Source organism: Oncorhynchus keta, chromosome 26 (genome assembly GCF_023373465.1).
Source record: "Oncorhynchus keta strain PuntledgeMale-10-30-2019 chromosome 26, Oket_V2, whole genome shotgun sequence".
NCBI classification, from domain to species: domain Eukaryota; kingdom Metazoa; phylum Chordata; class Actinopteri; order Salmoniformes; family Salmonidae; genus Oncorhynchus; species Oncorhynchus keta.
Window position 1 is genome coordinate 20,080,279 of NC_068446.1, and position 63,424 is coordinate 20,143,702.

The 63,424-nt window shown below is 42.9% G+C and overlaps 3 protein-coding genes and 1 pseudogene across 3 annotated transcripts in view; 2 read left to right on the forward strand and 2 right to left on the reverse strand.

The window, feature by feature from the left end:
* The window catches only part of LOC118359063 (proteasome subunit beta type-5-like), a 10,834-nt gene extending 7,531 nt beyond the window's left edge, over positions 1 to 3,303 (forward strand). The window contains exon 3 of the mRNA XM_035737270.2: positions 2,753 to 3,303. Coding sequence (XP_035593163.1) covers positions 2,753 to 3,042 — 290 coding nt within the window. The 3' untranslated portion in view covers positions 3,043 to 3,303. The remainder of the gene's footprint in view (positions 1 to 2,752) is intronic.
* A 5,638-nt stretch (positions 3,304 to 8,941) lies between these two features.
* Positions 8,942 to 38,613, forward strand: LOC118359064 (cadherin-24-like). Its single transcript, XM_035737271.2, has 14 exons — positions 8,942 to 9,496; positions 17,063 to 17,897; positions 25,573 to 25,867; positions 25,990 to 26,109; positions 26,615 to 26,782; positions 28,336 to 28,517; positions 29,254 to 29,510; positions 29,606 to 29,742; positions 29,922 to 30,043; positions 34,425 to 34,542; positions 34,801 to 35,109; positions 35,913 to 36,105; positions 36,210 to 36,660; positions 36,765 to 38,613. Exons 2-14 carry the CDS (start codon positions 17,280 to 17,282, stop codon positions 37,641 to 37,643), a joined length of 3,849 nt encoding a protein of 1,282 aa, XP_035593164.1. The 5' UTR covers positions 8,942 to 9,496; positions 17,063 to 17,279; the 3' UTR covers positions 37,644 to 38,613.
* Positions 38,614 to 39,513: 900 nt separating this feature from the next.
* Positions 39,514 to 49,841, reverse strand: LOC118358656 (magnesium-dependent phosphatase 1-like; annotated as a pseudogene).
* On the reverse strand, positions 49,574 to 53,171 carry LOC118358719 (collectrin-like). Its single transcript, XM_035736651.2, has 6 exons — positions 52,898 to 53,171; positions 52,180 to 52,238; positions 51,975 to 52,060; positions 51,626 to 51,742; positions 51,001 to 51,195; positions 49,574 to 50,916 (listed from the first exon to the last, which is right to left on the reverse strand). Exons 1-6 carry the CDS (start codon positions 52,968 to 52,970, stop codon positions 50,784 to 50,786), a joined length of 663 nt encoding a protein of 220 aa, XP_035592544.1. The 5' UTR covers positions 52,971 to 53,171; the 3' UTR covers positions 49,574 to 50,783.
* Between the last annotated feature and the right edge of the window lie 10,253 nt (positions 53,172 to 63,424).

Consider the following 63,424-nt stretch of genomic DNA (forward strand, 5'->3'; position numbering starts at 1 on the left):
TAAACAGCACAATACTTGAAGCATTGCGAAGAGCTTGTGCTGTTTGAATGAATGCTTATGAGCCTGCTGCCGCTCAATCAGACTGCTCTATCAAATATCAAATCATAGGCATAATAATAACACAGAAATACAAGCCGTAGGTCATTAATATGGTCAAATCCGGAAACTATCATTTAGAAAACAAAATGTTTGTTCTTTCAGTAAAATACGGAACCGTTCTGTATTTTATCTAACAGATGGCATCCCTAAGTCTAAATGTTGCTGTTACATTGTACAACCTTCAATGTTATGTCATAATTATGTGCAATTCTGGCAAATTAATTACGGCTTTTGTTAGGAATAAATGGACTTCACCCAGTTCGCAACGTGCCAGGCGGCCCAAACTGCTGCATATACAGTGGGGCAAAAAAATCAGCCACCAATTGTGCAAGTTCTCCCACTTAAAAAGATGAGGCCTGTAATTTTCATCATAGGTACATTTCAACTATGACAGACAAAATGAGAAAAAAAAATCCAGGAAATCACATTGTAGGATTTTTAATGAATTTATTTGCAAATTATGGTGGAAAATATGTATTTGGTCAATAACAAAAGTTTATCTCAATACTTTGTTATATACCCTTTGTTGGCAATGACAGAGGTCAAACGTGTTCTGTAAGTCTTCACAAGGTTTTCACACACTGTTACTGGTATTTTGGCCCATTCCTCCATGCAGATCTCCTCTAGAGCAATGATGTTTTGAGGCTGTTGTTGGGCAACACAGACTTTCAACTCCCTCCAAAGATGTTCTATGGGGTTGAGATCTGGAGACTGGCTAGGCCACTCCAAGACCTTGAAATGCTTCTTACGAAGCCACTCCTTCGTTGCCCGGGCGGTGTGTTTGGGATCATTGTCATGCTGAAAGACCCAGCCACGTTTCATCTTCAATGCCCTTGCTGATGGAAGGAGGTTTTCACTCAAAATCTCACGATACATGGCCCCATTCATTCTTTCCTTTACACGGATCAGTCGTCCTGGTCCCTTTGCAGAAAAACAGCCCCAAAGCATGATGTTTCCACCCCCATGCTTCACAGTAGGTATGGTGTTCTTTGGATACAACTCAGCATTCTTTGTCCTCAATTTTTGAGTTGAGTTTTTACCAAGAAGTTATATTTTGGTTTCATCTGACCATATGACATTCTCCCAATCTTCTTCTGGATCATCCAAATGCTCGCTAGCAAACTTCAGACGGGCCTGGACATGTACTGGCTTAAGCAGGGGGACACATCTGGCACTGCAGGATTTGAGTCCCTGGCGGCGTAGTGTGTTACTGATGGTAGGCTTTGTTACTTTGGTCCCAGCTCTCTGCAGGTCACTCACTAGGTCCCCCCGTGTGGTTCTGGGATTTTTACTCATCGTTCTTGTGATCATTTTGATCCCACCAGATCTTGCGTGGAGCCCCAGATCAAGGGAGATTATCAGTGGTCTTGTATGTCTTCCATTTCCTAATAATTGCTCCCACAGTTGATTTCTTCAAACCACGCTGCTTACCTATTGCAGATTCAGTCTTCCCAGCCTGGTGCAGGTCTACAATTTTGTTTCTGGTGTCCTTTGACAGCTCTTTGGTCTTGGCCATAGTGGAGTTTGGAGTGTGACTGTTTGAGGTTGTGGACAGGTGTCTTTTATACTGATAACAAGTTCAAACAGGTGCCATTAATACAGGTAACGAGTGGAGGACAGAGGAGCCTCTTAAAGAAGAAGTTACTGGTCTGTGAGAGCCAGAAATCTTGCTTGTTTGTAGGTGACCAAATACTTATTTTCCACCATAATTTGCAAATAAATTCATTAAAAATCCTACAATGTGATTTTCTGGATTTTTTTTCTCGTTTTTTTCTGTCATAGTTGAAGTGTACCTATGATGAAAATTACAGGCCTCTTTTAAGTGGGAGAACTTGCACAATTGGTGGCTGACTAAATACTTTTTTGCCCCACTGTACCCTGACTGCTTGCACGGAACGCAAGAGAAGTGACAATTTCCCCTAGTTATAAGAAATTCATGTTAGCAGGCAATATTAACGAAATATGCAGGTTTAAAAATGTATACTTGTGTATTGATTTTTTTTTTAAAGGCATTGATGTTTATGGTTAGGTACATTGGTGCAACGATAGTGCTTTTTTCGCAAATGCGCTTGTTAAATCATCACCCGTTTGTCGAAGTAGGCTGTGATTCAATGAGAAATTAACAGGCACTGCATCGATTATATGCAACGCAGAACACGCTAGATAAACTAGTAATATCATCAACCATGTGTAGTTAACTAGTGATTATGTTAAGATTGATTGTTTTTTTTATAAGATAAGTTTAATGCTACGTAGCAACTTACCTTGGCTTCTTGCTGCCTTCGCAAAAACGAATCCCCGAGATGACAAGTTAAAAATCTGTCGTTCTGCCCCTGAACAAGGCAGTTAACCCTCCGTTCCTAGGCCGTCATTGAAAATAAGAATGTGTTCTTAACTGACTTGCCTAGTTAAATAAAGGTGTAAAAAAAAAAAAAAAATCGGCAAATGGGTGTCCAAAAATACAGATTACCGATTGTTATGAAATCGGCCATAATTAATCGGTCGACCTCTAGTACAGACATTATTGTCATGTGTAGGAATACAAACAAAAATATATGGAGGGGTGTGAGGGGCAAAACTTTTTTTTTTCTGTTGCCTGAGGGCACCGATGTAGTAGTAAAGGGTTAACATTTCACCTTCTAACGCCTTCCAGGCCTCTACTACGTGGACTCTGAGGGGAACCGTGTGTGTGGGGACCTGTTTGCTGTGGGCTCTGGCTCCATGTACGCGTATGGCATCGTGGACAGCGGTCTGAAGCAGAAGGACCTGACTGTGGAGGAGGCCTGTGATCTGGGTTGCAGGGCCATCTACCAGGCCACTTACCGCGACGCCTACAGTGGAGGACAGGTCAACCTGTACCACGTACACAGTGATGGCTGGAACAGGGTGTCCCAGTCCGATGTCTTAATGCTGCACCAACAGTACCAGGCAGAGAAGGCATAGGAGGGGTAGGGGTAAAGAAAGATAGCCAGAGGGACCATTCAGTTTTCAAAGTGTTTACACACATCCAAACTTGGCACAGTATCTGGTCTATTGAAAAATGACCTTTTATAGAATATAAGTAGCCTTGCTGTCACTACACGTTCCTTACTGTGCCTGGAATAAAGGGGTGTTCCTTCTGATAAACAGTGGCTTTGCTGACTTAACTCATATTTTTCTTTTGACTGCTCTAAAGTTTTCAATAAATGTTCTCATTCATTCTCATCTTTCTAACGTGTGCTTTTTTTATTGGTAGCAGAGAATTTAACAGACCAGTAATCATTTACAGATCCCATTATTGCCTTGAAGGATTAAGGCAAAGGAGATGCACTACATGACCAAAGGTATGTGGACACCTGCTCGTCGAACATCTCATTCCAATCATGGGCATTAATACGGAGTTGGTTCCCCTTTTGCTGCTATAACAGCCTCCAATCTTCTGGGAAGGCTTTCCACTAAATGCTGGAACATTGCTGCAGGGACTTGGTTCCATTCAGCCACATGCAATAGTGAGGTCGGGCACTGATGTTGGGCGATTAGGCCTGACTCGTAGTCTGTGTCCCAATTCATCCCAAAGGTCTTCGATGGAGTTGAGGTCAGGCCTGTCAAGTTCTTCCACACCGAACATCGACAAACCATTTCTGTATGGAGCTCACTTTATGCACGGGGGCATTGTCATGCTGAAACAGGAATGGGCCTTCCCCAAACTGTTGCCACAAGGTTGGAAGCACATAATTGTTTAGAATGTCATTGTATGCTGTAGCGTTAAGATTTCCCTTCACTGGAACTAAAGAGCCTATCACGAACCATGGAAAACAAGCGCAGACCATTATTCTTCCTCCACCAAAACTTTACAGTTGGCACTATGCATTGGGACAGGTTGCATTCTCCTGGCATCCGCCAAACCTAGTTTAGTCCGTCGGACTGCCAGATGGTGAAGCATCCCAGAGTCGCCTCTTCACTGTTGACGTTGAGACGGGTATTTTGCGGGTACTATTTAATGAAGCTGCCAGTTGAGGAATTGTGAGGCTTCTGTTTCTCAAACTAGACACTAATGTACTTGTCCTCTTGCTCAGTTGTGCAACGGGGCCTCCCACTCTTTCTATTCTGGTTAGAACCAGTTTGCACTGTTCTGTGAAGGGAGTAGTACACAGCATTGTACGAGATCTTAAGTCTTTTGACAATTTCTTGCATGGAATAGCCTTCATTTCTGAGAACAAGAAAAGACTGAGTTTCAGAAGAATTTATTTGTTTCTGAACATTTTGAGCCTGTAATTGAACGCACAAATGCTGATGCTCCAGATACTCAACTAGTCTAAAGAAGGCCAGTTTTATTGCTTCTTTAATTAGAACAACAGTTTTCACCTGTGCTAACATAATTGCAAAAGGGGTTTCTAATGATCAATTAGCTAATCCAAGTTTATCATTTAAAAGGCTAACACAACTTGCCATTGGAACACAGGAGTGATGGTTTCTGATAATGGGCCTCTGTACGCCTATGTAGGTATTCCATAAGAAATCTGCTGTTTCCAGCTACAATAGTAATTTACAACGTTAATGTCTAAGCTGTATTTCTGATCCATTTTATGTTGTTTATTTTATTTATTTTTATTTCACCTTTTATTTATCCAGGTAGGCTAGTTGAGAACAAGTTCTCATTTGCAACTGCGACCTGGACAAGATAAAGCGTAGCAATTCGACACATACAACAACAGAGTTACACATGGAATAAACAAAACGTACAGTCAATAATACAGTAGAACAAAAGAAAAGAAAGTCTATACAGTGAGTGCAAATGAGGTAAGTTAAGGAAATAAATAGGCCATGGTGGCGAAGTAATTACAATATAGCAATTAAATACTGGAATGGTAGATCAGCAGAAGATGAATGTGCAGGTAGAGAGACTGGGGTGCAAAGGAAAATAAATAAATACCAGTATGGGGATGAGGTAGGTAGATAGATGGGCTGTTTACAGATAGGCTAAGTACAGGTGCAGTGATCTGTAAACTGCTCTGACAGCTGGTGCTTAAAGCTAGTGAGGGAGATGTGAGTCTCCAGCTTCAGAGATTTTTGTAATTCGTTCCAGTCATGGGCAGCAGAGAACTGGAAGGAAAGACGACCAAAGGAGGAATTAGCTTTGGGGGTGACCATTGAGGTAGCACGTGCTCCAGCAGGTATGAGTGGGTGCTGCTATGGTGACCAGTGAGCTGAGATAAGGCGGGGCTTTACCTAACAGAGACTTGTAGATAACCTGTAGCCAGTGGGTTTGGCGACGAGTATGAAGCGAGGGCCAACCAACGAGAGCTTACAGGTCGCAATGGTGGGTAGTGTATGGGGCTTTGGTGACAAAACGGATGGCACTGTAATAGACTGCATCCAGTTTGTTGAGTAGAGTGTTGGAAGCTATTTAATAGATGACATCACCGAAGTCTAGGATCGTTAGGATGGTCAGTTTACGAGGGTATGTTTGGCAGCATGAGTGAAGGATGCTTTTTTGCGATATAGGAAGCTGATTCTAGATTTAATTTTGGATTGGAGATGCTTAATGTGAGTCTGGAAGGAGAGTTTACAGTCTAACCAGACACCCAGGTATTTGCAGTTGTCCACGTATTCTAAGTCCGAGCCGTCCAGAGTAGTGATGCTGGACGGGCGAGCAGGTGCGGGCAGCGATCGATTGAAAAGCATGCATTTAGTTTTACTTGCATTTAAGAGCAATTGGAGGCCACGGAAGGAGAGTTGTATGGCATTGAAGCTCGTCTGGAGGTTAGTTAACGCAGTGTCCAAGGAGGTGCAAGAAGTATACAGAATGGTGTCGTCTGCGTAGAGGTGGATCAGAGAATCACCAGCAGCAAGAGCAACATCATTGATGTATACAGAAAAGAGATTCGGCCCAAGAATTGAACCCTGTGGCACACCCATAGAGACTGTCAGAGGTCCAGACAACAGGCCCTCTGATTTGACACACTGAACTCTATCAGATAAGTAGTTGGTAAACCAGGCGAGGCAATCATTTCAGAAACCAAGGCTGTCGAGTCTGCCAATAAGAATGTTGTGATTGACTGAGTCGAAAGCCTTGGCCAGGTCGATGAATACGGCTGCACAGTAATGTCTCTTATTGATGGCGGTTATGATGTCGTTTAGAACCTTGAGCGTGCCTGAGATGCACCCATGACCAGCTCTGAAACCGGATTGCATAGCGGAAAAGGTATGTTGGGATTCGAAATGGTCAGTAATCTGTTTGTTAACTTTGCTTTCGAAGACCTTAGAAAGAAAGGGTAGAATACATATAGGTCTGTAGCAGTTTGGGTCTAGAGTGTCATCCCCTTTGAAGAGGGGGTTGACCGCAGCAGCTTTCCAATCTTTGGGAATCTCAGATGATACGAAAGAGAGGTTGAACAGGCTAGTAATAGGGGTTGCAATAATTTCAGCAGATTATTTTAGAAAGAGAGGGTCCAGATTGTCTAGCCCAGCTGATTTGTAGGGGTCCAGATTTTGCAGCTCTTTCAGAACATCGGCTATCTGGATTTGGGTAAAGGTGAAATGGTGGGGGCTTTGGTGGGTTGCTGTGGCGGGTGCCGGGCAGTTGACAGGGGTAGGGGTAGCCATGTGGAAAACATAGCCAGCCGTAGAGAAATGCTTCTTGAAATTCTCAATCATAGTGGATTTATCGGTGGTGACAATGTTTCCTAGACTCAGAGCAGTGGGCAGCTGGGAAGAGGTGCTCTTCTTCTCCATGGACTTTACAGTGTCCCAGAACTTTTTTGTGTTAGTACTACAGGATGCAAATTTCTGTTTGAAAAAGCTTGCCTTAGCTTTTCTAACTGCCTGTGTATATTTGTTCCTAACTTCCCTGAAATGTGCATATCACGGGGGCTATTCGATGCTAATGCAGAACGCCACAGGATGTTTTTGTGCTGGTCAAGGGCAGACAGGTCTGGCGTGAACCAAGGACTATATCTATTCCTAGTTCTACATTTTTTGAGAGGGGCATGCTTATTTAAGATGGTGAGGAAGGCACTTTTAAAGAATAGCCAGGCATCATCTACTGATGGGATGAGGTCAATGTCGTTCCAGGATACCCCGGCCAGGTCGATTAGAAAGGAAGTGTTTCAGGGAGCGTTTGACAGTGATGAGGGGTGGTCGTTTGGTCGCAGACCCATTACGGATGCAGGCAATGAGGCAGTGATTGCAGAGATCGTGATTGAAAACAGCAGAGGTGTATTTGGAGGGCGAATTAGTTAGAATGACATCTATGAGGGTGCCTGTGTTTACTGATTTGGGGTTGTACCTGGTAGGTTCATTGATAATTTGTGTGAGATTGAGGGCATCAAGCTTAGTTTGTAGGATGGCCGGGGTGTTAAGCATGTCCCAGTTTAGGTCACCTAGCAGCACGAGCTCAGATCAGTTCACATTATAGTATCGAGGGCACAGCTGGGGGCAGAGGGAGGTCTATAGCAAGCGGCAACAGTGAGAGACTTGTTTCTGGAAGGTGAATTTTTAGAAGTAGAAGCTCAAATTGTTTGGGTACAGACTTAGCCTGCAGAGTTCTGTATTACTTTCTATCTTTGCAGTAGATTGCAACACCGCCCCCTTTGTCAGTTCTATCTTGGAGGAAAACGTTATAGTTAGCAAAGGAGATTTCAGGGTTTTTGGTGGTTTTCCTAAGCCAGGATTCAGACATGGCTAAGACATCTGGGTTGGCAGAGTGTGCCAAAGCAGTGAGTGAAACAAACTTGGGGAGTAGGCTTCTAATGTTAACATGCATGAAACCAAGGCTTTTACGTTTACAGAAGTCAACAAATGAGAGCACCTGGGGGGTGGGAGTGGAGCTAGGCACTGCAGGACCTGGATTAACCTCTACATCAACGGAGGAGAAGTAGGATAAGGGTACGGCTAAAGACTATACGAACTGGCCGTCTAGCACGTTCAGAACAGAGTAAAAGGAGCAGGTTTCTGGGCACGATAGCATAGATTCAAGGCATAGTGTACAGACGAAGGTAAGGTAGGATGTGAGTACATTGGAGATAAACCTGGGCATTGAGTAATGAAGAGAGAGATATAGTCTCTAGAGATGTTTAAACCAGGTGATGTCATTGCATATGTAGGAGGTGGAACAACATGGTTGGTTAAGGCATATTGAACAGGGCTAGAGGCTCTACAGTGAAATAAGACAGTAATCACTAACCAGGATGGTAATGGACAAGGCATATTGATATTAGAGAGAGGCATGCGTGGCCAAGTGAACATATGGGTCCAGTGAGTTGGGCTGGCTGGGGACACGGCGATTCAAACAGTTAGAAGGCCGGAGCTAAACAAGCTAGCAGCTAGTAGACCAGGGCAAGCTTACAGTTAGCAGGCCGGGTTAGCAAGCAAGCAGTTAGCATGGGCTAGCAGTTAGTAGACCAGGGCAAGCTAGAAGTTAGCAAGGGCTATCAGCTAGCAGACCGGGTTAGCAAGCAAGCAGTTAGCAGACCGGGCAGGCAAGCTAGCAGTTAGCATGTTATTTTAATGGAGAAAAATGCTTATTTTTTTTAAACAAGGACATTTCTAAGTGATGCCAAACTTTTGAACAGCAGTGTATATTTATTTTAATTCCGTGAAAACAGCCATAGTGCAACTCTCCCTTTTTCAAGGCTGAATTAATGTACCAGGAAAAGTAAGGTTCAGTACACAGACCAGACATAACAATTACAGCCACCAGGGGTTCCATGCACTTGGGAAATTGTGCAGTCTTGCTAAAACAGTTTTCCCCCCTGTGTACACATGTCATGGTTTACTACCACATTAGTATAGGCCTAATATATGTATTCAGTTTTACTCAACTCAGCATATTCTTTTGTCCCTCTTTCAACAGCTATTGAAGAGATAATTGAAGAGTAACTGATGGGGAGAGGACTACTGCTGAGCATTCTTATTTAAGAGTGCAAGGCTGCAAGCTGACAGACTATTTTCCTGGCTCTAAAACTATTTAACTTTCCCATGACAAAAAAAAAGACCACATTGTTTACGTTTGGCTGATGCATGCAACCACTGGACTGCAGTGATAATATATACTGGATCACAGGCGTTAGGATGAGAAAGTACAAGAATAGGATACGCATTCACAGGATGCAAAGCAAACATGCCCACAATTACATTGTGGCATGAAGGCTGAAAAAATAGTAGCCTATAATATCCCCAAAAACGAGAATCAAACTGTCAGCCGCGCGAGAAGGATAGGGGTATGTGAGGATAGAGGGGGAGTGATATGTAATTTACTGGAACAGTCTCACGAGCACCAGAGTGAGAGCGCGCGCTTAAAGGCACCCAGTGAAGAACACCGGCTTCCCCACTTTGGAATCTAGTTGTATTTCATTCTGCGCGTTTACTTAAATCGCTGGCAGACGAAGGAGCTACCCAATTATATCTGTATTAAAAGGTAAGATTGAAATTCGCATGAGAAAAATGCATCGGGACAAAACGTTTTCTTTTTCAATAATGGGATTCAGTTTTATTTGTAGCTTACTTTCACTGTAGCCGATGCATTTTACGGAATAAATGGGGTATCAGTTATTCAATTTATTATAGCTGCTGTTGACAGTCTTATGCATGCGAATAAATGTTTCTTCCAATGTCGATACATGTTCCATGGTGGTGAATCTGACAAAAAGCCAAAATTGTGTGTCAAATACAATGTGCATAAGAATGTTTGTCTTCAGATATCAGCTGTTTTAGCAGCTGTTTTAGCAGACATAATAATGTAGACATAATACAGAGTTATCCAGGAGATCCGTTGGAAGGGACCAAACTGCGGATGTTCTGGTTGACTAAACTAAGCGCGGAGATTTGACATATGGTACCTATGGGTTTCCACAACCACAAATATCGTAAACATTAATGAAAAAAATAAAAAGCTTTTTGGTCCTAATTAAGCTTAGGGTTAGGCATAAGGTTAGCACTGTGGTTAGGTTTAAAACCAGATTTTAAGAAGATAAATTGTGCAAATAGGTGGGCTTTATGACTTTGTTGCTTAGGTAACTAGTAACGACTGTTTTAATGTGATAGTCAGCTTCCCTTCCTACCCAGACAAGTCACAATTACGATGAACAAAAAAATATAAACTGTTGGTCCCATTTATTTATTTTTACCTTTTATTTAACTAGGCAAGTCAGTTAAGAACAAATTCTTATTTTCAATGACGGCCTAGGAACAGTGGGTTAACTGCCTGTTCAGGGGCAGAACGACAGATTTGTACCTTGTCAGCTCGGGATATGAACTTCCAACCTATCGGTTACTAGTCCAACGCTCTAACCACCGCCCCATGTTTCATGAGCTGAAATAAAAGATTCCAGAAATTTAACATACACACAAAAAGCTTATTTCTCCAAGTGTTGTGCACATATTTGTTTACATCCCTGTTCGTGAGCATTTTAGCCGTTGTCAAGATAATCAATCCATCCATCTGACAGGTGTGGCATATCAAGAAGTTTATTAAACAGCATGATCATTACACATGTGCACCTTGTGCTGGAGACAATAAAAGGCCACTCAAATGTGCAGTTCTGTCACACAACACAATGCCACAAGATATCTCAAATTTTGTGCAATTGTCATGATGACTGCAGGAATGTCCACCAGAGCTTTTGCCAGAGAATTAAATGTTTATTTCTCTAACATAAGCCACCTCCAACAGCGTTTTAAAGAATTTGGCAGTACGTCCAACTGGCCTCACAACCGCAGACCACGTATAACCAAGCCAGCCCAGGACCTCCACATCTGGCTTCTTCACCTGCGGGATTGTCTGAGGGGCAGGGTGCTGAGGAGTATTTCTGTCTGTCATGAAGCCCTTTTTATGGGGAAAACTCATTCTGATTGGATGGCCCTGGCTCCCCATTGGGTGGGCCTGGCTCCTAAATGGGTGGGTTTATGCCCTCCCAGCCCCACCGATGGCTGCGCCCCTGCCCAGTCATGTGAAATCCATAGATTAGCGCCTAATTCATTTATTTCAATTGACTGATTTCCTTATATGAACTGTAATTAGGGCTGTGGTGGTCATGACATTTTGTCATGCAAATAACTGCCGATCTCACGGTATTTGACTGTTAATTAACAAACACATTTAGCATCTCCGGCTTCCACGCACAGCCTATGGCGCACCTATGGAGTGTCTACATTATAAAAACGTCTAATAAATACTTTTAATATAGCCTGCACCATCACAATACGTCAATTATTTATTTTAGGCCGGTCTAAAGAAACAATATGATAGGAAGGAAATGTAGCCTATTTCAGAAGAACAGAATAGCATAATCTGAGTTGTCATTATGTTAGGCCTTAATCTGGCAATGCCATATAGCTGTGGGCTATACTAGTTCATTTAGCAGGCAAGAATTGCTTATAATTCCCGTGGCATTATTTTATATTGTTTTACAGTGAGAACAATAAAATGGAACATAGCTGAATAAAATAGAAAGGATAGTTTCCCCAAATGATTTGAAGGAGTGCGCACATGCGGCTATTCTGTGTTGAGTGGTGAACAAAGAAACAGGTCCTCCTATATGCTTCATTTAGATTTATTAATGCAACTTTAGTTGTGATACAAACGTTAGGCTATATGTTTTGATTTTCTAATACATAATAATAATTTGAAGAAAAGTTGCATAAAAGGCACGCGCTCTGCTCTGTTTCTTGCACCGGCTGCACATTCTGGGCATCATTCACAAGTGATAGTATTCTGACTCCAATCAGACTACATACACTAAATAATATATGTGTGAAATTAGTTTGGATTTAGAATGGGCCATTATTATCTGTTGGAACAGGTGCAGGGGGAGGAAAGCATTGTAATCCGTATGCACTTGAATAGCGAGGGCGCTTTTCCCATGGTTCATTTTCATGCCAGCCAGGCAGGCTACTCCGGTTGTAAAGAGAAACAATGTGCTTCATATTAGGAAAGATGAGAAATAAATATAATAGGCCTAGCGTATAGAAATCTGATTGGATCCTCTTTTTAATAGAGGCCATCAAAACTCTGTTTTATAGCATAGCCTGTAGAAATCCTCATCGGCAGACTCGACAGCCTTGGTTTCTCAAATGATTGCCTCGCCTGGTTCACCAACTACTTCTCTGATAGAGTTCAGTGTGTCAAATCGGAGGGCCTGCTGTCCGGACCTCTGGCAGTCTCTATGGGGGTGCCACAGGGTTCAATTCTTGGACCGACTCTCTTCTCTGTATACATCAATGAGGTCGCTCTTGCTGCTGGTGAGTCTCTGATCCACCTCTATGCAAACGACACCATTCTGTATACTTCTGGCCCTTCTTTGGACACTGTGTTAACAACCCTCCAGGCAAGCTTCAATGCCATACAACTCTCCTTCCGTGGCCTCCAATTGCTCTTAAATACAAGTAAAACTAAATGCATGCTCTTCAACCGATCGCTACCTGCACCTACCCGCCTGTCCAACATCACTACTCTGGACGGCTCTGACTTAGAATACGTGGACAACTACAAATACTTAGGTGTCTGGTTAGACTGTAAACTCTCCTTCCAGACCCATATCAAACATCTCCAATCTCTCATGAAGTGTTTGATTTGATTTTTGATTGCATTTGCGTTGATATCATAGTGATTAGAGAGCGCTGAGTACAAGACCATTAGCGACTGTCCGTTAGCAAGTTTGGTAGGCTACTAATAACTACCAGTTACCTACCGCCTAGTTACCGTGACTAAATGGTCACATGAAATTTGACTGTGGTCATGACTGCCAGTGTGGTGGTTATATGGTCACTGTAACAGCCCTAACTGTAACTTCGCAAAATCGTAGAAATTGTTGCATGTTGCGTTTTATATTTTCGCTTAGTATAGATGTCCATCCATGTCTGAGGACATCATCAGATGAAGTGGAAACCGGCCACTAAGGCCAACAGTGCCTTAGTGGCACTTGGAGATGGTGGATGGGCGTAAGCATCTGCCTCTGGTGCAAGATATTTTTCTTATAAGCCTATCCCAAACCTTAACCCTTACCTTAACCATTCAGAGTTAATGCCTAACCTTAAGATTTTGAAGTTAATGGCTAAACCTAACCTTAAGTACTTGGACATTTGAGGTTTGGAACAACTTCGAAATTAAACGTTTGAGAAACATGGATGAATGTCTAATTTTAACATGAGACTGTTTGAGCTTGTTGTCCTTCCTGGACTCGTGCGTTGTGGAGCGCGCGCAAAAAACGCTCACCTGCAGACCGCACTGGTTCCGCACGGATTTGCGCTCACGTAATGAAAATGATGAGCTCGTCTCCGCGTCGCCAGTAGCTCGGAATTGTTAGCGTTGCATTCATTATTATAGTTAGACCAAGTGTGTAAATCACATTAACATGCGTCAGAGGGGTCACAGCTCCAGAATTCTCTAACAAGACAAGGTTGTGCTCCAGGCTGTTCAGTGTAGGCCTATCTACAGTATGCTAATGAACAGCTTTGAAGAGTGTGTGTGTGTGTGTGTGTGGCACAAGAGGAGAGGAAGTAGGGAGAGAAATAACAGACCCTTAGAATAAGACACCATGTACCACATTTGCACGTCAACAACACTTTGACTTTGGACATCAAAAAGGAGAAGAGAAGATCATTATCAGTCATTTCCACTCAACACACACACACACACACACACACACACACACACACACACACACACACACACACACACACACACACACACACACACACACACACACACACACACGGCCAGTATAGATATTCCACAGTCCCCATTCACCAGAGTCTTTGTTGAACTCATTAATTTGTCAAGTGAATGTACAGCTGAGTCATAAACACTAACACATTGTTAGAGCGAGCACACGTCTGCCACAACACAGCACTTTGATTGGGAGGTTGTCATACCACTTAGGCTTTGACTGACTGTCTGAATGTCAGATGTTGACAATAGCAAGATGAGTGATGTGCTGAGTACAGTCACAGTGAGGCCTCATCAGTTTGGTTTGGACAGAATGGGAGGACTGTCTACACACTGAGAGAGAACGAGAGAAGGTGGTAAAGAGAGAGAGGCAGAGCAGTCTTAAAACATTAAGATGAATGGAAGGAAGAAGAGAATGTCAGGGAGACGCACGGGTGGAGCAGAATCTCTTTGCCTGTCTTCGTTGCTTAAGCCAGCCAAGCTCTCCCTTCATCACATACCCCCTCTCTCTTCTCTTCTTCCTCTATCTCCCCCTCGCTCCCTCTCTTTTCCCCTCCCTCCCACTCCTCCCCCTCTCTCTGTATCTCTCTGTATCTCTCTCTCTACCCCCCTCTCCCCCTCTCTCTGTATCTCTCTCTCTACCCCCCCCCCTCTCCTCCCTCTCTCTGTATCTCTCTCTACCCCCCACCTCTCCTCTCTGTATCTCTCTGTATCTCTCTCTGTATCTCCCCCCTCCTCCCTCTCTCTCTATCTCTCTCTCTCCCCCCCCTCCCCCCTCTCTCTTTCTCTCTCTCTCTCCCCCCCCTCCTCCCTCTCTCTGTATCTCTCTCTCTACCCCCCCTCTCCTCCCTCTCTCTGTATCTCTCTCTCTACCCCCCCTCCTCCCTCTCTCTGTATCTCTCTCTATACCCCCCCTCTCCTCCCTCTCTCTGTATCTCTCTCTCTACCCCCTCTCTCTCTCTGTATCTCTCTCTCTACCCCCTCTCCCCCTCTCTGTATCTCTCTCTCTACCCCCTCTCCTCCCCCTCTCTGTATCTCTCTCTCTACCCCCTCTCGTCCCTCTCTCTGTATCTCTCTCTACCCCCTCTCCTCCTCCCTCTCTCTGTATCTCTCTACCCCCCCTCTACTCTCTCTCTATATATGTAAAGGCTTGACATGCACAGTCTATTTTTAATAAAAATGAAACAGCTTTCTTGCAGTGAAGCGAGACACAGAGTGAAGTGAGACTGAAACAGCGATTTGCAATTTAGGCCTGTGTGACACTCATCATCCCCCTCCGAGCCAGCAACAGTCAATTCGCCCTGAGTCTTTCATTGCCTATCTATCTCTATCGCTCTATATCTCTTTCCAGCGATCCCCTCACACACGTTTCTAACTAACACTTACATCTCAAATGCTGAAAAATAATATTAAATGACATGTTTTTTTCTGTAATTGTGGAGCAGTAGACATGAGAGCAATATGAACAACACTAAAGCTAACTGTTTTAAAATGGGCCAGGAAGTACTATTAATGGATTCAAAGATGCAGCAGTATACAGAAGAAAGGGAATGTCTGTAAAAGCTTTAGTGGAGATACAGTATATGGGGATGGTTTAAAGATGAGGGAACAGACACATCGGCTCAGAGAGACTGAGTGCACATCTGGCATTAATATTGATGAAGTGGCATTAATGTGTGCAAAATACAAAAAAAAGAGCATTATTCCTTTTAAACAGTTAATTTTTCTCTTCGGCGAAAGAATTCATGTGGAAGGGAGGGGTAGAACAAAGTCGAATATATAGCTGAAATTAGTTATTTGTTATCAAGCGTTAAGAAACTAGGGCAATTGCTGAATGAGAATGAATGAGGATTCTGTTCCTGTCGTAAACATAAAAACATTTAATAAATTAAACATTCTGATAAATATTACACAGTCATTTTGGGTTAATGGTGTTTTAACTTAGGCCCTCATGTGCATCTAAATGAATGGTTTTGTAATACAATTGCAGATGTTTTAATTACACAGTAAAATGGAGCTCAGATAAGGCTATTCAATATAAACATAGGATTTGGGCATGGCAAGTCAGGGATTGTAGGTTGGCAGCCATTCTGTTCTTACAGACAGAAATAAATATGTACGATTGTATATGAGTGTGTGTTAAATGAGAGAGGGAGGGAGGGAGGGAGAGAGAGAGGGAGAGAGAGAGAGAGAGAGAGAGAGAGAGAGAGAGAGAGAGAGAGAGAGAGAGAGAGAGAGAGAGAGAGAGAGAGAGAGAGAGAGAGAGAGAGAGAGAGAGAGAGAGAGAGAGAGAGAGAGAGAGAGAGAGAGAGAGAGAGAGAGAGAGAGAGAGAGAGAGAGAGAGAGAGAGAGAGAGAGAGAGAGAGAGAGAGAGAGAGAGAGATTCATTAATTACACATTTTCAGTCTTAAGTTGGTGACAGCCTTCATTGCACAAAGCCTGCAAGATCGATGGCCGGAGTCTGACTCTAATACTAACGAAACTCGGATCGTTAAACTTTTGGGAAATGATGACAGAAATTGATTAAAATATGTATGAGTCCAATTAATCTTTGAAGGGGGACTTCTTCCACTACTTGGCATTGAGGCATGAGGAGGCCATCTTTAGGACGACATCAATCATCTGATGGAGTGGCAATTGTGTCTGACACAGTAAAGTAGTGGAGCTGTGCCCCACCCTCTGCCCTTCAGGCCCAAACTCAGCCTCCAGAGACAAATCTCCTTTACATGCATTATAATGAGCTCACAACCTAACACAATAGTCTCATGTGCCCCATTCTGTCAATGAGTATTCAGTGACGCTTCAAACCAAAAGATGTAATGCTTTGTTACTAGTTACGAGAATCTATGAGCCCTTGTGGTCCTTCTGTAGCACAGTTGGTAGAGCATGGCGCTTGTAACGCCAGGGTAGTGGGTTCGATTCCCGGGACCACCCATACGTAGAATGTATGCACACATGACTGTAAGTCGCTTTGGATAAAAGCATCTGCTAAATGGCATATATTATTATATTATTATGTTATAAATAGATAATAGGTATGCTGCAATTTTACAACAGACTAACTCACTAAACACTAAATGATGGACAAATCTCCACATAGACTGTATGCAAAAACACAGTGCAGACAGTACAGACTATTGCGATATATTCCCCACAAAGTGTAGTTGTAAAATGGCAGCCAGTTCTCCTCAGGTCTTGAGGAGTTAATGAGAATAGTGTCAACATCTCTGCATGTCTTCATGCCTCCTGCACCTCGGAGCTGTTTGTTCTCCTTTTAATTAAAACAGCTAAGATTACTCTAATTATCTCTCTACTCAGGTAATCCAGCTCCGGTCTGCTGCGGCCGTGGGAGGGAGTCCTGCATCATGTGTACAGCAGAACGGGAATGAGTTAGTGTGAGAGTGAAAAGTAAACCAGAATAAAGACTGACCCTGCGGATAGCAAAGGAAATCACAATGTGGGGAGAAGACAAACAGAATCCAAGAAGAGGATCAACAAATCTCTGAATAGAGTTGACTAAAACACCACCTCCACTATGACCACCCCAACGGTGCTTCTTCTTGTTTTGGTTTGTATGTGGGAGGAGCAGCGAGGATGTAGTTCACTTACTGTTAGGTTACCGATTACAGCTCAGAACAGCCAGGAAGACCAAATTGAACTGAGGGCTGCAGAAAACTCTCTGGTGAATCATGGTCAGAATGCTGAGGTTCTTATGACAACCCACATCCCACTGACTCCTGGATTAACAGACAAAGAAAAGAATGGCGTGGATGAAATAGTACAGATATCAACTCAAACTCCAGACTTTACCCTTCAAACAACTTTGACTCCTGGAAAGATATGGAATGTAATTACATCCAAGAGTGACCATGTGGATAATGGGGATGTTCACAATCAGTCACTTGAGGCCCAGCATTCCATGGAGGCAGAGGCCAATGGAGACCCCAAGCATCATGTGAAACTCCAGACTGTCTCGCATCCAGAGTTCAGAGTTCTCCCAGAGAGTATCTCTGGGCGGGGCTTAGTCTCTCGGGGGGAGGGGTTAACTCTAACAGGGGTGGGGTCTCGCTCTCGTCGTAAGCGGAGCTGGCAGTGGAACCAGTTCTTTGTCATTGAGGAGTACAGAGGACCAGAGCCAGTGCTCATCGGACGGGTAAGACCTATTCACAACCAATGTCATGATTTCAGTGTTATCAGAAATATCCATAAATGTATATTTGGTCAATTCCTAGAACAACAGCCTGAGGATATAGCACACCAGGGGTTCCCAAACTTTTTCACTCAAGCCCCCCTTCTAGCATTCATGGTGAACATCCGGCACCCCCCACGTCTATTTCTATAGGCACAAGCACTGTTTATGACACACAATGTTCACACCCCTCTTGTTGGCAAAGAGACAATTTTGTAGAATTAAAGCTTATTTCCTACAATTCTACACATTTTGCCATGTCTTAAATTAATGTGTGTGTGTTCATGTGATGTTTGATTGACCCAAACATTACAACATTGGCTAAAAAACCGAGCTAAAAAGCATTAGCTGACACGGGCTAGTTAATCTGGAAATGATCTCTCTAAGACCTGCAATGACTGACATGACGAGGAAAACTGCTGATGCACTACCCAATTCCCAAAATAGCACCTTGTGCATTCTACTACTACAATTTCCAGGAGTAAGTAGGGCGGGGTGGTCCTTCGCACACCCCACAGTTTGGGAACCACTTCAGTACACTACTAGTCAGTTGACATACATTACTTCATTAAGGTTAGCCAATAGGTATGGTAGGTCGCACCACACCAACAACACACCACAGAGCTGACAGGAAGTCAGTGTTCAGCCAGTGTGATGATGCGATGATTGGAGGTTTGAAATCAGAGCACACCTGAACCATCTAGATCTGTGGAAGTTACTTGTAGCACTTCACAGGCAAAGTGTTGGGCTGCTAATGCATCTGTTGGCAGCTTTAGTGTGTGTGTGGATTATATTAGCTGTGACGCTTACAGGGAACTCTGCCAACTCACAGTAGCAGGCAGCGTACTTTATTGTGACACCACAGTTTGGAGCCTCCCCAACCAACACTGTGTTCACATCGTAAATGTTTCATCTTCCTCTCTGCCTGTTATTGATACAGTCAGGGAGGGATGTCAGTGCGGTCGGTGGAGACACTCTTTCTTGTTGTTGTAGTAAGTGCGCAAGTCTGATTCAGGGCTTGAGATGGCAAGGATGTTGCTTGGATGTTATGTCAAACATGTTCCAGCTTGTTAGGGCTATGAGTTTGATAAGATCATACATACATCAATGCCCAGATTCACATACACGTGTAGAGTGTGTGTGCTCTGCCGTTTGAAAGACATTGCTAGAAACGGTGAGCGAGGGGGTAAGATACATCATGGCAATGAATGAGAATTTTACTGGGAGAGAAAATCAGCAAGGTGAAGATGGACTGAAGATCCCTGCCACACTGTAAGAGCAAGGAGAAGAGAACATTGAGATGAACGAGAGTGGGGGAGAGGGACAACGGAGAGATCATTTCAACAAGAAAAAAACACATGTTTTAATGGATTGGTTAAGTTTTAACCCCACAGAGGATTTTTTTTTGCCATGGCGACTGATGCACAGCAGGACTGAGCTAGCAATTAGATTGAGACGAGGAGGGTAGGGGTTGGTGAGAGACTGTGTGGGGGCTAGGAGGGAAGGGTGTTAGGAGAGTAAGATAGGGAAGGAGACTGACAAAGATGTCTCTCGTGGTGATGTATGGGATCCGAATCAAAGCAGATTTAAGGAGGAAGAATATATATCATTTCTTACGTGTGTTTCTTTAATCCCTAACTGCACGCTCAACTACACACATACACACACTGACTCGCTCTCTCTAACACACATATCACAGTTGCACACAGACACACTTGGTTGTATACACCCAGGGTTTATGAATTACAGTTGACATGTATACCAATGTTTTTATGCACCATTTTGGTATTCTTGGCTAGAATAAATGCACAGCTATGTGATTAAAGGCCTAGGGGCCATAATACTTTCTTATGCTTGCTCTCTCCAGGCTTATGTCACATTATAATATTAACAATTTTCCTTGCCCATGGCTTGGCTTGTGCGTAATTCTCAAGTGAAAAATGTAATAACGACAGAGACCACAAAGCTGTTTCCATATGAAAGAACCTACAGTATATATACAGACCTTAATTGATGTGAAAACCTGCAGTAATATTGCTCAGCAAATAGCAAACAACCCATGCTACTTACTATAGTTAAAATAATCAGTTGTGGTTCATTAGACAGAGGTTGTGTTGGTCTAAGATGGAGGGTCTGCAGTGGAGGGGAGGAAAGGATGGGATGTGAGTAAGCCTAGTGGATTATGAGCATGTGCAGAAGTGCATTACGTGTGGTGCAAGATGTGAAGGTTCCTGGTCAGAAAGCCTTCCTTGTGTGATGAAGGCTGAGTAATCTCTTTAGCTTTCTATTTCTGTGTGTCTGGCCTTTTACCCACCAAGCTCCCTGTAATATCCCCCTACTGCTATTCAAAACTGAACAAGCTAGCATTCTTCACTGCAAAGTAAAATGGGCAGACACACAGAGACAGGTAGACAGACAGAAAGAGAGAAACAGATGGCAGATGGACTTGTCAGAGGTGCGTTCTCAGAAAGAGAGACAAATTTCACCCCAATAACTACCGTGGGATATCAAATCAAATTTGATTTATCACATGCGCCGAATACAACAGGTGTAGACCTTGAAAAGCTTACTTACAAGCCCTTAACCAACAATGTAGTTATAAGAAAAATGCCCCACCCCCAAAAAAACGAAGAGATAAAAACAAGAATAATATGCGTCAACAGCAACCTTGCGTTATCATTAACAGCAACCTTGCGTTATCATTAACAGCAACCTTGCGTTATCATCAACAGCAACCTTGCGTTATCATTAACAGCAACCTTGCGTTATCATCAACAGCAACCTTGCGTTATCATCAACAGCAACCTTGCGTTATCATTAACAGCAACCTTGCGTTATCATCAACAGCAACCTTGCGTTATCATCAACAGCAACCTTGCGTTATCATTAACAGCAACCTTGCGTTATCATCAACAGCAACCTTGCGTTATCATCAACAGCAACCTTGCGTTATCATTAACAGCAACCTTGCGTTATCATTAACAGCAACCTTGCGTTATCATTAACAGCAACCTTGCGTTATCATTAACAGCAACCTTGCGTTATCATTAACAGCAAACTTGCGTTATCATTAACAGCAACCTTGCGTTATCATTAACAGCAACCTTGCGTTATCATTAACAGCAGACTTGCGTTATCATCAACAGCAACCTTGCGTTATCATCAACAGCAACCTTGCGTTATCATCAACAGCAACCTTGCGTTATCATCAACAGCAACCTTGCGTTATCATTAACAGCAACCTTGCGTTATCATTAACAGCAACCTTGCGTTATCATTAACAGCAACCTTGCGTTATCATTAACAGCAACCTTGCGTTATCATTAACAGCAGACTTGTGCATTTCCACAGTGAAAACAATGTACTGAGCAAATGTCAAATTGGCTTTTTACCAAAATACCTTATGACAGACCACATATTCACCCTGCACACCCTAATTGACAAACAAACCAAAACAAAGGCAAAGTCTTCTCATGCTTTTTGATTTCAAAAAAGTTTTGACACAAAATGATGGAAAGCGGTTTTGGGGGAAAAACATACGGCATTATAAAATCCATGTACACAAACAATAAGTGTGCGGTTAAAATGATCAAAAAACATTTGAAAATGTATGTCAACTGACTAGTAAAATGTGTTTTACTGAGTTTCTATTTCCCAAATTAACTCGATTAACTCAATCGATTTTACAACAGCCACTAATTAATCAGTTGCCTCTACAGTCTCGTTCTGAACGACGCATAATCCGGGAATCTGCACGGACCCGGGTCTCACCAATGAGTTCCTACCACACCAATTTAGTTGAGTATTTATTTACTAGAAAGCTAAAATGATGATAAAAGATACATACACAAAAACACATTCTAGGCTATTGTTTAGAAATTAGTATAACGGGCCAACACACTATGGCGCGTGTTACCCAAAATGGGGATTTAAAAGAGAGAGAAAATTACAAAAAGTACACAAGAGAAATATACATTTGGGTGAATTTGTCAGCTATGGATATTCTAACCCTAGCCTTGCCCCAAACTGCCGCTCTTATGGGTCAGCATATAATGATGTAATTACGTGGGGAAGGTCTCCGTGGATTCTCCGCGTGGACCATTCAGGCTGCTCAATGACGCACTTCTCCGATGCAACTCTCTGGTCATCCTCACGATGTCAGTGTCCTTTTGGCTTAGGCGTCTGTTCCCTCGCCCTCGCTCTGGAAGGGCTCTTCTGAGGACAGACAGCTCTGTAGCTCAGAGCTCACAGCGTAGGAATTAAACATTGTCGATACCACGATTCGATGGGGAGTGGGGGCTAGGTGGTTCGACTTGAATTCACCCGCTTAGACACAGCTACTCATCTGTAGCTTGGGTAGAAAAAGATTTCTTTGTCTTCAAACTTGTGTTGCATTTTGGGTTTGTTGACTTTTTAGACCTCGACTGCAGCTTGGGTCACTTAGTCTCATCTGTTAATTCTTCACTCACAGGTTTTATAACCTCGGGTCAGACGTGGGCGTAACCGCCTTTAGGGCAATTCTCTGGGCGTACCAAGTTAAGGGCAAGGTCTAGATTTTACTCAAATCCAATTTTAGACAACTAACTTTACATTTCATCTTTACCAAAACATTCTCTTTGATTTGGACATTTTCCACACAACATACAATGTATAAACATCAAACATATACTAGGAAAACTCTTAACGTTACAATGTTTTCGTAATAACATCATCTATTAACCTTTAATAACAAAACAAAAATGACATACATTTTCATATTCCATCTATCGTCATGACCACCATTGTGGCTGAACGGAAACCATTGTTCCAAAGTCCATTTATTGCATGTTCAATGTTCTGAGGTTGGTTCTCCATATTGAGGGGACACAGGAATGTTGTGTGGCCTAAGATTTACCAGGGGCGTGAGGGGTCATAAAACCCCACATCTTCAGGCCCCTAGATCTCTCCTCCTCTGTTGAGGTTGAGATATAATCTGTAGGGTTGTGGTCTCCTGTAACCTGACCTGGTCAGGATAGTCATGACAGTGAGCATAGCCTTGCTATTGAGAAAGGCCGCCATATGCAGACCTGTCTCTCAAGAGAAGACAGGCTATGTGCACACTGCCCACAAAAGTGTAAACTGAGTTGCACTTCCTAACCTCCTGCCAAATGTATGACCATATTAGAGACACATATTTCCCTCAGATTACACAGACCCACAAAGAATTCGAAAACATATCCAAATTTGATGAACTCCAAAATATATTGGGTGAAATACCACAGTGTGCCATCACAGCAGCAAGATTTGTGACCTGTTGTCACAAGAAAAGTGCAACCAGTGAAGAACAAACACCATTGTAAATACAACACATATTAATGTTTATTTATTTTCTATTTTTTACTTTAACAATTTGCATGTCGTTACAACACTGTATATAGACATACAGTGGGGCAAAAAAGTATTTTGTCAGCCACCAATTGTGCAAGTTCTCCCACTTAAAAAGATGAGAGAGGCCTGTAATTTTCATCATAGGTACACTTCAACTATGACAGACAAAATGAGAGAAAAAAATCCAGAAAATCACATTGTAGGATTTTTTATGAATTTATTTGCAAATTATGGTGGAAAATAAGTATTTGGTCACCTACAAACAAGCAAGATTTCTGGCTCTCACAGACCTGTAACTTCTTCTTTAAAAGGCTCCTCTGTCCTCCACTCGTTACCTGTATTAATTGCACCTGTTTGAACTTGTTATCAGTATAAAAGACACCTGCCCACAACCTCAAACAATCACACTCCAAACTCCACTATGGCCAAGACCAAAGAGCAGTCAAAGGACACCAGAAACAAAATTGTAGACCTGCACCAGGCTGGGAAGACTGAATCTGCAATAGGTAAGCAGCTTGGTTTGAAGAAATCAACTGTGGGAGCAATTATTAGGAAATGGAAGACATACAAGACCACTGATAATCACCCTCGATCTGGGGCTCCACGCAAGATCTCACCCTGTGCGGTCAAAATGATCACAAGAACGGTGAGCAAAAATCCCAGAACCACACGGGGGGACCTAGTGAATGACCTGCAGAGAGCTGGGACCAAAGTAACAACGCCTACTATCAGTAACACACTACGCCGCCAGGGACTCAAATTCTGCAGTGCCAGACGTGTCCCCCTGCTTAAGCCAGAACATGTCCAGGCCCGTCTGAAGTTTGCGAGAGAGCATTTAGATGATCCAGAAGAAGATTGGGAGAATGTCATATGGTCAGATGAAACCAAAATATAACTTTTTGGTAAAAACTCAACTCGTTGTGTTTGGAGGACAAAGAATGCTGAGTTGCATCCAAAGAACACCATATCTATTGTGAAGCATGGGGGTGGAAACATTATGCTTTGGGGCTGTTTTTCTGCAAAGGGACCAGGACGACTGATCCGTGTAAAGGAAAGAATGAATGGGGCCATGTATCGTGAGATTTTGAGTGAAAACCTCCTTCCATCAGCAAGGGCATTGAAGATGAAACATGGCTGGGTCTTTCAGCATGACAATGATCCCAAACACACAGCCCGGGCAACGAAGGAGTGGCTTCGTAAGAAGCATATCAAGGTCCTGGTGTGGCCTAGCCAGTCTTAGCCAACCCCATAGAAAATCTTTGGAGGGAGTTGAAAGTCTGTGTTGCCCAGCAACAGCCCCAAAACATTACTGCTCTAGAGGAGATCTGCATTGAGGAATGTGCCAAAATACCAGCAACAGTGTGTGAAAATGTTTGACCTCTACAAAGTATTGAGATAAACTTTTGTTATTGACCAAATACTTATTTTCCACCATAATTTGCAAATAAATTCATTAAAAATCCTACAATGTGATTTTCTGGATTTTTTTTCTCATTTTGTCTGTCATAGTTGAAGTGTACCTATGATGAAAATTACAGGCCTGTCTCATCTTTTTAAGTGGGAGAACTTGCACAATTGGTGGCTGACTAAGTACTTTTTTTGCCCCACTGTAATATGACATTTTGAAATGTTAATTTTTAATTTCACTTTTGTTTTATTTTCTATTGCCACTTGCTTTGGCAATGTAAACACGTTTCCCATGTCAATAATGCCCCTTGAATTGAATTGAGAGAGAGAGGGTGACAGAAAGACAAAGGTAGAGATACATAGACAGGCAAACAGATGGATTCAGAGAGGGAACGAAAACAGACTGATGAACAGAACAGAAGACAGACAGAGCGACATTTGGGGGCCACTGTCCACAGTCATGTGCTCTCACCCCCTAACAATCCCCCGGTGGCCTATTTGGTCCAATGAGTTAATTAGCTGTACGCATCAGTACACATTCTGGCCCCCTCTGTCCCCTTCACACCTGGTGCCATTCAATTCACACTGACTGAACACCACATCTTGGACTTGATTCAACCGCTGATTTCACAAACTATTGTTTAGGTAGATGATCAATTACCGAAATGAGGGATGCATTTTCTGAGTCAGTGGTGGCTTGGACACAATATGTCAAACAACAAAGCATAAGTTCAACTGTAAACCCTCTTTTTAGAGAAAGGATCATAGAGAACTGAAGCCACTCATTGGGCGAGGCTCAATGCAGAATCCATAGATATTTTCTGACTTTATACTTCTCTTCTCTATACACATATATCTCCTGCAGCTGCACACAGATATGGACCGAGGTGATGGGCGCACCAAGTACATCTTAGAAGGAGAGGGGGTGGGGTCTGTGTTTGTCATCGATGGGAACACGGGCAACATCCACGTCACCAAGTCCCTGGACCGAGAAGAGAAGGACCAGTACCGCCTCATCGCCACGGTAACCGACCGCCAGACGGGCCACGCCCTCGAACCCTCGTCCATGTTCATCATCAGAGTGCAGGACATCAATGACAACCCTCCTGTCTTCCAGAACGAGCCATACAGCACCACCGTGCCCGAGATGGCCAATATAGGTATTACATGTGACAGACAGAGCTTCAGTCTTGATCTGTGATTTACATTACAGTCTAGACAAGCTGCCTCAAGGGCTTATTAGTCATTCCTGAAGTCTCACCAATCCATCTCTCTCCAACAGGTACATCCATAATCCAGGTGACAGCCACGGACGCAGACGACCCTACGTATGGTAACAGTGCCAGGCTGGTGTATGCTGTGACCCAGGGCCAGCAGTATTTCTCTGTGGATCCTCAGACAGGTCTGGTGGGCCTGCAATGCAGACTCTTATCAAGCTACATGTTAACCATATGGTAGCCATGCTGATGAACTGACACTACAGTATGCCCCTTTGATTTGTAAAAATATCGCGTGGTGTAACTTCTGTGGTCTGTATGTATTCTGTGTACTCTACTTAAAGCAGGGGTCAGCAACAGGTAGCCTGCGGTCCAAAATGTGTTCTAATAAAATGTAATCATCTCTTAAAGTAAATACAATCTCCTTTTGGGCTTAGTTGTGTTCAATTTGTAGTCTAAAAATATTATAATTATGTTCTGGCTCCCCCGAACATCCGCTCCGACAAAAACAGCCCGGGGTTGATTCTTGTCGCCTACCCCTGACATAAAGGCTTGTGACATGGCTATATGTGACATTAAAGCAGGTGACTCATCCCACTACAGCATTTAGGTCTGCTTGTCCCTTCAGCTGTGATGTAATGTAATGCATCATGTGCTTATGTACTGTCCTCTCATCGTCCTCTCTGCCAGGTGTCCTGCGTACTGCTGTAACTGACATGGACAGGGAGAGTCAGGACACCTATCTGGTCGTCCTTGAGGCCAAAGACATGGGGGGGCACCTGGGGGGGATGTCAGGGACGACCACAGTCACTGTGAGGCTGAGTGATGTCAACGACAACCCCCCTCACTTCAGAAAGAGTGAGAACATTACAGTTATGGTTTTGTTATTGGCCATTGTCATGCTATTGCGGTTATGGCTTTCAACTTCTATAACTCCAGTTGAAACATTCTTAGGACATATTTCTGTATTCTCTCTCTCTCTGTGTGCGTGTTTCTGTGTGTGTCTGTGCGTGATTTTGCGTGTGCGTGTGTGTGATCTTGTGTTTTTGATTTTACATGTGTGCTTGTCTGATTTTGTGTGTGTGTGTGTGTGTGTGTGTGTATGTGTATGATTAGAGTGATGAAATGCCTTGCAATGTGGCACTTGTGATGGTGCACTGATCTCTCGCTGCTACTAACAGCACCTTTAGGATCTTCTCTGCCAGGATTGTCACACAGCAGCGCTGTGCTTATAGTGGATTTTGAAGCCATTTTATGGAGTGTTCCTTGATGTGTGCATATGGCTCGTGTTTCCTCATTGCAAACTAATGATTCAATTCCATGAACGAGCTGCTTATCTCTTCTTCCTCCTCCTCACCGTCATCACCATCTGAGTTGATAACATATTATGAGATTTCTCAACACGAAGCTCTTCCTGGAAAAACAGTGAGAGATCATGAAGTCTTTTCTTATCCAAGCGCTTCTGCATTCTATTCTATTCATATTTTATCTGCCATCCAGTTGTTTCTGCTCCAACAGACAGTAGAATCACTACAGAATGTAACATTCTCAGTCATACAATTACATTCCTCTGTAATATATGTCCTTCTCTCTCACACTCTCCCCTTCCTCTCTTTCTTGACTTCACCCAGCCCGCTCTCTCTCTCTCGCAAGCAATTTCATAATTCCAAATGCACAGTATTTATTAGGCACTATAGCTGTCCTACTGTAGCTCACTGTGGGCATGTTCATGATTCTCTATCTGACACTAATGCAGAGTGAGTCTAAACAAGCGTATTTGTTTCATCTGTGGAGATAGAGACGTGTGTGTTTGAATTCGCAAAGCTTTTGAATGATTAACAAGTGTCCTTTCCATACTGTTTAGAGGGAGACCATGGTAGGAATACTACAGTTAGTCACTTACTGTGTAGAATCAAAGAGAGACAGGCAGACTCATCGCTGAGAGCCAGACTACTGCACGTTGGCTGCCGTTTCCTTGGATACAGGATACTCGCAGAGAAGTTTGGCTTTTTTTCCCCCTTTTTTTTTCTTTGACCTTTATTTAACTAGGCAAGTCAGTTAAGAACCAATTCTTATTTGCAATGGCGGCCTAGGAACAGTGGGTTAACTGCCTGTTCAGGGGCAGAACGACAGATTTGTACCTTGTCAGCTCTGGGATTTGAACTTACAACCTTCCGGTTACTAGTCCAACGCTCTAACCACTAGGCTACCCTGGTTTTCATCATTACTGTAAACATTTTCCCTGAGGACTACTGGAATGACTACTCTCATTTTAGGATCTAAATGGTTTGTCTATGCCCTGTGACTCATCTGTGTGGTCTCTCTCTCTCTCTCTCTCTTTCGCTCTCTCTCGTTCTCTCGCTCGCTCTCTCTCTCTCTCTTGCTCTCTCGTTCTCTCTCCCTCGCTGTAGGTGCCTGGTCGTTCTCTATCTCTGAGCTGGCAGCACCAGGGGTGGAGGTGGGTCGCCTCTCGGCCACAGATGCTGATCTGGGAGAGAACGCCATGCTGGAATATACCATCCTGGACGGAGAGGAGGGGGACACATTTAACATCACCGGAAGAGACCAAGAGGCTGTCATTGTGTTAAACAAGGTGAGCAATAAGTTATATAGCTCTTAATCAGACTCAAGTCAAAAAACATCCACAATGGTATAAAATGAGAGGCTAAACTAAGCATTGCTCCTCCAAGCTACTCTAACCAGGAAGTTAATTCAGTGAAAGACATAGAAAACAGCAGGACAGTGTTGCCTGCAGAGACTTCAGTCAGCAACAATCAGGTCTGATAATAGGATGCTTTGAATAAAGAAATATTTGGTCTGGAAACAGTATTTTAACGTTTTTTTCCTCAGTCATTCTTCCTAGCAGTCATTCTTCCTGATTGCAGGCAATGTCACAAACTTAATTAACTTAAACAAAACATATCTCACCTTGGTTTGCTCGGAAATAGACAAAAAAAGAGATCCAAATACCCTGGAATTTATGCACAGCTATTTGAAAAATGGAAGATTCCATCTAGCAGTTGAATTGGAAATCGCCAACCAGAAAATAGGTTGTGAGCCTGTGTTTTCCTCTGTGTGGTGTCGAGTACATGGGGCATCGCAAGCTCCATTTAACAAAGTGTGTGAGATGAGGGTGAGAGAATGAGATAGAATGTGGGAATGATGAATCAACATGGGAGCAAATGAATTATGGAACAAGGGGAAGGGGCACGATGAAAAGAAGAAGAGAGTGTTCGAGCAAAGGAGAAAGAGAGAATTAGTAGACAAAACTGGTTATAGGGAAGGACATAAGCCAAATCTAATTGGTTGTACTGTATTTCTCTCCTCAGCTGCTCGACTATGAGAGGTGCGGTTCCTACTCGTTCTCAGTGGAGGTTATGAATCCCATAGTGGACGCACGGTTCCTACGGAAGGGTCCCTTTAAGGACCGGGCGAACGTACGGGTCATGGTCCTCAACGCAGACGAGCCCCCACGCTTCTCCCGGTCACGTTACCGTCTAGATGTGCCTGAGAACTGTCCTCCTGTCTGCAGTGTGGGTCGGGTATCTGCTGTGGACCCAGACACGGGACAAAGCTCCAACATCAGGTAGCCTACACTCAGCCAGTCAGTCCGTCCGTCAGTCAGTCAATCTGTCCTTCACTCACTCACATTTTCTCCCCCCACCCCCGTCACTCTCTCAGGTACTCTATTGACCCTCAGTCTGACCCTGAGGCTCTGTTCCGTATAGCATCTGACAGCGGCCTTATCACCACGGTGATGGAGTTGGACCGGGAGCGCGAGCAGTGGCATAATATCACTGTCATCGCCACACAGAGAGGTATGAGGCCCCCCCACCTTCTCCTCTCAGCTTCAGCCGCCCCGAGGAAATACACGCACTCTGGCTTAGTACAGTCATGTTTTCCCCCCATATCACTCATTGTAGCCCTGGGGTGAGAGCTGTGAAAAGCTGTAATGAAGTTGATGTTGAACTCACCAGGCACTCCTTCCCTGTTCCAGACAATCCTAACCTTGTGACCAGAGTTGTGGTTGCCATAGAGACACTGGACCAGAATGATAATGCACCAGAGTTGGACAGGCAGTACACAACGTCTGTGTGTGACTCCAGTACCCCTGGACAGGTCAGTGCTGCTGCTAACACTTACCTACAGTATGTAACTCTGACACTGCACTTTATCAGTCTATCTATCTATAGCCCCGCATGCTGATAACCATAATGCATGTTTTTTACTCCACTCTTTAGAGGACAATTCTCTTTAGAAGTCTTTGAAGATTTCCTATTCCTTTTAATGTCTAACTCTTATTAAATTGGAACTGATCAAATCAAATTTATTTATACAGCTCTTCGAACATCAGCTGATATCTCAAAGTGCTGTACAGAAACCCAGCCTAAAACCCCAAACAGCAAGCAATGCAGGTGTAGAAGCACGGTGGCTAGGAAAATATGTTCTTCAAAAGAGAGATCAGGGTCCAGAGTAACGCCGAAGTCCTTCACAGTTTTATTTGAGACGACTGTACAACCATTAAGATTAATTGTCAGATTCAACAGAAGATCTCTTTGTTTCTTGGGACCTAGAACAAGCATCTCTGTTTTGTCCGAGTTTAATAGTAGAAAGTTTGCAGCCATCCACTTCCTTATGTCTGAAACACATGCTTCTAGCGAGGGCAATTTTGGGGCTTCACCATGTTTCATTGAAATGTACAGCTGTGTGTCATCCGCATAGCAGTGAAAGTTAACATTATGTTTTCGAATCACATCCCCAAGAGGTAAAATATATAGTGAAAACAATAGTGGTCCTAAAACGGAACCTTGAGGAACACCGAAATTTACAGTTGATTTGTCAGAAGACAAACCATTCACAGAGACAAACTGATATCTTGCCGACAGATAAGATCTAAACCATTCCAGAACTTGTCCGTGTAGACCAATTTGGGTTTCCAATCTCTCCAAAAGAATGTGGTGATTGATTGTATCAAAAGCAGCACTAAGGTCTAGGAGCACGAGGACAGATGCAGAGCCTGGGTCCGATGCCATTAAAATGTAATTTACCACCTTCACAAGTGCCGTCTCAGTGCTATGATGGGGTCTAATACCAGACTGAAGCATTTCGTATACATTGTTTCTCTTCAGGAAGGCAGTGAGTTGCTGCGCAACAGCCTTCTCTAAAATTTTTGAGAGGAATGGAAGATTCGATATAGGCCGATAGTTTTTTATATTTTCTGGGTCAAGTTTTGGCTTTTTCAAGTTTAGTTGGAATAGGGTCCATTATGCAGCTTGAAGGTTTAGAGGCCATGATTATTTTCATCATTGTGTCAAGAGATATAGTACTAAAACACTTGAGCGTCTCTCTTGATCCTAGGTCCTGGCAGAGTTGTGCAGGCTCAGGACAACTGAGGTTTGGAGGAATACGCAGATTTAAAGAGGAGTCCGTAATTTGCTTTCTAATAATCATAATCTTTTCCTCAAAGAAGTTCATGAATTTATCACTGCTAAAGTGAAAGTCATCCTCTCTTGGGGAATGCTGCTTTTTAGTTAGCTTTGCGACAGTATCAAAAAGGAATTTCGGATTGTTCTTATTTTCCTCAATTAAGTTAGAAAAATAGGATGATCGATCAGCAGTAAGGGCTCTTCGGTACTGCACGGTACTGTCTTTCCAAGCTAGTCGGAATACTTCCAGTTTGGCGTGGTGCCATTTCCGTTCCAATTTTCTGGAAGCTTGCTTCAGAGCTCGGGTATTTTCTGTGTACCAGGGAGCTAGTTTCTTATGAGAAATGTTTTTAGTTTTTAGGGGTGCAACTGCATCTAGGGTATTACGCAAGGTTAAATTGAGTTCCTCAGTTAGGTGGTTAACTGATTTTTGTCCTCTGGCGTCCTTGGGTAGACAGAGGGAATCTGGAAGGACATCAAGGAATCTTTGTGTTGTCTGTGAATTTATAGCACGACTTTTGATGTTCCTTGGTTGGGGTCTGAGCAGATTATTTGTTGCAATTGCAAACGTAATAAAATGGTGGTCCGGTAGTCCAGGATTATGAGGAAAAACATTAAGATCCACAACATTTATTCCATGGGACAAAACTAGGTCCAGCATATGACTGTGACAGTGAGTGGGTCCAGAGACATGTTGGACATTTACATTTACATTTAAGTCATTTAGCAGACGCTCTTATCCAGAGCGACTTACAAATTGGTGCATTCACCTTATGACATCCAGTGGAACAGCCACTTTACAATAGTGCATCTAAATCTTTTAAGGGGGGATTACTTTATCCTATCCTAGGTATTCCTTAAAGAGGTGGGGTTTCAGGTGTCTCCGGAAGGTGGTGATTGACTCCGCTGTCCTGGCGTCGTGAGGGAGTTTGTTCCACCATTGGGGAGCCAGAGCAGCGAACAGTTTTGACTGAGCTGAGCGGGAACTGTACTTCCTCAGTGGTAGGGAGGCGAGCAGGCCAGAGGTGGATGAACGCAGTGCCCTTGTTTGGGTGTAGGGCCTGATCAGAGCCTGGAGGTACTGAGGTGCCGTTCCCCTCACAGCTCCGTAGGCAAGCACCATGGTCTTGTAGCGGATGCAAGCTTCAACTGGAAGCCAGTGGAGAGAGCGGAGGAGCGGGGTGACGTGAGAGAACTTGGGAAGGTTGAACACCAGACGGGCTGCGGCGTTCTGGATGAGTTGTAGGGGTTTAATGGCACAGGCAGGGAGCCCAGCCAACAGCGAGTTGCAGTAATCCAGACGGGAGATGACAAGTGCCTGGATTAGGACCTGCGCCGCTTCCTGTGTGAGGCAGGGTCGTACTCTGCGGATGTTGTAGAGCATGAACCTACAGGAACGGGCCACCGCCTTGATGTTAGTTGAGAACATCAGGGTGTTGTCCAGGATCACGCCAAGGTTCTTAGCGCTCTGGGAGGAGGAAACAATGGAGTTGTCAACCGTGATGGCGAGATCATGGAACGGGCAGTCCTTCCCCGGGAGGAAGAGCAGCTCCGTCTTGACGAGGTTCAGCTTGAGGTGGTGATCCGTCATCCACACTGATATGTCTGCCAGACATGCAGAGATGCGATTGGCCACCTGGTCATCAGAAGGGGGAAAGGAGAAGATGAATTGTGTGTCGTCTGCATAGCAATGATAGGAGAGACCATGTGAGGTTATGACAGAGCCAAGTGACTTGGTGTATAGCGAGAATAGGAGAGGGCCTAGAACAGAGCCCTGGGGGACACCAGTGGTGAGAGCGCGTGGTGAGGAGACAGATTCTCGCCACGCCACCTGGTAGGAGCGACCTGTCAGGTAGGACGCAATCCAAGCGTGGGCCGCGCCGGAGATGCCCAACTCGAAGAGGGTGGAGAGGAGGATCTGATGGTTCACAGTATCGAAGGCAGCCGATAGGTCTAGAAGGATGAGAGCAGAGGAGAGAGAGTTAGCTTTAGCAGTGCGGAGCGCCTCCGTGATACAGAGAAGAGCAGTCTCAGTTGAATGACTAGTCTTGGACAAAACCCACTGAGTCGATGATGGCTCCGAAAGCCTTTTGGAGTGGGTCTGTGGACTTTTCCATGTGAATATTAAAGTAAACAGTAGCTATAAAAAGTGATTGAGTAGGCTGCATAGATTTCATGACTAGAAGCTCAAAAGACGAAAACTTCATTTTTTTTGGTAAATTGAAATTTGCTATCGTAAATGTTAGCAACACCTCCGCCTTTGCGGGATGCACGGGGGATATGGTCACTAGTGTAGCCAGGAGGTGAGGCCTCATTTAAAACAGTAAATTCATCAGGCTTAAGCCATGTTTCAGTCAGGACAATCACATCAAGATTATGATCAGTGATTAGTTAATTGACTATAATTGCCTTTGAAGTAAGGGATCTAACATTAAGTAGCCCTATTTTGAGATGTGAGGTATCATGATCTCTTTCAGTAATGACAGGAATGGAGGTGGTCTTTATCCTAGTGAGATTGCTAAGGCGAACACCGCCATGTTTAGTTTTGCCCAACCTAGGTCGAGGCACAGACACGGTCTCAATGGTGATAGCTGAGCTGACTACACTGACTGTGCTAGTGGCAGACTCCACTATGCTGGCAGGCTGGCTAACAGCCTGCTGCCTGGCCTGCACCCTATTTCATTATGGAGCTAGAGGAGTTAGAGCCCTGTCTATGTTTGTAGATAAGATGAGAGCACCCCTCCAGCTAGGATGGAGTCCGTCACTCCTCAGCAGGTCAGGCTTGGTCCTGTTTGTGGGTGAGTCCCAGAAAGAGGGCCAATTATCTACAAATTCTATCTTTTGGGAGGGGCAGAAAACAGTTTTCAACCAGCGATTGAGTTGTGAGACTCTGCTGTAGAGCTCATCACTCCCCCTAACTGTCAGATCACTGTGTCCTGTTTCTCTAGCCTGCCATTGGCTGAATTATTTTTCTCTAATGCCATTGGCTGACTTCTTTTTCTCCAATGCCATTGGCTCAGTTCTGTGACTGTGAGGTCCAATAGAAGTCCTCCTCTCTCTGCTCTGTCTCCCAGGTTGTTCAGGTACTGCGGGCGGTGGATAGGGACCAGGGAGGACAGGACGCCATAGTCCACTTCAGCATCCCTCCAGAGTCCAGTTCGGCTCTAAACCTCACCATCAGGGAGATTGGAGGTGCCCTCTAGCAATATTCAACCTCCGTGTCAAACTGTCACCCTCCTCAGCCCTCTGCCTAATGCATGTCAAATCAGAAATTCTGCAACAGGATTCTTTTTTTTGACATGCTTGATGACAGTGTGCCTACATCTCATAGTATAGCCTGTATAGCCTGTCGAACTTCTAATATTAATTGCAACTGGAGAATGGCATTCCTGTACCAGTGACTTGACGACTGGCTTATGTTTCTGGTGTTACTGTCTCATTTAACCCCAGGTGCCACAGCGAGACTGGTGCTCCAGTCGGCCCTGCAGCCCCTCGCTGGCTTCTCCTCCTCCCTCCTCACCCTGTACGTGCCCATCGTGCTGCGGGATGGGGCGTCCGGCCTCACCAACACCGGGACGGTCACCGTGACCGTGTGTCCATGTCTGAGAGGAGGAATGCAGGCCGAGGAGAGGGGCAGGCAGAGGGACAGGGGCTGGGAGAGACGGACAGTATGTCTGCCCCTGCCCTCCGCCTCTCCATCACTCTTCTTCAGTATGGTCACCTTGCTGGCCCTGCTGGCCTGTGTCACCACCCTGCTGGGTAAGACTCTCTGTGTAGTAGGACTACTGTCAAATCAATGTATAGTACATGCCTGTTTGTACTGTTTGCACTATACAATGTTTATATCTGTCATTGAAAGCAAGTATTACAAAGTGAATATATAAAGTGAAAAACTGTCCTTTTCAAAACAGTAAAGACATCAAATGAATATCTGTATACCAATGTACAAATAATTAAATGGATAAAATAAATAAGCATAAATATGTTGTATTTACAATGGTGTTTGTTCTTCACTGGTCATTTCTCGTGGCAACAGGTCACAAATATTGCTGCTGTGATGGCACACTGTAGAATTTCACCCAGTAGATATGGGAGTTTTTCAAAATTGGATATGTTTTCTTCTTTGTGGATCTGTGTGATCTGGGGGAAATATGTCTCTCTAATATGGTCATACATTGGGCAGGAGGTTAGGAAGTGCAGCTCAGTTTCCACCTCATTTTGTGGGCAGTGAGCACATAGCCTGTCTTCTCTTGAGAGCCATGTCTGCCTACGGCGGCCTTTCTCAATAGCAAGGCTATGCTCACTGAGTCTGTACATAGTCAAAGCTTTCCTTAAAAAAAGCTTCCTTTGGGTCAGTCACAGTGGTCAGGTATTCTGCCGCTGTGTACTCTCTGTGTAGGGCCAAATAGCATTCTAGTTTGCTCTGTTTTTTTGTTAATTCTTTCCAATGTGTTAAGTAATTATCTTTTTGTTTTCTCATGATTTGGTTGGGTCTAATTGTGCTCTCTCTCTCTCTCTCTCTCTCTCTCTCTCTCTCCCTCTCTCCCTCCCTGCCTCCCTAGTGGTGTGTACTCTGTCTCTGTCTCTGCGGCATCAGAAGCGAGACTCCCACTCCCCATTTGAGGAGGATGATGTGAGGGAGAACATCATTACCTACGATGACGAAGGAGGAGGGGAGGCAGACACTGCTGCCTTTGACATCACCGCGCTCCAGAGCATGCACAGAGTACAGCGCATGCAGGACAGCAGGAACATGTGAGCTGTGACGTTGGTTTGTGTAGTGTGTGTGAGGGCATGTGTCTGTGTGTGTACTTGCGTGCATGTGTGTTCCTCTGCCTTATGCTCATCTCTTCGCCCAGATGGTACACCCAGCAGAATCAGGCCAGGGCTAGGACGTACAGCTGGAGCCGGACCCCACACTCTGCTTTGGACCCCAGGCATCCAGGCTCAACCCCTGTGTACGGACACCTCTGCTACAGCATCCACACCCTGCCTGTCCTCAGAGACCTTCCCGAGGGGCCCACTCCATTCCAGTCGGGTCTGCAGCTGGCCAAACTGATGGAAACCTATGGGCTTCCTGGCCATCAGATGGGTAACGTTAATAATTCCCTAGTCATCCAGAACCAGGGCACATTTGATCTGCTAGAGCCTGGAACGGTTCATCTCAATCCTGCTGAGCCACGGTTCTCCAGCAGAGAAGAACCAGAGAGCATGATGGCTGACAGCAGACCCACAGAGATAGAGGGAGGCAGGGAGACCAACACTGACAACCAGCAACAGCAGCTGCATCCGGACCAGGGACCAATCAGGGTGAGATATTAACTTTCATATATAATGGGTGTAATAATGTTGTTATTATCTCCCTCAGAAGTATTTATAATTCCTCATGAAATCATTGTGTATTTCCTCCCCAGACACAGCCTGAGTCTGTACTGACAGATGAAGCACTGGTTCTGACCTACTCTGTCCCAAATGGCTCATGTTCCCAGAGTCACAGCAGTAGCATCTCTTCCTCAGAGCAGCAGGAGAACAAGACAGAGTCCTCTCCCTCACAGACCACCACCACCACTGGAGCTTCCAGCTCTGCAGTAGATGACACAGACACAGATTCCTCTACTCTCCCCAGCTCAGAGAAGAATGAAGACACTGTTGGTGTTGGCCAAGTAAATAGCAGTCACACTCACCCTAACACACTGGGGGAGTCAACATACAGCATTGTGGGTTCACTAAACCAGGGCAGTGGAGGGATACCGGTGACCGGGACTACTTTGTATCCAGGCAGTGCAGAATTCCTGAACATGTACGTGCTTGGTAGGAGCCTCTCTGGAGGCATGCTGGGATACGGCAGGGGGTGGGGCTGTGCCCGGGGCCTGGTGTCTAACAGGGCAGGGGCAAAGGGAGGGGCTAACTGTAACCCCTCCCTGCCTTTGAGGATGGAGGACTTCCTGAAGCACCGTTTGGACCAGGTGACTGACCTATCCCAGCCACCCTACGACTCACTGCAAACCTATGAGTTTGAGGGGGGGGACTCCCGGGCCGGGTCACTGAGCTCACTGGAAAGCGAGGGCGAGAGGGAGGAGGAGAGAGGGATGGAAGCGGTAGATGAGTTGGACCAGAAGTTCCATAGGCTAGTGAAGATAATCGAAGAGAGGGAACAAGAAAAGGAGTGTGAGAGAAGTTCAGTGATGGAGGCGACGCGGGCAGAAGATAGAAGCCACAGTTTCGATGTCAACGAGATGAGCAAAACAGAGAGTGTTGATGAAGAGAAAGAGGTCTCAAGGTGGGATTTTTAGAGAACCTGCTAATGAAAGAGACTGAATATGAGTTTGGAGAGGAGAGGAGAGAGAAACACTCCCAACAGATGCAATTTAAAAGCAATACGGGGGTGTTATGCACGACTTCAGAGAGAAAATTGTTCTGTTCTGTTCAATGACTAAACTTCCTGCTTGTTGGCTATGCAGCATAGCTGAGACATGTCGGAGGATCCATCAGCACATCTCATAAACTCACCCTTGTGTTTATTAAACAGTATATCAAAAAATGTCACTTTTAGACTTTCCTTGTAACTGATATGAATAATGCACCTAGGCTTTCTACACTGAAGTTATGAAAAATGCACATTCTGAAATATTGATTCCTAGCCCTGAAAGCTGCATTGTTGGAAAATAGGCCTCATGAAAAATGTAAGGGAATTGTGATATTTAATGTTGATAGTTAATTAGGCGTACTCTCACTCAGAACACTGTTGTTCCCAAAGGCGTCATTTAAACATGGATAACTGAATTGAACTAATTCTAAAAAGCATACCAATTCCACACTTCTACTACACTTGCATACACACCGACACACACTTATAGAGCTAATGTGAATTTATACGGGTGAATCTGTGCACATTACATCCAGTCAAAGGAAAGCTGTTCAGGTGATGATATTATGTCACAATCAGGAGGGAGCTCTTCAGAATTGCATAGACTTTGACACCCAGGCTATGTATTGTCCCAGTAATTATAATCACAGTAATAGGTTCTATGAAACACTATGCAATTTGCACACTGAGTAGACATAGTGCGTCTTTGAAGAAAGAAGCCTTGTAAAAAGTTGAATATGTTTCCTACTATAGCGACATGATTATGTGCACACTGTAAATATCATCCTCTGCAATGTGGTGATTATTGGGTGGAGGATTTCACACAGACCACGAAAGTGTCCCTTTATGAGAAACACTGTCATTATTACATCATTTGTAGTGATTAAATGGTTGGTGTTATAGAAGATGTCTGTTGTGCCACGTTATTTCCCACGTGATGGTGTTCCTAGATAGTTCAGCCATAAACCTGTTCATTGACTGATCTATTACTCATTTCATCTTTGCAATCCATCGAACTGCACAATCTTGCTCTTTCTTTAAACACTGACATGGAATTGGGCAATCGTACTGTTTTACTATACTATTCAGAATTTAACTAGAATGATTCATATGACCACCAGTCAATATTTCCCCCAAAAGATATTGAGATTGAGAACACTGTACGGCTCATTTGTACTACTATTGCAAAAACAAATTGCTTTTAGAATTTTTCGATGAATGTGTGATGACTACATTTAGCAGAGACCTGGGGCCTTGGCCAAACTGCTGTTTGTTCGTCCCACCAGGCTAACCAAGGGAAATTAAATCTTAATCAACCAACTATCTTAATGAGAATTCGATTTGAACCTGAGAAATTTGACAAACAATCTATAGCTCTCTGGGGTGAAAAATGAGGTGTGGAGATTGACCCGGGGCTTACAAGAAGAACAGAGATGGCAACGAGAAAGAGGAATAAAAGAAAACTGTGAATGAAAAGTCTAGGGCCCAATTAGAGAATGGTCCTAACAGTAAATGAAAGAATGGACGAGTTGAGTATTTACATCAATACCAACCTAATGACAAAGAGATGACAAAATATGAGGGAAGTGATTACCATGATTGTACAGTTGTGTTTTATACAGTATAAAACACATATATTGCACGGCGCTGGCCAAACTGATCTGGTTATACACATAACATGTGTAGTAATGTTGAAAACAGTGAAGTGCTGATATGTAGGTTTGTGGCAGTGCAACACTGCCCTCAGAGGTCAAGTCTATGTATTGCATCAATGCATCAACTCTGTCCGCAAGAACTCATTTTGCACCCTGGGAGAACTGCAGAATCTCTTCAACCACTAGTCTCATAGTCACTCTTTTAGGAACCAGAACACACTGCACACCTGAGGGTAAATTAAAGTAAAGTTACTCGTCTTGTTATCTCCTTTGGGAGTGAACGGTTTATGCAACATACTTGTGTGACGACCCTCCCACTCTGTCTGCCAAATTCTTTCTCTTTGTTCTTGTTGGTGGGCGGAGCCGGGAGGGTCGTCAGCGAAATGGGACAGTGTCCCAGGGATAAATACACCCCATACATTGAAGAGACTCTCTTCATGCAGACACACTGTTATTTTTGGTCGTGGCATTTTGAGGCTTCTTTATGTTCATTTGTTTTGGCATCTCTCAACACGCCTCATTATCACCATCTGTGCATGCATCCACTCACACTACTGACTGCACATTCCATTATTACTTGGATATAGTTTACTTTATTTAATGAAAATGTTTGTCTCCCTCTTGTTTGTCTCCCTCTCCCTCTTTGTTTACACACCGGCTTCGAGCCGGTGTGTAAACAAGTGGGGGCTCGTCCGGGATCATAAGGTTGGATGCTAAACATTTTGGCGTTTTGTATTTTGTTGCATTATGGGTTAATGCTAATTGGGTTAATGCTAATTCGGATGCGCTTTGGTTGATATTCACTGCCTAGTCTTATAAGTGTTCGGCATAGTGCCTCCGAGGCGTATCCGTGATTTTGGATGTCCGATGATGTCATCAAACAGGCTTGGAAAGTATGGAAGTAGGTTTACTACTAGTGTCGTTAGGCTAACTGATATGAGCATTTTGTTGGGGAGAAAACGTGAAGTCACTGTTTTGATAAACACTGGAGGTGCTTTGTTTGCATGTCTTGTTACAACTTTCTTTGAGTTGCGCTGTTTGGTAGGTCCAGGGTTGGTTGCCTTTGTTTGTTTGGTAAACTTGCCACTGCGGTGGTTGTATGCTGCGTTGGAGAGAGTAACATTGGTTAGTTTCCAGGCCCCTGCCCAGGCTGGAAGCTCTTGCTCTACTCACTGTTGGGACATCGGTCCGAGAAGGTCAGTTCAATCCCATGTGTACCTCAGTGGGAGATTTTGGTATATATATATATTTGGGATAGTGCTATTTGCGACCCGGAGCTATAGCCTGTCTTTTCCCCTGTTAGGCTTAGCGACATGTTCCACTTTGGAATACGTTGGGCATCGCAAATCCGCACCAAGACTAGGGTTGCGTTATTGTAGGATTTGAAGAAGCTCCTGGTATATCTCATCTCTCTCCTGTGGTGCCCAGTTTGATTGGTGCTTCTCTTGTTGTGGTTTGGTCTGGTGTGCTCAGCAGAGGGGCAGAGCAAAATTATTTTTTGCAGTTACTTGTGACTATGGCGTCTAATGTAGACCAGTTAATTCCATCAGAGGAACTGTTAGAATTATGTACTAAAGAACAGCTGTTGAATATCGCTGAACACTACTAGGTTGAAATTAGTGATATACATCAAAACAATTATGTTAGATTGATATTGAAGGCCAATCTGATGGAGATTGGCATACTCGTATGTATCACTGGGGCAGACTCTGCTGAGGAATCCCCACCTCCCCAGCCATCTCCCCATTTCGTTACATTGGCCGCTCCATCTGTTAGCCTAGTAGTCTTTTTCAGCTGTTACAGCTAGAGCATGATCGTGTTAAGCATGGAAAGGAATTGGAACTTAAACAGGATTTGGAGCATGCTGATTGTGTTAAGCATGAAAAGGAATTTAAACAGGATTTGGAGCGTGCTAAAATCAAGCTGCAACAAGAGGGTCTAGAATTGGTTAGAGAAGGAAAGCTCTTGGGGGAGAGTTTGCTTAGGGAAGGTGACCCTGATTTAGCTAGGGGTCGCTCGTTCGTGCCCCGGACACATATGATATTGTTGGAAACTTACAGCTGTTGACAAAATTTAATGAGGTGGACACTAAGACTTATTTTCGTTGTTTGAGTATGTTGCTTATGCTAGGAGTTGGCCTAATTCTGATCTCACTTTAATGTTGCAGTGTGTGTTGACTGGTAAAGCGCAGGAAGCATATTCAGCTCTTGGTGTAGCCGACAGTCTCAGCTATGCTAAGGTTAAAATGGCTGTGCTACAGATTTACGAATTGGTTCCTGAGGCTACCGTCAATGATTTAGAACTTTAAAAAGGGCTGATAAACAGACTCATATTGAGTTTGTGCAAAAGTTATCTTCACAGATGAATCGCTGGTGTTCTGCCTCTGCGGTTACGACTTTCCAGGGGCTGTGTGATCTGATTATGCTAGAGCAATTTAAGGACACAATCCCTGATCGAATAGCCACGTACATTAGCGGCCGAAAAGTGAAGACTGTCTCTGAAGCTGCGATTTTGGTAGATGAGTATGTTTTGACTCACAAAAGTGGCTTTGCAGAACCAAGTAGATGTGGTCAGGGCAATGAATTGCAATGTCCGCACTGTGAGACGCCTAAGACAGAGCTACAGGGAGACAGGATGGACAGCTGATCATCCTTGCAGTGGCAGACCACGTGTAACAACACCTGCACAGGATCGGTACATCACACTTGCGGGAAAGGTACAGGACGGCAACAACAGCTGCCCGAGTTACACCAGGAACGCACAATCCCTCCATCAGTGCTCAGACTGTCCACAATAGACTGAGAGAGGCTGGACTGAGGGCTTGTAGGCCTGTTGTAAAGGCAGGTCCTCACCAGACATCACCGGCAACAACGTTCTCTATGGGCACAAACCCACCGTCACTGGACCAAACAGGACTGGCAAAAAGTGTCTCACCAGGGGTGATGGTCGGATTCTCGTTAATCGTCGAAGGAATTAACGTTACTCCGAGGCCTGTACTCTGGAGCGGGATCGAGGTGGAGGGTCCGTCATGGTCTGGGGCGGTGTGTCACAGCATCATCGGACTGAGCTTGTTGTCATTGCAGGCAATCTCAATGCTGTGCGTTACATGGATGAAATCCTCCTCCCTCATGTGGTCCTCTTCCTGCAGGATCATCCTGACATTACCCTCAAGCATGGCAATGCCATCAGCCATTCTGCTTGTTCTGTGCATCATTTCCTGCAAGACAGGAATGTCAGTGTTCTACCTTGGTCAGAGAAGAGCCCAGATCTCAATCCCATTGAGCACGTCTGGGACCTGTTGTATCGGAGGGTGAGGGCTAGGGCCATTCCCCCCAGAAATGTACGGGAACTTGCAGGTGCCTTGGTGGAAGAGTGGGGTAATATCTCACAGCAAGAACTGGCAAATCTGGTGCAGTCCACGAGGAGGAGATGTACTGCAGTACTTAATGCAGCTGGTGGCCACACCAGACACTAACTGTTAATTTTGATTTTGACCCTCCCCCCTTTGTTCAGGGACACATTATTCCATTTCTGTTAGTCACATGTCTGTGGAACTTGTTCAGTTTGTCTCATTTGTTGAATCTTGTTATGTTCATACAAATATTTACACATGTTAAGTTCTGAAAATAAACACAGTTGACAGTGAGAGGACTTTTTGTTTTCTGCTGAGTTTTGTTCACTTTATTTAATAAAAATATATCTCCACGTTGTCTCCCTTTTTGTTAAAAGCTAAGAGCCAGTTCGAAACAGTTGCTAAGTTGCTATACTCCAAAACAGATGTCATGACACTCTCATGGTATAGAATCATTTTGAAATCATCGATATCTTTTCTCTGTTGTGTATATGTATTTGAATGACTTTGGAAGTTAGAGTGGACTTCATGAAGTTATAAATTGGTTTGAGATTATATACTTTATGGAGGTGTAAAGTACCTAGTCGAATGACGTCTTTGCTGTTCCTATGTTCAGCATCAAAGAAAGTCATCTCACTGAAACTTGAATCCACTGTCTGCCTGGAGCCAGAACAAAGACACAATGACAGTGAGTTCCACTACAAACACACTTTGACGACCAGTTACCCAAGCATAAACACAAACATGAAAGAATGTCGCCAAAAAGGGTAGCTGCCGTTTCTGCTATTGTGTGTGTGTTTTTTTTTGCGCTAATCCTAACTTTTTTTGTACATAAAGTTTCTGCCATCGTTTCCTATGACCCGAAACCGCTTCTGGACAGTTGTTACTAACCTCGATTTGTAACGAACTTCGTCTGTCGTTTGAAGAGAGTCAGACCGAAATGCAGCGTGTAGGTTACTCATGACTTTTAATGAAGATAATGCGGTACATGAAATAACTGAAAATACAAAAACAACAAACGAGTGAAACTAATCACAGCCTATCTGGTGACTAACACAGAGACAGGTACAATCACCCACGAAATACAACGCGCACTCAGGCTGCCTAAATACGGTTCCCAATCCGAGACAACGAGAATCAGCTGACTCCAATTAGGAATCGCCTCAGGCAGCCAAGCCTAACTAGACACACCCCTAATAATACACACTCCCAATTAATACAAACCCCAATACGAAATACAACATATAAACCCATGTCACACCCTGGCCTACCCAAACATATAACAAAAACACAAGATACAATGACCAAGGCGTGACACGATTTGAATGAAGACTTCTTCTTGAGTCGGTGACGCAGGAAATACTGCACACCCCGGACCAGGAACTAAACCTCGAGACTCGGAAAAGGCGGCGTAAGAGAGGCCAGCGTGTGGGCACCCTATCGAAACTATGTTGGCGTATAAATAATCCGCCTCTATCCTCCGTTCTATTGGCGAACGTACAGTATAATCACTGGAGAACAAATTGGACAAGCTCTGTTTGAGACTATTCTATCAATGGGACCTGAAATGTAATATCCTGTTTCTCTGATCCTGTTTCTATGCATCGTCAAGACCGTACGGCAGCGTCGGGTAAGGTTAGGAGGGGAGGGGTATGTCTTTCAGCTGGTGCTCGATACCTAATAAGGAAGTCTCATGGTTCTAAATGGCAAAATGTTAAAGATTTTAGCGAGTTACAGTTCATATAAGGAAATCAGTCAATTGAAATAAATTAATTAGGCCCTAATCTTTGGATTTCACATGACTGGGAATGGAGATATGCATCTATTGGTCACAGATACCTTTTAAAAAATGTAGGGGTGTGGATCAGAAAACCAGTCAGTATCTGATGTGACCACCCCACATCTCCTTCGCAAAGTGTGGATCAGGCTGTTGATTGTGGGCTATGGAATGTTGTCCCACTCCTCTTCAATGGCTGTATGAAGTTGTTGAATATCGGTTGAAACTGGAACACGCTGTCATAAACGTTGATCCAGAACATCCCACACATGCTCAATGGGTGACATGTTTGGTGAGTATGCAGACCATGGAAGAACTGGGACATTTTTAGCTTCCAGAAATTGTGTATAGATCCTTGCGACATGGGGCTGTGCATTATCATGCTAAAACATGAGTTGATCGCGGCAGATGACAGGCACGACAATGGGCCTCAGGATCTCATCACGGTATCTCTGTGAATTCAAATTCCCATAGATAAAATGCAATTGTGTTCGTTGTCTGTAGCTTATGCCTGCCCATACCATAACCCCACCGCCACCATGTGGCACTCTGTTTACAACGTTGACATTAGCAAACCGCTCGCCCACATGACATCATACACGTGGTCTGCCAGTTGGACATACTGCCAAATTATTTTAAATTATGTTGGAGGCAGCTTATGGTAGAGAAATGAATATTAAATTATCTGGCAACAGCTCTGGTGGACATTCCTGCAGTCAACATGCCAATTGCATGCTACCTCAACTTGAGACATCTGTGACATTGTGTTGTGTGACAAAACTGCACATTTTAGTGGTGTTTTATTGTCCCCAGCTCAAAGTGAACCTGTGTAATGATCATGCTGTTTAATTAGCTTCTTGATATGCCAAACCTGTCAGGTGGATTATCTTAGTGAAGGAGAAATGCTCACTAAGAGGGATGTTAACAAATGTGTGCACAAAATGTGAGAAATATACTTTTTGTGCAGTATGGACAATTTCTGGGATATTTTATTTTAGCTGAAACATGGGACCAACACTTTACCTGTTGCCTTTATATTTTTGTTCAGATTATTTCACAAGAGACTTTTCATCTATATTATATATCTATTTATCACCACAAATTGTTGCTGGCACTAAGTCAGCACTCAACAAACTGTATAGGACACAAGGACACAAACAAACAATAACATGCTCTTCCAGACGAGGGGCTCCTAGTGGCTGGTGATTTTACTGCAGTGAAACTGAAATTGGTTTTTACCTCATTTCTGCAAGCATGTCACATGTGCAACTAGAGGAGACTAAACTCTAGATCACATTTACTCCACACACACAAACGGTTACAAAGCTCTTTCGCCCTCCATTTGGCAAATCTGACCGTAACTCTATCCTCCCACTACGACCTCCGACGAGCCATCAAACAGGCAAAGCAAAAAATACAGGACTAAAAACGAATCCTACTACCCTGGTTCTGATGCTCCTCGGATGTGGCAGGGCTTGCAAACTATCACGGATTACAAAGGGAAACCCAGCTGTGAGCTTACCAGTAACCTGAGCCTACCAGACGAGCTAAATGCTTTGTATGGCAGCTTTGAAGCAAGCATGATATAAGAGCCGATGTGAGTAAGACCTTCTAAACAGGTCAACATTCACAAGAACAGACAGATTACCAGGACGTATAGTCAGAGCATGCACTGACCAATGGCAAGTGTCTACACTGCCATTTTTCAACCTCTCCCTGACCCAGTCTGTTATACCTACATGTTTTAAGCAGACCACCATAGTCCCTGTCCCCAAGAACACCAAGGTAACATGTCTAAATTACTATCGCCCTGTCGCGCTCACATCTGTAGCCATGAAACACTTTGAAAGGCTGGTCATGTCTCACATCAACACCGTCATCCCAGATACCCTGGACCCACCCCAATTCACACACCGCTCCGAACGGATCCACAGATAACGCAATTTGAATTGCACTCCACACTGCCCTCTCCCACCCGGGCAAGAGGAACACATATATGAGAATGTTGTTCATTAACGACAGCTCAGCATTCAACACCCTAGTACCATCCATGCTCATCATTAACCTAAGGACCCTGGGACTGAACATCTCCCTCTGCAACTGGATCCTGGACTTCCTGACGAGCCGCCTCCAAGTGGTGAGGGTAGGCAACAACATATCAGCCGTGCTGACCCTCAACACAGGGACCCCTCAGGGGTGCGTGCTTAGTCCCTTCCTGTACTCCCTGTTCACCCACGACTGCGTTGCCCCCACGACTCCAACAACATCAAGTTTGCTGACGACGGCGGTGGTAGGCCTGATCACCGACGATGATAATACAGCCTATAGGGAGGAGGTCAGAGACCTGGTAGTGTGGTGCCAGGACAACAACCTCTCCCTCAACATCAGCAAGATGTGGACTACAGGAAACAGAGGGCAAAGCAGAGCCCATTCACATTGACAGGGCGGATGTAGAGCGGGTCGAGAGCTTCAAGTTCCTCGGTGTCCATATCACTAAGGATCTATCATGGTCCACACACACCAACACAGTCGTGAAGAGGGCATGACAATGCCTCTTCCCCCTCAGGAGGCTGAAAGTAATTGGCATTGGGTCCTCAGATCCTCAAAACGTTTTACAGCTGCACCATTGATAGCATCTTGTCTGGCTGCATCACCGCTTGGTATGGCAACTGCTTGGCATCTGACCTCAAGGCCCTTGGAGGGTAATGCGTACATCACTGGAGTCGAGCTCCCTGCCACCCAGGACCTGTATGCTAGGCAGTGTCAGAGGAAGGCCTTAAAAATGGTCAAAGTCTCCAGCCACCCAAGTCATGGACGGTTCTCTCTGCTACCGCAAGCAGTACCGATGCACCAAGTCTGGAACCAACAAGACCTTGAGCAGCTTCTACCCCCAAGCCATAAGACTGCTAAATATTTAGCTAAATAGTTAACCAAATGGCTAACCGGACTATCTGCATTGACCCTTTCTGCACTAACTCTTGACTCATCACATACCCTGCTGCTACTGTTAATTATCTATCCTGTTGCCTTTATTCATAGTTCTATGTACATATCTACCTCAGTTACCATGTACCCCTGCATATCGACCCGGTACTAGTACCCTGTGTCTATATGGCCACGTTATTGTTACTCATTGGGTTTTTATTGTGACGTGTTATGACTTTTCTCTATTTTCTCTCTCTCTGCATTGTTGGGAAGGGCCCATAAGTAAGGATTTCACTGTTAGTCTACACCTGTTGATTATGAAGCATGTGCCTAATAAAATGTGATTTGATTTGAAACACACAAACACACACTTCCATTCTCCAACTAACAGTATTTGTGTTGAAGACAGAAGAATCGTTCAGGACAGGTGGCAGTGGTCGTATAATCTCAAATTTAGATGCATACTTTTTGAAGTAAGGGACCTTTGACCATGGGTATATTTCCTTGAAGGATATGTATTGGTTGAAATTGAAGAGAGACAACAGCTGATTGGCTCCATCCACCTAGAAGGAACATTTAAGTAATTTACATTGCTGGCATGTTATTTCAAAGAATTACCCGTCTAGAGGCTAATAACAGAAATTGCCATTGTCTAAACAAGTTTTTACATAGATATTTACTCAGATTATAAAATAAAATAGCATGCAGTTGATCCCTGTGTGAACTAACCGTGATGCCACTCCAATCTGGATCCCCTGGTCATGTAGAGAAGTGAGTATGTCCATTGTTTCTTGGTACAGTTAGATTTTCTCTCCTCTTGCATCCAACACCACTCCCCAGTAGGGAAAGACGTGATATTATTATAAATCTGAAAAGACATGGCTGAAATGTTATTTGTGTAAGAATTGGAGAGGATTTAGAGAAGAACATAGCCTAAAGCCATCACTAGCTTGCAACTCATCAATCAATTTCACGATTTTTGATCAGGAAACTCACACATTGCCTTTGAAGTGGTGGGTCCACATGGCTATCTACCCAGAAGGGCCAAAGAGTATAATATGAGATAGGGAGAAAACAAAGCAGATGAGATGGAGGATGACAGGTACAGAAACAGACCGAAACACATGACAGTTAGCTAGACACTACTGTATCTGTGACAGTCTTCTTTTTCTGCTCTGGTTTTAGCTAGGTATGATATTTGTCGGTGTTCTTTCTCTTTAACTTTATTGAACATAGCTAGTTAGCTACGTGGCTATCTAATGTTAGCTAGCTAGCTACAGTTAGATACAGTATATATCTAGTTAGCTAGCTTTTCAATTTACCCAGGTCAAAAACAACAAAGCTATTGTTAGCTATTTCCTGAGTTAAGAAGTTACTTTTTCAATTATATATTAGTGAAACGCTAATAACGATCCTCAAATGTATTGAATCATCAAAATTGTAGGACTAGCTAGCTTACACTGTCACTTTCCAATGTGGTTGTTTTGGTGTTCTCAAATCAATTAATCACAGAAGCTTTCCCTTTGTAACATGTTGTCCTTTCTGGTGAGGCATCAAAGGTACTTGAACAGCACACTTGAGTTTGTTGCCAGCTGCATTAGAGTTGCTGATGCTATATTTGATCAAAATAAATAAAAGGACCCAGAGCTGGAACTGGTAGAAGACCTACCCATCAGAGATATTTAATTAAGGAAGATAAGAGCCACCCATTTAGCCACTTCATTATTGCCGAGGAACTGATTTAGAACAGTGTGTAAAATTCAAATCGTGTTACATTTGACACCTCATCTACCACATATGCATGTGTAATTGCAGCCACTGACTGAATGTGTTTCTGTGTTCCATAGTGTGTCCATGACAAGGTAAAAATCTGTCGTTCTGCCACTGAGCAAGGCAGTTAACCCACTGTTCCCCAGGCACCGAAGACGTGGATGTCGATTTATGGCAGCCCACAGCACCTCTCTGATTGAGAGAGTTGAAGGCATTCCGTTTTACAACGGACGAGGTATCCCCCTTTGCCTTTAATCATTCTCCATGCGCTGTAGCTGAATAAAGAGGTAGGCCTTAATGACGTTTAACCTGTTTTAACCCTCAACAGACTAGAGAGGTTGAAAGAGAGATTCCGCAATAGCCAAGGAAGAGACATATCTAAATGACAGTTTATTTGTATTTCCTCTTGATTCACACAATAGATTTTCATAACAAACAATATAAAATCAAAATGGGTGCTCTTTAATACAATGACTGGAAATGTACATAATCGACATTTAAACCCATCTGTTCATCTGTTTTGATCACATTGTGCAAAGCAAAGCAGTAAACAACTTCAAAAGGTGGTTAACGTTTAACTAGATGCTGGAGCTAGCGAAGACATTACATCAATAATTTCTTAGTTACATGTAAATCAATTATCATGGTGGTTCTCCTCCCTCTCGGATATATTTGTGCCTCTCTGTAGCTACGTTTTCATTATTTTCAGATTTGTGATTGATAAGAAGTACTCGTGATTTCTAAATGAACAAGATCACTGTTTATTACGGGATTCTATTATTTGACCATTATTTTGAAATATACATTACAATTGTTGACCAGATGCCACCTACTCGGTTTGCAGAAATGCTTAACTAAAGCCATGGATAAAACAGAACTGAAAGGTGTTGTGTTCGCTATAGCCTATCTCAAAAGCAGTTTTTAAAAAAAAAACTTACAGTGAGCTCCAAAGGTATTGGGACAGTGACACATTTGTGGTTGTTTTGGCTCTTTACTCCAGCACTTTGGATTTGAAAACATACAATGACTATGAGGTTAAAGTGCAGAATGTCAGCTTTAATTTGTGGGTATTTACATCACTTTTGGGTGATCCGTTTAGAAATTACAGCACTTTTTGTACATAGTCGCCCCCATTTTAGGGGACCAAAAGTATTGGGACAAATTCACCTATACGTATATGTGTATTATTAAAAATAGTCCAAAGTTTAGTTTTTGGTCCCATATTCCTAGCATGCAATGATTAAATCAAGCTTGTGACTTTACAAACTTGTTGAATGCATTTGCTGTTTGTTTTGGTTGTCTTTCATATTATTTTGTGCCCAATATAAATGGTCGCATCCACATTAATGTAGAAGTGTTTAAAACGATATTCTATTCTTATTTACAATAAAAGTGACAACAACATGACACAATACATTATTTATCATTTATTTCTATTGGGCACAAAATCGTTTTAAACACAACCAAAATAAACAGCAAATGCAGTTTTAAACTGTAGACACAGTGCATAAAAGTCTATTTGTAATGGTTTTTAATGTCTCTTGGCCCATCCTGTGCTTGCTTGGTAGCATTTTACAGGGGAAGCCTTTACAGCTTTGTGAAGCGATCGTCATCTGTGAGTCCTCTGTTGTAGATGCCGTCCAGGACGTTGCCATTCTCCACTCCTTTCATCTGCCTGTCCTCTTCATCCTGTCCATCCTCCATCATCCCTTTCTCTTTCCTGGGTTAGAATAAGCCATAGTTCAATAACAAAACACAGCATTATCAACAGAGAGACAGAAGTATTGTCAAAGGGTGGACTCACCGTCTCTTTTGAAGCAGAGAGGATACGAGCAGGGTGATGATTCCAGCAAACACAGCCCCTATGACCACTCCAAACACGATGAGCCAGGGAGGGGTGTCAGGGTTGACTGGCTCTGCCAGTTTGGGTTGGATGCCCAGAAACTCCAGAGTCCTATCTGTCAGGAGGAAGGCGTTGTTGATGCGATGCCTTGACATGCTATTAGACATGGGACGGCAGGGTAGCGTAGTGGTTAGAGCGCTGGGATAGTAACAGAAAGGTTGCAAGTTCAAATCCCCAACTTGACAAGGTACAAATCTGTCGTTCTGCCCTTGAACAAGGCAGTTAACCCACTGTTCCTAGGCTGTCATTGAAAATAAGAATTTGTTCTGAACTGACTTGCCTGGTAAAACTTTAAAAAACATGGAATTACTTTAAGTCCAATTGGTAAATCTCACCTTTTACAGGTCTCTGAATCTGTGTAAATACCACTTGCCTTGTGGTTCAGATTGTAAGCATAACATCTATTTTCTGTTTTATCTATCAGATACTCAGGTGGCTGTTTACGTTCACCTTTTTACTTCAGAGTTCAGTTCATCTACAGGTGTATACCAGGATATTTTCCTTTTAAAGTAGACCAAGAAATTACCTCACAGCTTTCTCCACATCTGCCTTAGGAATAAGCATGGTGGGGTTTTCTGGTGATATCACCACAAACCAGAAGGACACCCTCAGAGTCTGATTACACACGATAATGTTGTCGACACTGGAAAAGTCCCACAAACATCATAATGCCATGAATGCCATGTTGTCAGCATTACACCAACACACCAGGAATACATTTTTATTGACTTGAACAGAAGTCATAAAATATGCACACAGGAATGCTGGAAATTCATCTTTGCAGGAAGTGGAAAAAACATTATGCTGTACAACACTGTGCTTTGATTTCAGTTCAAATATATGGCACAAGTTTAGGGAACTGTAGATTTTCTTACTTGTAAGTTTCTGTTTTGTAGTACCGCCTCATGGCAAAGGCCATAGTTGCTCGGAAAAGGAACATTTCATTCTCATTCCATTCATACTGCAGTCAAAAAAAAGGACATTTCATCACCCAGCACAATGTAGTTCTAAATGTTGTATTTAAAACTTTTCATATCGGACCCATGATGTGAGAGAACACTTGTAAAGTATAGTACGTACGGCCTGATTTCCCAAAGCAGTTTTGATGCTGATTCGCACTCTGTAGCCATTTGATGCATCTACAGACAGAATAAGACTTATCTTGATGAGTGATTCTCATCCCCGTCTTAAACACATTTGAATCATCTTTGGATTCACCATGAGTGTACAAGAACACACTTTCTTTTAGAGGACACAAACCTGTGGGCTTGAATCACATGGGTTGAGAGGTCAAAAATAGTCCAACAAAAAAAGAAACAGGACAATGAAACCAACAGTAAATAAGAGATCCCTCACAAAGTGTTCCTCAAACCGTCCTGATAAAGAACTACCTGTACAACCATACAGTATTTACTGTGTGTCCACTCAAACATCCACTGTTGAACTAGAAACCTCTACGTAGTACATGACAATGCATAAACAACAGAACAGCATCAAACGCCATTGAAATCATGACAATACTCATTATAACCATACTCATTCACGTGAACTTCTTCCTCGAGAAAACTCTGATCAGCTGACAAGTATTGCACAGTCTCTCTCTCCCTACATTAAACTATAGATATTTGGCGAACTAGATAAAATAAACATTCAGGGACACAATGAGAGGTTGTAAACATAACATTTTGTAACACTAATATAAACTAGAGAATGACAACCAACCAAACACAAAAGCAATAAAACAAGTAGAAACTGTGAGGACATAAGCGTCTTCTTTAGATCAATCTGAGTAACTTACTAGGCTGGCAGAGGGTTTGTGCGAGGGCTGGTGCCCCCACCAGGTAGAGCAGAACCAGGATCCTCACCAACATCCTCTATGGATAAGAACACAACTAAGACAGAATCTCCTGTGCTGCTGGTTCAGTCAAAGTCCCAGTGGTCAGACATTAATGAGAAGAACAAAGTCAATGACGGAATTGGAATCAAACAGGGGGTGGCCACTATGGTTTAATGGCTAAACGATGACACAGCTGCAAGCGACAACTCTCCCTGCCCAACTTTTTATTGAAAGTGAACAGCCCTATAATAGTCATCCCCAGCAGTACAGTTAGCTTGCCCAGAGAGAAGAGTAATACAGCAACAGTAATGTGTGGGCAGCTGTGTGGGCAGCTGTGTGGGCAGCAGTGAAAGCACTAGCTACTGTTTGTCCAAGCCTCAGAGAAGTGGAAGAGGTTTGAGAAAGTGAGAGTGAGAGGGAGGCAGATGTCATGAATATAAACACACAGACCCAGTCTGCTTCTGTTTACCCAGTGGGCCTGCTGTACAGCATATACACCACCTTTCTGTTTGCCCAGTGGGCCTGCTGTACAGCATATACACCACCTTTCTGTTTGCCTTGCTTGTAGCTTTTCAGTTCCAGTAGCAACCCCTTCCTATCATTTCCTTCTATTCTTTTAAATTTGTGTCCATGCTGGGGTTGAAGGGATATTTGGCCAGACACAGGAATATCTTTGACATTAATGAAACAATATATCCTAGTTAACAAACCACGAGTAGGAAGTTTGTAGAAATGATGAACATATTTGAACTACCTTTTCTAACCAGGGGAGCTAACACCTTCAGACTTACTCTCCACCACAGGTCACAGAGAGGTCAAGAAAGATAGCGCCTCTCTTCTGGGTGTTAATAGTTAATAACTTTAGTTAATAACTTTCATAGTGTCAGTCAGTGTGTCCCAAATTGTCCCAAAATGTCCCAAATTGCATTCTATTCCCTACATAGTGCACTTATTTTGATCAGAGCCCTATAGGGCATAGGGTACCATTTGGGAAACGACCTCAGTATCTGTCTTAGGAATTCTTCTTCAGTGCCATGAAGGTAAACCTAGTGTAACATGACACTTTTACGATTCCGGCAATGTGTCTTGATTAAGCATTCACACTTCCCTGGATACATTACCTATAAATGTAGTACATTTTTCAGCAGTGAAGGTCTTTGTCAACACCATTTTTAGTTTAATAATTCATTGTTCATGAGAAACATGGGTTTACACATTACACTTGGTCTTCTTGTTGAGGATCTACTGATTGCCGGCTACAAACAACAAATTAGCTTTAAACTGGGGTACTGCAGGGGGCCTGCAATTTATTTATTTAGTAAAATATTTTGCGGGATTTTTTGAGAAAAATTATTTTATTAACATCGCTAGCTGCAACAGAATATTATTGTGGATACCGTTTTTATGTCTCTGCATCCAGAATGAAGGAAGTTATAGATATATTCATGAGCCAGTGCTAACAAGCGTCCACAGAAGTCTAAACTAGAAGTCTATAGGAACAGTAAGCATGCATGCTTGTGTCTTGAAGTGTTCTAGGCTAGCTAGTGCTAGCCAACTTCTTTCGCCAATTAGCTTCCGTCGGCTGGTGTGCATCTGTGACAAAGTTTTATCTCTGGTGCTAATTAGAGACTGTCAATAAATTACGCAATGTAAATGCGACAATATTTTCATGGTGGACATCTTTTAGTTGAATCATGAAATGCTGTAATTATTTTGACATTCATTTCTATATATCTCATGACTAAGCAATTAGCCTACTAAAATGTTCATCTGCCTCCATAATGATAATTCAAATACACAAGCAAGCAATAGGCAATGAGTTGACGTTGTCTAGCAAGAATTGGTCTGAGAATTGTCTATATCAAAGGCAGATATTTAATTAATATTGTATAATGAATGAATTCACATACAAGGCATAAAGCTTAAGTTACAAGCATTAACAAGCATTACAAGGCATTATTCAAAGCATATAGAGTCTAAAGTTAACTTACAAGACAACGCATGAACAAAGAGATGCCTAGGCCTCTGGCCTAGGAAATGAGAATTGATCATACAACCTTCCTCCATGGATGGGATACAGGATAAGAAAAAAACAACAACAATGAACGCTTTACAAATTAGAGTTTATATGAATATAAAAAATGGCTGAGCTCTGTAACTTTCCCTGTCTGGTTAACTTGGCCTGTCTGGTAAATAAAAATATATAATTTCAATAGCTCTTTAACCATTACTCCTAACACTTTCAAAACTGGTTGTAGCTAATGTTAGGAATTTTATGAATAATGACTAAATGATGTATATTTAACGTAGAACTATAATTAACAGAATTCTACCCTGTCACTGTATGATCGTATGAAATTTATTAGAATCATAAATCTAATGTGTGTAGTTTTAGTCAGAATTAGAACAATGACTTTTTGTTCCTTTTTAGTATGTAATGATAAGAGGAGCTGCACTACTGTGTTCCTTACAAGACATTCTGTCCCCACCGAGGAAGGGGAGAGACCTTGGGCTTGTAGTAGATTGCACAACAGGTGGCAGACAATGTATGTATGAGTAGGAGAAGACTTGTGAACTATATTGTCATTGTTTCTGAGAGGAGGAGGGACATTTATGACGAAATGTGAGGTATATAGACCAATGTACAGGAAATGATAAGCAGAGCTTTTGTAAATAAACTTGCTGACTAAGTAGACTGGCCTCTGTCTGTTTCATTTTAATAAGAACCTTACAAATTCTTAGTAACAGACAGAGTATTTTAATTGAAGTTCAGTTTGTGAACATTGAGAACAAAATTATCTTAACAGCTAACCCGATGGCATAGACACACACTGCACACCCTTTAGTTTGTCCATTTTCATCTCACATGGTTTTACATGAATTTTTCAAAATGTAGAATTTCAATAACTCCTTGGTCATGTGACCTGGTGACTTCAAACAAGGTTCAGAAGGTCCACTCAGTGGGCCTACACATTGCACACCCTTTAGTTTGTCCATTTTCCTCTCACAAGTTTTTACATTAATTTTTCAAAATGTAAAATTTCAATAGCTCCTTGGTCATGTGACCTAATGTCCGCTGACTACCCTTCTGTATTGCACACTCTTGTTTGTGTACTGTAAAGTCACGCGGTGTAACGTACATTTTTCATAGTTTCACATTTGCAATACCTCCATGGTCATGTCAATTACACACCTAAGAAGCATGCAGTGGATGTACACCCATATTGCATAACCATAACCTATCTTCTATGTTGTTGTACATTAATATTAGTTTGACAATTAGGGGGTTCAGCCCAGTGTTGTGTTTACCCTTTTCTTTAATATTTATCTACAATAATTGGTAGTTCTAAGTACTTATTTTCCCTGTTTTTTTTTCTCCACAGTATTTAACAGTGGTACACAATAGGAGAGAGACAGATAATATCTCCTTTCGTCGTTAATATCAACCATAAAGGAAAAGGGCAAAGTACGAGAGTCATGTTATTAATTGTCCTAAGCAGGGATGGAGAGGGAGCTGGTGAGGTAGGCTGCAGTGGGTTTGCTGGTCAATACATATACTGAACATGTAACCACAGTAATGGTGGCCAGTAAATCAATGAATAAACATTTCATATTGACATATTTAACAGAAATTGTAGACCTTTAATCTTTTCCAACATGTCAACAGACACAACTTCAATTAAGTATGAAACATTTCACAGTGTTAACTTTGTCTTTATCCCTGGTTGATGTACATGTCAGAGCCTCTTCAGTGTGGATGGGGTATAGCATACATTTTCAACAACAAAGACTGCACTTCCAGTTTGTGTTCTTTACTCTGTTGACCTCTTGTGTCTTCATTCCTAGGCACAGCACATGGAACCACCGTTGGCATGCAACACATTCAATCAAAACCAAATAATATAAATAATATCAAATATCAATGCAGTATGACGAATGACGAATTAGCCATCCATTGTGTTATTTCGTACATTGTCTTACATGCCGTCACCGTTGTCAAAAGATTATAAACATGTTAAATAAAGTTACTAACCCAGACAATCTTTGGGCCACATCCAGGTTCTTTATCAGTGGCACACATGATGGGTGTCCCACACAACTACATAAAAATAAAGAATGTTAATTTACTTTGAATTAAATGTTGTTGCATACCAGACATTTTTAGTATATCCTCAGTCATTTCTTTTCGCAGTTGCTCCATGTGTTTTTGAAGGTTCCGTAACATTTTGGGAGGGGATGTTGGGGAAGTTCTGTTCAACTTCCATGGCCATCTACACCAAAAAATTAAATAGAGTTTTTGACCTAATTGTCACATAACAGCTAACCATTCATTATTGAAAATATAACTATCAAACCTGCATTACAAAGACCCCACAGCTCAAGGTGTCCTGCTGCATGGTGTGAGTTATTTCCCTTCCTTTCCACTTTATGTCCACCCAGTTGTCTTTTCCATGGCAGTTGTCTTTTCCATTGCAGTTGTCTTTTCTATGGCAGTTGTCTTTTCCATGGCAGTTGTCTTTTCCATGGCAGTTGTCTTTTCCATGGCAGTTGTCTTTTCCATGGCAGTTGTCTTTTCCATGGCAGTTGTCTTTTCCATGGCAGTTGTCTTTTCCATTGCAGTTGTCTTTTCCATTGCAGTTGTCTTTTCCATTGCAGTTGTCTTTTCCATGGCAGTTGTCTTTTCCATGGCAGTTGTCTTTTCCATGGCAGTTGTCTTTTCCATTGCAGTTGTCTTTTCCATGGCAGTTGTCTTTTCCATGGCAGTTGTCTTTTCCATGGCAGTTGTCTTTTCCATGGCAGTTGTCTTTTCCATGGCAGTTGTCTTTTCCATTGCAGGATCTTCTCATTTTGAAGTATTCTCTTTTTTATGTAAAAACTAATGGAATTATGATTAGTTATAGATAGGCAAATGAATCCACAAGCCAAATGTGTATGCTGTTTTCCATATCTAGTAGTGATTTAATAGTAGAGGTATTTCCCTTTATGCCCCATTCTACACATTTACAGAACCATTTAAGGGACAATAATAAAAGTAGCATATAGGATCCAAACCTATCACAGAGTGAATAAATGTAGAGCGTGTGTAGACTTTAAGAAAAAAATATGAAGTGACAGTTTCATCAGTACGTGCTTAGAGAAAGTCATAGGACAAAGATCACAGATGACAGTGCCCACCAAATCTATGACAATGGAGAATGAATTGTAAGCACCAAAGTGTGTTTGTCAAAATAATATCTGAAAATGTCAGTTGTTGAACATAATACCTCTATTTGCAATAGCAATTTATGATATATGCAGTTGAGGAATACTCCATGTACCAACACAACATGTAGGACGGACATAAGACATTCCCACATACAGTATTTTTACCATTTTATTTCACCTTTATTCAACCAGGTAAGCCAGTTGAGAACAAGTTCTCATTTACAACTGTGACATGGCCAATAAAGCAAAGCAGTGTGACACAAACAACAACACAGAGTTACATATAGAATAAACAAACATACAGTTAATAACACAATACAAAAGTATATGTACAGTGTGTGCAAATGAGGTAAGATTAGGGAAGTAAGGCAATAAATAGGCCGTAGTGGAGAAGTAATTACAATTTTGCAAATAAACACTGGAGTGAGATGTGCAGAAGATGAATGTGCAAGTAGAGATACTGTGGTACAATGGAGCAATTTTTTAAAATGTATATATAAATAAAATAAATAACAATATGGGGATGAGGTAGTTGGATGGGCTATTTACAGATGGGCTACATACAGGTGCAATGATCTGTAAACTGCTCTGATAGCTGATGCTTAAAGATAGTGAGGGAGATGTGACTATCCAGCTTCAGTGATTTTTGCAATCCGTTCCAGTCATTGGCAGCAGAGAACTGGAAGGAAAGGGGGCCAAAGGGGGAATTGGCTTTGGGGGTGACCAGTGAAATATACCTGCTGGAGCACGTGCTACGGGTGGGTGCTGCTATGGTGACCAGTGAGCTGAGATAAGGCAGGGCTTTACCTAGCAAGGACTTATAGATGACCTGGAGCCAGTGGGTTTGGCGACGAATCTGAAGCGAGGGCCAGCCTACGAGAGCATACAGGTCGCAGTGATGGGTAGTAGATGGGGCGTTGGTGACAAAACGGATGGCACTATGAGAGACTGCATCCAGTTTGCTGAGGCTATTTTGTAAATTACATCGCCAAAGTCAAAAATTGGTAGGATAAGTCAGTTATACGAGGGTATGTTTGGCAGCATGAGTGAAGGATGCTTTGTTGCGAAATAGGAAGCCGATTCTAGATTTAATTTTGGATTGGAGATGCTTAATATGAGTCTGGAAGGAGAGTTTACAGTCTAACCAGACACCTAGGTATTTGTAGTTGTCCACATATTCTAAGTCAGATCCGTCCAGAGCAGTGATGCTAGGCGGGTGGGCAGATGCGGGCAGCGATCGGTTGAAGAGCATGCATTTAGTTTTACTTGCATTTAAGAGCAGTTGGAGGCCACGTAAGGAGAGTTGTATGGCATTGAAGCTCGTCTGGAGGTTAGTTAACACAGTGTCCAAAGAAGGGCCAGAAGTACACAGAAAGGTGTCGTCTGCGTAGAGGTGGATCAGAGAATCGCCAGCTGCAAGAGCGACATCATTGATGCATACAGAAAAAAGAGTCGTCCCGAGAATTAAACCCTGTGGCACCCCCATAGAGACTGCAAGAGGTCCGGACAACATGCTCTCCCATTTGACACACTGAACTCTATCTGAGAAGTAGTTGGTGAACCAGGCGAGGCAGTCATTTGAGAAACCAAGGCTGTTGAGTCTGCCGACAAGAATGCAGTGATTGACGGAGTTGAAAGCCTTGGCCAGGTCGATGGATATGGCTGCACAATATTGTCTTTTATCGATGGCGATTATGATAGCGTTAGGACCTTGAGCATGGCGGAGGTGCACCCATGACCAGCTCGGAAATCAGATTGCATAGTGGAGAAGGTACGGTGGGATTCGAAATGGTCAGTGATCTGTTTGATAAATTGGCTTTCGAAGACCTTAGAAAGACAGGGTAGGATAGATATAGGTCTGTAGCAGTTTGGGTCTGAAGTGTCACCCCCTTTGAAGAGGGGGAGAACCGCGGCAGCTTTCCAATCTTTGGGGATCTCAGACGATACGAAAGAGAGGTTGAACAGGCTAGTAATAGGGGTTTTGCGGCAGATTGTTTTAGAAAGAGAGGGTCCAGATTGTCTAGCCCATCTAATTTTTCGGGGTCCAGATTTTGCAGCTCTTTCAGAACATCAACTATCTGGATTTGGTTGAAGGAGAAATGTTTTATTTGATTTATTTCACCTTTATTCAGGGAGCGTTTGACTGTGATGAGGGGTGGGTGTTTGACCGCGGACCCATTACGGACGCAGGCAATGAGGCAGTGATCGTTGAGATCCTAGTTGAAGACAGCAGAGGTGTATTTAGAGGACAGGTTGGTCAGGATGATATCTATGAGGGTGCCCGAGTTTACGGATTTAGGGTTGTACCTGGTAGGTTCCATGATAATTTGCATGAAATTGAGGGAATCTAGTTTAGATTGTAGGACGGCCGGGGTGTTAAGCATATCCCAGTTTAGGTCACCTAACAGTACAAACTCTGAAGATAAATGGGGGGCAATTAATTCACATGTGGTGTCAAGGGCGCAGCTGAGGGCTGAGGGGGTCTGTAACAAGCGACAACATTTAAGAGACATTTTTCTGGTACGGTGGATTTTTAAAAGTAGAAGCTCGAACTGTTTGGGCACAGACCTGGATAGCATGGCAGAACTCTGCAGGCTGTGTCTGCAGTAGATTGCAACTCCAACCTCTTTGGCATTTCTGTCTTGGCGGAAAGTGTATACACATACATACAGGCATTTTTCAGCTATGATTTTACCACTCAGAATCCAGAATGGATATGACAATAATACACCCTTACAACAATCTACTTTTAAACTTGACTATGTGTCAAGAAAAGAGCCCAATTAGGGGTTAGTGTACTCCAGTAAAAAAGGGCTGGTTTAGATTAAACACTATTGCCCTGTGTCCCCATTCATAGGGGCATGAGAGACTAGTCAGTGGTAGAATTGAGTTGGCACTTTATTGGCCCAAACAACCACAAGGTTGAGGTTACTCATGGACAGTAATAAGTATTTTTGTTTGTTTGTTGCATTCATGCATTGTGTCTTCTAACTGGCTGTTGTCATATCGATCCCGTTAGAGATAAAATGAATCGCTAACCTTTGATGATCTTCATCAGATGACACTCATAGGACTTCATGTTACACAATACATGTATGTTTTGTTTGATAAAGTACATATTTATATAAAAAAATCGGAGTTTACATTGGCGCGTTACATTCACTAGTTCCAAAAACATCCAGTGATTTTGCATAGCCACAACAATTTGACAGAAATACTCATCATAAATGTTGATGATAATACAAGTGTTACACATGGAATTATAGATATACCTCTCCTTAATGCAACCGCTGTCAGATTTCACTTTTTTTTTAACGGAAAAAGCAAACCATGCAATAATCTGAGAAAGGCGCTAAGAATTTTTTACATTTTTATCTGCCATGTTGGAGTCAACAGAAATCAGAAATAACATTATAAATATTCTCTTACCTTTGATGATCTTCATCAGAATGCACTCCCAGGAATCCTAGTTCCACAATGTGTTTTATTTGTTTGATAATGTTATTTATGTCCAAGTAGCTAATTTTGTTAGGGCGTTATGTACACAAATCCAAACGCTCGTGCAGGTCCAGCCGAACGTCGTACGAAAAGTTCAAAAAGTTATATTATAGGTCGTAGAAACATTTTAAACTAAGTATAGAATCAATCTTTAGGATGTTTTTATCATAAATCTTCAATAACGTTCCTATATCCGGAGAATTCCATTGTCTGTAGAAAAGCCATGGAACGCAGGTCGCTCTCATGTGTAATGTGCGTGACCAGGACCTGGCCAGACCACTGACTCAAAGAGCTCTCATCCGGCCCCACATCACAGTAGAAGCCTCATTCAAGTTTCTGAAGACGGTTGACATCTAGTGGAAGTCTTAGGAAGTGCAACATAACCAATATCCCAATGTGTATTCAATAGGGGCTGGGTTGAAAATCGACCAACCTCAGATGATTTCCCACTTCCTGTTTGGATTTCTTCTCAGGTTTTTGCCTGTCATATGAGTTCTGTTATACTCACAGACATCATTCAAACAGTTTTAGAAACTTCCGGGTGTTTAACCAATACTAACCAATACTAATAATAATATGCATATATTAGCAATTGGGACTGAGGAGCAGGCCGTTTACTCTGGGCACCTTTCATCCAAGCTACTCAATACTGCCCCTGCAGCCATAAGAAGTTAAATTATTTCACTATTAAATGACCCATATCACAACCCTCATACCTCTTCACAAAAATGTACCTAAATCAATTTTTTGAAAAAGGATTTTACTCACGGAAGATTTATTTTCCCAGTTAGAAATGGTAGGCTATGCATCAAATAACTATTTTCATCAGAAAAACTAACCCTCAAATGCAATATTGCATTTTGTAAGTTGTCTGCAGGTGGCTTGTTGTGAATGCACTCAAATATCAAGTCATTATCAGGTTATGTAAACTGCATTCTAGTACTCAACATAGAAGGATTTGTCTTAATGTAGAGTATATGAAAGTGATGCTTTGAAAATGATTTTTCACGTTATCAAGATCACACTGTGACTGACAAAATTACTGCTTATTACTGTGATTAAAAAGAGCATATGAAACATTGTTTTCATGAGGCTTACCTGTGTGCCTTCCTTTAAGCACCTCTGTTCGAATACCTCTCTTTTCCTTGATCCATACCACATAGAGCCATTTGCGGATCTTTTCAGTGTCCATGTGAAAGATAGTTAATTGCGAGGATGGAACATTTGTTGCCTTAAAACATTTTTTGTAAACACCCATGTAAAATGAAGACCTACAAAGCTTACAGATTTAAGTCTAATAGCATGAGAAGAAAGTAGACAAACATCAGAGTGTGAGATATGAAGGTCTATACCTTCTGAACCTTGTTTAAAGTCAGTACATTTTTATAAAGTTAAATTTTGAAAAATTCATGTAAAACCTTGTGAGATGAAAATGGACAAACTAAAGGGTGTGCAATATAGAAGGGTAGTTAGTGGACATTCTGAACCTTGTTTAAAGTCAGTAGGTCACATGACCAAGGAGCTATTGAAATGTGAATGTAAAAAATGTTGTACTTTGTTTACACTCCCTAACTAATTAAACTTGGAATACAAAATGCTGCTCACATTTCCACATGTTTATACGCTTTGGGAATCGAATTAATGTCCAAATCGTGAAATAAGACTTGTGCAATGTTGTGCGTAATTTTTCCAACATCATGACACTTATTTGGAGTCTGTGGCTCAAGTAATTTGAAATCGCGAATATCCGTCGAAATTCCAACACCAAAGTCCTATTCAAGTCTG

Bases quoted from the DNA above. Each gene is read 5' to 3' on its own strand.
- LOC118359064 (XM_035737271.2), top strand. From the start codon at position 17,280: ATGACCACCCCAACGGTGCTTCTTCTTGTTTTGGTTTGTATGTGGGAG. The intron at 25,868-25,989 runs GTATTACATGTG...TCTCTCCAACAG, and splicing joins GCCCGAGATGGCCAATATAG to GTACATCCATAATCCAGGTG. The intron at 34,543-34,800 runs GTGCCCTCTAGC...ATTTAACCCCAG, and splicing joins CACCATCAGGGAGATTGGAG to GTGCCACAGCGAGACTGGTG.
- LOC118358719 (XM_035736651.2), bottom strand. From the start codon at position 52,970: ATGTTGGTGAGGATCCTGGTTCTGCTCTACCTGGTGGGGGCACCAGCC. The intron at 52,239-52,897 runs GTAAGTTACTCA...TTCTGTCTGTAG, and splicing joins ACAAACCCTCTGCCAGCCTA to ATGCATCAAATGGCTACAGA. The intron at 50,917-51,000 runs GTGAGTCCACCC...ATTCTAACCCAG, and splicing joins TCTCTGCTTCAAAAGAGACG to GAAAGAGAAAGGGATGATGG.